The sequence below is a fragment of the Trifolium pratense genome, linkage group LG5, assembly GCF_020283565.1.
Source record: "Trifolium pratense cultivar HEN17-A07 linkage group LG5, ARS_RC_1.1, whole genome shotgun sequence".
NCBI lineage: Eukaryota > Viridiplantae > Streptophyta > Magnoliopsida > Fabales > Fabaceae > Trifolium > Trifolium pratense.
The window spans coordinates 26,132,798-26,204,886 of record NC_060063.1 but is presented as its reverse complement, the minus strand read 5'-3'; the positions used below and the strand labels follow the sequence as shown (position 1 = coordinate 26,204,886).

The 72,089-nt window shown below is 33.8% G+C and overlaps 2 protein-coding genes, 1 long non-coding RNA gene and 1 pseudogene across 4 annotated transcripts in view; 3 read left to right on the top strand and 1 right to left on the bottom strand.

Annotated features, from left to right (window-relative positions):
- LOC123885821 (probable serine/threonine-protein kinase At1g01540) overlaps positions 1-1,140 on the top strand; it is a 3,502-nt gene extending 2,362 nt beyond the window's left edge. Inside the window, exons 6-8 of the mRNA XM_045935150.1 lie at positions 74-203; positions 290-499; positions 725-1,140. Of these exons, the coding sequence (XP_045791106.1) occupies positions 74-203; positions 290-499; positions 725-880 (496 nt within the window). The 3' untranslated portion in view covers positions 881-1,140. The remainder of the gene's footprint in view (positions 1-73; positions 204-289; positions 500-724) is intronic.
- A 26,522-nt stretch (positions 1,141-27,662) lies between these two features.
- On the bottom strand, positions 27,663-28,048 carry LOC123883921. Its single transcript, XR_006800561.1, has 2 exons — positions 27,910-28,048; positions 27,663-27,872 (listed from the first exon to the last, which is right to left on the bottom strand). It is a non-coding gene; the product is annotated as an uncharacterized LOC123883921 (long non-coding RNA).
- A 26-nt stretch (positions 28,049-28,074) lies between these two features.
- Positions 28,075-30,342, top strand: LOC123883920 (annotated as a pseudogene).
- A 6,903-nt stretch (positions 30,343-37,245) lies between these two features.
- Positions 37,246-39,503, top strand: LOC123884773 (7-deoxyloganetin glucosyltransferase-like). Of its 2 annotated transcripts, none has more exons than XM_045933984.1 (2): positions 37,246-37,806; positions 37,989-39,503. In XM_045933984.1, exons 1-2 carry the CDS (start codon positions 37,302-37,304, stop codon positions 38,924-38,926), a joined length of 1,443 nt encoding a protein of 480 aa, XP_045789940.1. In that variant the 5' UTR covers positions 37,246-37,301; the 3' UTR covers positions 38,927-39,503. The 2 variants fall into 2 exon arrangements, with proteins under 2 accessions (XP_045789940.1, XP_045789939.1); XM_045933983.1 differs by having other exon boundaries at positions 37,247-37,824; positions 37,989-39,501.
- The last annotated feature ends 32,586 nt before the right edge of the window (positions 39,504-72,089 follow it).

Below are 72,089 nucleotides of genomic sequence, written 5' to 3'. Positions count from 1 at the left end.
ATGTGTCGCTAGTTATTTCTGCTCTCAAATTTAAGGTCCAGTGACATGATTCTCTCCTTTACTCTTTCTGCAGTTATGTTGCGCCCGAGTATGCGTGCACTGGAATGCTGACGGAGAGGAGTGACGTGTATAGTTTTGGGATACTCATCATGGAACTAATCACCGGAAGAAGTCCTGTTGATTATAGCAGACCACAAGGAGAGGTTAGAAACCATTACTACAACAATCAACAGTTTTGAGATTGTTCATTTCGCTTTTCCATTTAGTGTGGAAGTTTGAATTATTGCAGGTTAATTTAGTTGAGTGGTTGAAAAATATGGTTGGAAGTCGAAAAGCTGAGGAAGTAGTTGATCCTAAGCTTTCGGAGAAACCATCTTCAAAGGCTCTTAAACGGGCTTTATTGGTTGCTCTTCGATGCGTTGATCCTGATTCCATAAAGAGGCCTAAAATGGGACATGTGATCCACATGCTTGAGGCTGAAGATCTCTTATTTCGTGAGGTATGTTTCTTTTCCTTCTTAAACTTTGAAATTTACTCTAACTAGTATTGAGAATCCATCCAACGCTACGCTCGAGGAGAAATTCGTGGAAAAATCTCTGTTTAGTATATTTAGCGGCAACTCCGTATAACAATGATGTTTGTGAAAGCAATGATCAAACACGAAAGTTCAACATTGCTGTAATGTAATACTGATCACTAGATTCTGTCTCGTTCCTGTCTGCAGGATCGAAGAGTCACCGGAGAATCTTCTCATTCCCATCGTGATTATCAACGAGAGCATGAGGGTTCGAGTTTAGATAAAAATCAGATAGGTGGAGAGATCACTGATCAAAGTGATGATAGTAGTAGAAGTTACCATCAACATACTAGGCGGAGATGATAGTATAGTCTGAAAATTGAGATAGCAATGTCTATTATTTTTGTTCTTAACTAGTAGGACACCTGTGCGTTGTGCGTGACGCACAGGGTCGCGCGTTGCCCATTATTGATTTCCATCTCAATGAGGGAATAATCAATCATTTTTTTCTTCCTCTTGTTTCCATAAATTCCCTCATTGTCACCTACCATAATTTGCAATTCATTTGTAATTTTGTATACTATATGATTTATCATTATAAAATTCATAATTTTTTGTCTCTATGTTTATTACACAAAATAGGATAAGCATTACATAAATCTGATACATTTCCTAATGTTCAATCAATATCTATCTAGGATCAATTCAATTTTCTATCCATATTTTTTGTATCCATATTTTGGCATTGCATATTGGTCCCATCATATGTTGGATTCAAGTACTTGGCACTTTACAAAGGTAATTGGTTGGTGGCCCTTTTATATCTACTCCAGCTATGTTGATTGAAACAATTTAATTGTATTATTATTGCCAACTTTATGTTTGGATGTTTCTTGGAAATGGACCAACTGACCCACCTAATCAGTAATCAACTTGAGCTACTACAATCTCTTGTCATTATGCTTATAGATCTCTTGAATGAAAAAGCAAGCATTAGTTAGTTGGATTTTGTTTAGTTGGTAAGGATTTGACTCATATTTTATAACAACGTGAGTTCAAATTTCACTGTTGATGTCCGTGCTTTGTATTCTTTTTGATGTAGGTTTGATTTTCTATTTTTTGTTTTACAATATATTAAGTTAGGTTTTTGGTTGTTTTTAACAATTCTAATAACTTGTTATAGTTTGGTTCACAAAGATTCGAAAAGGTATAATTTAATGTTCTATAAAAGCACTTAATTTAATTTAAAAGTAAATTTAAATTCGTCTGAACTTTTTACGGTTTGGTTCAGTTTTATCGAAATTGTCTAACGTTCGGAGCATAGAATTAGCTTTCATTATATTCTAGTGAACGTGAGTGATTGACCATCAACATGAGACATGCCGGTACATAATAATTTGTCCTTATATAGCATAGCAAGCTAACCGCCACTAATTGTTGGTTAATTGTGACTAATTAGTTTGGAGACACCTTTGTCTTTTTTCCCTCTTGCTTCATTCTTAAATGGTTGGTTAGTTAGTTTGTTGAGACTTGACTATGCTCCTCTTCACTACCATTCATCCATTTATAGTAAAAAAATCTTTGTACTTTGGACCATGAAAAAATCTTAACTTTGTCAAAATAAGAAAGCTTTGTCAAAATAAGTGTAAGTGGTGATTTTTGACTTTTTATCAAGTGTGGACCCCTCTTTGGATAAAATATTGTATAGTGTTCCCATTTTTCTAACATTGTCATTTTTTTAACCTTTCAAGTATAAAATGGGCATTTAAAAATTTGAAACACAGAATCTCATCGGTTGTAGTCCCAAAATCTCCAATTGAATTTAGTGGAATTTAAAGATAAGCATCTTTTCCATGCTAATGCTATCGTGGTCCACCGTGGACAAATGATTTACCGAATATGAATTTTATGAAATTTACTGTTAGATTGAAAGTTTATATCATATAGATCATCCATAAATTTTTTAAAATTTTTTTAAAATCATTTGATATGTTATTGAGACCCATCAAAATTTACGTTATTTAATAAACCGTTAATCTTGATGTGTCTCAATAATATATCAAATGATTTTCAATTTTTCTAAATTTTTCTATGGATGATCTATATGATATAAACTTTCAATCCAACAGTAGATTTTGTAAAATTTGTATTAGTTATAATATTATTCAGACCGGTCCACCATGGACCACTTGATGAAGCCACTTGATGAAGTGGTCCATATTAGAATTTACCATCTTTTGCATATTGTTTTATAATCCACATAGATCGCATTCTTGAATATACAGTATATTTTATTTAGTATAATATATACTTTGGAAGCACAAACTATGGGCATTAGAGCTAATAAAATGTTAATTTAATTGTAATCCAATAAAAGAGCAAATAACACTTATCGTCAAAATTCGTAAAAAAAGAAAAACTTATCGTCAAAAAACACTTGTATCTTCGCAAACGGTGCTTAAACTATACTACTATCCATTGTTAAAGTTAAAATATACACATTTATCTCCTCTTATATAAAATACATCCGAGAGATTTTGGTATTGTTTTACGGCAAATCATTCAACCAAGCATTACTTTTGGTCACATGAAGAGATTTAGGAAAATGGTAGAGTTAGGTTTGAAGGCTAATTATTGTAACCCTCTTTTAGGAATCTCATGTAAGGTTACTTTATTTAATTAGTGGAATGGAGAAATGATATCTCCCGTAGAGTAGGTCAATTTGGATCAAATTATTACTTGTTCTTCTTGTTCTCTTTCTCCTTCACATGGTTATTTTTACTTTGGATTATTCATTTATTCTATTATTATTATTATTATTATTATTATTTTTTATTTAGCTATAAATCAATCAAGCATTTGTCTAAGCCACTAGATTTGGTCTAGTGGTGAGGGATTTAGGTAGTATGTTGTAGGTCCTGGGTTCGATTCTCAGCTCATTGTAACAAAAAAAAAAAAGCATTTGTCTCCTTTAAGTGATTCAATTCAATAAAATCAGTCTATGTTTGGTTACGCGGTTATAACAGTCCAACGCGCTTCTACCTCTTTAAAACGTGATTTTGACGTGTTTGGTTCTCCATCGACACGCTGCCGCGGTCGTACGTTTTATGTTCAGAATCAATTTTGAGTGAAGCTGCTTTTTCTAGCTTCTAAAAATCGAGTCTCCCTGCCGCAGAAACATATAACATGATTTGTCTCTTTTACCCTCTTTGGATTGAACTGCATCAATAATTCTAATGACTTCTTTTAACATACCTTTTTATTTTTGACAATTTCTTTCACTTACCTGAGCAATTTCTTTGAGAACTCCATTGCTCCATTTATTCTAATCAATGTTTATTGTTATCTACGTCGTTTTTGTTTTGCTGTGAAGATATTTTGGGTGTGTTGAGAACAGGTTGAAACTTGAATGAAGATGACACTTTTTTCTTTTTTTTTTTAGAAGAAACGGTGCTTTTTGTTTTCTAGGCCCATTTTACAAAGCCTGTCCTACAATTGATACAATATTTTAATTTTTTTAGCAATTGATACAATATTAAATAAAGTTTTTACTAGTTACCAATTGTTCTTTTAACTAGTTACCAATTGATACAATATTTTAAAAAACATTTAGCAATTTTTGAATTTTCCACTATTTTATATATAGAATAATAACATATTTCTATACAATATTTTAAAAATTGATACAATCTTTTACCCCCTTATAAAATATTATATATTTTTTTGACTAATATTTCCATTTATTAATTTGAAAAATTACATAAATATTATTTAAAAAATTATACAGCATAAATTTAAATAATTAACTATTTTATGTTAAATTTTAAAAAATTATTTAAAATTGAATAAAAAATTAATCTATACACACATATGTTAATACCCATTTTGGTCATTTACATATTCAAAAGCAATTTTGACACAAAATATCCAAACACATCTTTATACAAAATCGCTTCTGTTGGAAAGGTATCCAAACATAAACCACTTTACATTAAACTCACTTTTACTCAAAATCAATTCTACAAAAATCAATTCAATCAAAATCAATTCTGGCCACCGCTAAACCAATCATACACTCAATCGTATATTGTAGTTCTTTGTTCCTTGTAATTCATTAATATGTTGTACCACCCATATTGTGTTTTTGTTTGCAATATTATTAGATGTGGGCCGAGCCAACATCTAATAAAATATAGAAAATGAGGTCGGAGGGTATATATTTTTAAATTTATATTACAAAAATGTGTGTTTTATTTAAATTTTGATCTGAAAATAAAATATAGAAAAAATAGTTATACATTCAGAAAAATTAATTTGTACCTGATCGATGAGGTGTGTTGGAGTTGTTTTTTGGTTTCTGATTACCGGAAGAAAAACTCTGATGATCTCAAGTTTGAGGTTTTCGAAACTTCACTAAGTAATTGGGGCCAGTAATTGGTTCTACTTCTAGATATTGTTGTTTCTTGTGTGTGTGAGTGATGTCAGGAGACTTTCAGAGGGTGTTCGAAAGGAGCGACCTCACTTGACACCACAATTTTCCAGCCACAACAATTGTCCAAGGTTGAAATGTGGACCATTGTTCCTTGCTGCAACCACTGTCAACACTCCATGTTTCATTGCATGAAATGCTCCAATGGATATTGAATCTCTAAAATAGGTATTATTGTTACTTGAAACTTCTCCAATTGAAACTGATAAAATATCAACTCCATCCGCAATCGCATGATCAAATGCAGCAAGAATACTTTCTTCGTAGCATCCATTATAAACCAACAAGCTTTATATACAACAATGTGTGCAGATGGAGTTCCACCTAGCAAACTTTATAAGAAGCCATGGAACATTACTTGTTGCATGTAAAATTAGAAGTTTCGCAAGTTCCCTTCCATTTGGTAGGTGATGGACCAAAACCTTTATCGTTGAAGCTGGTAGATTCAGGCCAAATCCCAGAATCAATTACTCCAATGATAATATCACTTTCATAATCTTGTGTTCTTGCATATTGTGCAAGACCAATGAAATCCCATGACTTTGACTTTGTCGTAAGGAGGTGCCTCTTTTTGTTAGGAAAAATAGACACCACTTCGTCGAGACCTACGTTATCATTTTCAATGGTTAACAAATTTATGAATAATCAAGACACGAGCTCTTTTAAAAGGAAATTGCTTTTTAGACCCTCCTATTATACTTCCAGGCCCCCTGTCTTGACCAATTTGCCCTTAAAACCCATTTTGGTACCTGCAATACGAAACAAAACTATTTTGGTACGTAACTACCGAAATGGTGAAAACGCTATAAAAAAATAACGTGCTTAATTGCGGGGGTTTTAAATATGTTTTGTGGGGGTTCTAAGTCATACTTGCGGGGGTTTTAAGCAATTGTGGTATGTTGTGTTCTTACTGCGCTAATTTTGAGGAGGTTCCAAACCCCCGCAAAACATACAAAATATGTAAAAAAAAATCAAACATTCTCCAGCACTAGATTAGCGCTAGATGTGGAAACATAAAAGTCATGGAATGTTTGAACAAAATTAGCATTATCACATTCCATGGAAAAATCAAAATTAGCCTTATCACAGTAGTATAGAATAGATTGAAAGTCATGGAACATCATAACAAAATTAATTTTATGGCTAAAAAAACTCTAGCATTTAAGGGTAAGTAGCAATTGAATCCTTTTTCCAAATTACCTCTTCAGCTGAAATCATTGTTTTTCATAGCATTGAGCCAAAATGAAGGCACTCTTTTCTCTGCCTAAGTCACAAGCAAATCGCCTAAACAATTAAAGTGTAAGGTGTCGGCGGTTCCTAGTTAGTTACTACCTTTAGCCTCAGCTGTTGCTTCAATTGTTACCCCTTCCACTTCAGTGAAACTTGCATATTTTTATCTCACAATAGACAGACCGATGCAGCAGATTCCTCACCTACTATATTCATTCACTTTTTAAAGCTTTAGATCACGAAACAACAATCATTAACAAGCTGATGGCATCAGAAGCAAGAAAGAGGAGTAAAATCGATGATGAAGCACCTTTACTTGGGACTCGAATTTCATCAGATGGAAAGAATGTGACAGCTGCTGCAGACAAACTAGTGGAATCAATTTTGCAGGTCCACAGAACAAATACTCTGCAATAACACAAGCACAACAAGATGGTTGCACTGGAAATTATAGGATTTTTGACTCACCGTATGGCAATTTTCTAGTACCTGTAGTTTCAACTCATGCAGAATTAGCCTAGTCATTCTGCAGAAATCGTATTCTTAGAAGAACAATTGCACACACTGCAGAAATACAGATTAAAGTAAAAAATGCAAATAACAGAGAAACAATAAAAAAAACCTTTATTGACATTCTGAACCCTAGATCCCATGTCCTCCACTTTTGGCAAAATTCATAGTAACATGATCTCAAACCAAATAAGTTCACAATCTGACTTCTGAAGTAAATTCATGGAAAACCCAAAATCATGGAAAACAAATCGCAAATTCATGGAAAACGCAAATTCATGGACTTTTAAAGTGTTTTCGGAAGATAGAAACCGAATTTAAGCGTTTTCGGACGATAGAAACCGAACCAAAGCTTTTTCGGTATATAAAAACCGAATCGAAGCTTTTTCGGTATATAGAAACTGAATCGAAGCTTTTTCGGTATATAGAAACCGAATCGAAGCTTTTTCGGTATATAAAAACCGAATCTAAGGAAGATGGAGATGTTGAGATGGCGTTTTCGGAAGATGAACATGAAGAGTTTTCGGAACACAGAAGTGTTGTTGTTCTGTTTTCATCAACAAGTTAGGAAGATGAAGATAGAAACATTAGACAAAGGTGTTGTTGAAAGTGAAAGGAAAGGAAAAGTGAAAGTGAGATAGGGCGACCCCTTCTGCAGTTTGGATGATACTTCGGGTCCTACGATACGAAAGAAAATTGTATTCGGGTTGCAGCAACCGAACTGAACTGGAACCTAAGTTTAGGGGTATTTTGGGATTGTTGGGGGGTTTCAGAGCAAATAGAGGGGCCTAAAAAGCAATTATTGCTTTTTAGACCCTCCTATTATACTTCCAGGCCCCCTGTCTTGACCAATTTGCCCTTAAAACCCATTTTGGTACCTGCAATACGAAACAAAACTATTTTGGTACGTAACTACCGAAATGGTGAAAACGCTATAAAAAAATAACGTGCTTAATTGCGGGGGTTTTAAATATGTTTTGTGGGGGTTCTAAGTCATACTTGCGGGGGTTTTAAGCAATTGTGGTATGTTGTGTTCTTACTGCGCTAATTTTGAGGAGGTTCCAAACCCCCGCAAAACATACAAAATATGTAAAAAAAAAATCAAACATTCTCCAGCACTAGATTAGCGCTAGATGTGGAAACATAAAAGTCATGGAATGTTTGAACAAAATTAGCATTATCACATTCCATGGAAAAATCAAAATTAGCCTTATCACAGTAGTATAGAATAGATTGAAAGTCATGGAACATCATAACAAAATTAATTTTATGGCTAAAAAAACTCTAGCATTTAAGGGTAAGTAGCAATTGAATCCTTTTTCCAAATTACCTCTTCAGCTGAAATCATTGTTTTTCATAGCATTGAGCCAAAATGAAGGCACTCTTTTCTCTGCCTAAGTCACAAGCAAATCGCCTAAACAATTAAAGTGTAAGGTGTCGGCGGTTCCTAGTTAGTTACTACCTTTAGCCTCAGCTGTTGCTTCAATTGTTACCCCTTCCACTTCAGTGAAACTTGCATATTTTTATCTCACAATAGACAGACCGATGCAGCAGATTCCTCACCTACTATATTCATTCACTTTTTAAAGCTTTAGATCACGAAACAACAATCATTAACAAGCTGATGGCATCAGAAGCAAGAAAGAGGAGTAAAATCGATGATGAAGCACCTTTACTTGGGACTCGAATTTCATCAGATGGAAAGAATGTGACAGCTGCTGCAGACAAACTAGTGGAATCAATTTTGCAGGTCCACAGAACAAATACTCTGCAATAACACAAGCACAACAAGATGGTTGCACTGGAAATTATAGGATTTTTGACTCACCGTATGGCAATTTTCTAGTACCTGTAGTTTCAACTCATGCAGAATTAGCCTAGTCATTCTGCAGATATCGTATTCTTAGAAGAACAATTGCACACACTGCAGAAATACAGATTAAAGTAAAAAATGCAAATAACAGAGAAACAATAAAAAAAACCTTTATTGACATTCTGAACCCTAGATCCCATGTCCTCCACTTTTGGCAAAATTCATAGTAACATGATCTCAAACCAAATAAGTTCACAATCTGACTTCTGAAGTAAATTCATGGAAAACCCAAAATCATGGAAAACAAATCGCAAATTCATGGAAAACGCAAATTCATGGACTTTTAAAGTGTTTTCGGAAGATAGAAACCGAATTTAAGCGTTTTCGGACGATAGAAACCGAACCAAAGCTTTTTCGGTATATAAAAACCGAATCGAAGCTTTTTCGGTATATAGAAACTGAATCGAAGCTTTTTCGGTATATAGAAACCGAATCGAAGCTTTTTCGGTATATAAAAACCGAATCTAAGGAAGATGGAGATGTTGAGATGGCGTTTTCGGAAGATGAACATGAAGAGTTTTCGGAACACAGAAGTGTTGTTGTTCTGTTTTCATCAACAAGTTAGGAAGATGAAGATAGAAACATTAGACAAAGGTGTTGTTGAAAGTGAAAGGAAAGGAAAAGTGAAAGTGAGATAGGGCGACCCCTTCTGCAGTTTGGATGATACTTCGGGTCCTACGATACGAAAGAAAATTGTATTCGGGTTGCAGCAACCGAACTGAACTGGAACCTAAGTTTAGGGGTATTTTGGGATTGTTGGGGGGTTTCAGAGCAAATAGAGGGGCCTAAAAAGCAATTTTCCTTTTAAAATTGAATGATTTTGGTGAGTTACAGCCATAAGAATTGTTTGGATTGGGCTGGGCTCAGTTTTCTGGGCATTGCTATTCACACCAGTTTGTTTTCCACTTAGTGCGTGTTTATGTGGGTGCATACAATCGTGTGTGCGTGCGTGCGTGCGTCCATGTATTAAAATAAATAAATAAATAAATAAATTATTAAACTATATTTTCAAATAAACTTAGACTCTTATGATCTTGATAGTAAAATCTATTTGAAGAATTAAAAGTTATTAGAGAGATTTTAACAATTGAAAGTATAATCTTTAATTTTTCTTTCGCATTATATATTTTTGGATTAAATATGTTTTTGGTCCCTATAATTTCTCAAAATTTTCGTTTTAGTCCCTGAAGATTTTTTTGACACTTTTTAGTTCCTGAAGTTTATTCAGTCAAGGTTTTTAGTCTCTGCCGTCAAATGGGTTAAACAAAGGATGACGTGTCACTGCCACGTGTATTTTTTATTATTATTATTTGTTTGTCACGTCACTAATCAGTATTTTTTATATGACTTATAAAATAAATGAGACATCAAAATTATAATTTGCATAGTGCACTCAAAATCTCAATACAACTCTAGTGATGTTAATGAAGAGATAAGAAGCTACCGGATTTACAATGTGAATTAAATAATAGAGGTTGATGTATGAATGGGATGTTTTTTCAGTCCTATATGAAGGAAAATGGTTTTCTGGTCAAATTAAGAAGTAGAGGTTGATGTTTTAGCTAAAATTTTTTTGTTACTTTGTATATTTTATAATTTCTTTTGTTTTTATTTTATTTAACTTTAAAAGACATCTTTGCCTTTTTATTTTAAAAAAGAGTTTATAGTTCTTCAAAATTTGCAAATTGGTCTCTCTATCCAAACAAAAATATTAGCAAAACTAAAATACAGTTTTGATCTCTATCATAACAAATCCGCAATTTTGTCTTCATTTTTTAATTTAAAATTTTGGTCCCTAAATTTTTTAAAATGCTTACGTCATTTTTTTTATAAAAATGAAGACATTTGGTCCCACGACCAATTTGACTCTAAATTTTGATGATTTGGCAATTGATTAAGTGACATGGCATGAGCATTATGCTAAGTAGAGGCCATGTCACAATTTGTTATTTTTAAATTATTTTTAACTAGTATCCGGACCCGTGCCAAGCACGGGTTAAAAAGTGACTATACAAATTAAGATTTTAATATTTCAAATTTCATAATTATCTAACACAAAAAATGATAAATTACACTAATATATATATGTTTAATAAGTCACCAAATTTTTTTGTCTTTAAAAATATGTGTAACAAATTTTGCTACTTCAAAAATTAAAATGCCAATAATTAAATAATGACTAAAATTTTGGGAAAAACAAATAAGCCCAAAAAATCTTTTTTTTTTAATAAGGGATCTAAATTTTACTTTTATGAAAATATGAAGACCAATATACATTTAAATTTATTTTTATTACAAAAACAATTTAACACAATTCAAATTTGCTGCGCACATAAAATAAAGTAGAGTAGTTACATTCGAAGATCATCTTTTTATTTTTAAACTTTTGACTTTCTGCATTTTATTTAAAGTAAATTAGTTACATGCGAATATCATCTTTTTCTTACGGTTAGCCTGACATAATTCGGTTCCTGCTTTATCCTTACTCAATCATCGGAAGTTGGACACTTCCTCTATTTTTACTCGATGTGGCCTCCAGGAAACGACTTTCCTTCATTGTGTTCAGGACTATACATTCTCTAGAAACCTTTGGCACCACATTGAATTCAATGACTGAACTTTCTTCTCTATAATTGACGCACATGATTGGCTCAAGGTTGGCTCCATGTGTCCCCAAGCTAATTCCTTCTCGGCTGGTGTTTGGTGTATGGAGATATCATAATTTAATTTATTTAAACAATGAATCTTGTCCTTAAATCAGCTATCCTTCAACATCCAGAGCTTGGTTGAGATTTTCACGTTTTTTTCTCCTCTAATCACGTTGGTACAGGTTCATCAAATGGAATAATGAAAACTTCTCTTGGTGGTCCTCAACGTTGACGGTAGTTGTTTAGGTTCCCCGATTAGAGCTAGTTATGAGGGTCTTATCAGATACAATTTATATTTTTACTTACCAGACTTTTCTGGCTTCATTCGTGAGTCGTCTGACACGATGCTTGCGAAACTTTATGTTGTTTATAGAGGTCTTACATTGACCAAAAACTTGATTTTCTATCGGTAATTACTCCCAAGCACGGGCTAGAAAGGCCTAATTGATTTTTACAAATTTAACAATTATTGTGTGATTTATATATTATTATTCTTTATTTTGAAATTAATTTTTTTTATACTATTTTTTTTGTTTAATTTTATGCTAAAATTTTATTAAGACAAAAAGAAATAGATTAAAACTATGGGACGTAAACCGAAACGGCGATTTTTTTCTTCGATTTTTCCAATTTTAAAATTTTGTAGTATATCAGTTTTCAACCCGATATGGATCGGACATAGACACCGTTCAACTGATCGGACCAACCGGTTTAGTCCGATTTTAAAACTCGCTTGATTTAAGTTCATAAGAAAACTGAAAAAAAAAATCATAATTTAAAAGAAAACGAAAACGACATCAAAAATATGAGAAAAATGAGTATGCACTAATGGTGTAAAATAATTTTATATTGTCAACCAATAACAACCATGTTTTCCGTCACTTCACCCCATTTTGTTGATATGACATGTCAAATTGACAATTTTTTATTACATGATAGTGTAAAATTATTTTACACTGTCAGCGCATCTTCATTAAACTCAAAAAATATTACACAATAGAATTTGAAGTAGAAGAGACTAACCAAAGTTTAAGTTTTTTTTTTTTTTAACCAACCCAAAATAGATTAAAGAAGAAAAAAGGAAACACTATGGAGGGGACATAAATCAAAACTCCATCAAGTACAAACTCTAAAACTTTGCACACCTAGTTTGTTGTTCAACATACTAACTTTAATAAAATCAGGAGCATGGTACCAAAAAGTGAAAGAAGACAAAGTACAACCATGATTTGCAAGACTGTCTGCAACTTGATTCCCTTCTCTATAAATGTGAGTCACAATGCCATTCATCTGCTTGAAGAGAGACATGACATTTCTCCATCTGTTCATTAAATTCCAAGTAACCACAATGTTGGACTTGTGAAAGGCGAGCACTACCAGAGCTGAGTCCGATTCAATCCATAGATTATGCCACTTTATTTTGTGCGCAACCTCAATTGCAGTCATGACTGCACATAGTTCAGCTTGAAAGGAAGTTGCAATTCCTAGAGGTTCAGCAAAACAGTATAGCATTTCTGCAACATGGTTTCTAAAAATTCCTCCACAACCAGCTAATCCTGGATTCCTTCACAAAGTTTAAGTAGACAACACTTCAAGTGAAAATTTACTTTTTAAAGTTTGAACGAATAGTAGCCCCCATATTAATTAACAAAAAAAAAAAAATAGTCCCTTGTATTATTATATGAGTAAAAATATAAGCCTTATATTAATATATGTGTAAAAAAAATAAGCCTCATATAAATTACAAAAAAATTCCTCATAATATCATTAGTAAAATAAATATGAAACAAAATATTAAATAAATATAGAACCATGTATAACTTATATCATTTAATTGTACATGTCAATATCCTCTTGATTAGGCATGACAATGGGTAGAGTATGAGTAGGGTACTATAGTACTCATCCCCATACCAAATTAAGATGCAGGAAGAGGTACTTCAACCCATTACAACAAATGATTAACAATGAAGACAACTAATAGAATTATTACACTATCAAGCAAAAGAATAAACACTATTAGCATCCAAATTAAGAAGTTAATTTGAGGCCCCACAAAATGTTTCTCAATATTCTTGCATTCTCCCATGAAAACAAATTATAGAATAAAGAAGAAAAAGTTGAAGAAAATTATAAAGACAACAAATATGATTGATAAAAGAGAGAATAAATTAAAAATTCAAGTAATTCAAGTAAATAAATAACAATGAAAATAACTAAGAGAAATAACTAAAAGAAAAGATTTGAAAAATTGTGAGTTGTAGTATTCACACAAAGATCATATATATATATATATATATATATATATATATATATATATATATATATATATATAGAGAGAGAGAGAGAGAGAGAAACATGGAGATATGAATAATTTTGTCTTTAATATGAAATTAAAATCATTAATAACAAATATGACCAATTAGTCAAAATAATAAATTACATGATTCATCAACAAACAATCAAAAACATTCATATATTATCACATCTTTTTCAAAAAAGAAAATTCCATGATTCTTTTTTTTTTTTTTGGTCAAGCCATGATTCATTTTAAAAAAATATAAAATATTATTTTCACGTTTTTTCATTTTGTTTAAATCATTTCATCCACAAAAATAAATAAATAAATAAAAATTGGTTTTTAAAATTATTTGAAGTTAGTCAAAAAAATAAAATATTTGAAGTTGAAATAATAATAAATGAAATATTTTTATTATTATTTTTAAATCGAATATTTTAATTAATTAGAATTATTTCATTATGAATTATTTCCTTTTTAAGTAGGCAATTTAATATAAGGCATATTATAGATATATGTATATCAATATTAAATGTGAGGAATAAGGTTGAATGAGGAGAGGAGAGAGAAAGGGAAATAAGTCTGGCTTATTACATATTATAGATGTTGTTCAAGTTGAGAAAAAATTGGTCCATAATGGACCAAGACTTCAATGGGTAAAGAAAAAGGTGTACATCCTCATAATGGACCTATGTATATGTATTCATCCTCATATAGGATTTATTATAGTTTTTAAAATAAAGGATTTATAATAATTAAACTATTTGAGAACCAAATGATTAAGCTAAAAGATGGGTAAAGAACAAGGTGTACAAACAAACTACCAAAGCAAACAAACAGAACGGGAACAGGAAAAATAAAGAAATATAATGGCCCAAAAGCACAAATCAGATTAGGCGTGTTTCGTTTGGCAGGGGTTTCGTTCCCGAATCATATTAGACGGTCCAATTAATCGGATACTGGTGGTGAATGTTTTTTTTTTTAAAAAAAGCAAGATTCTCATTCCATCATTTTTTCGGGAGTGGCTGTGGCCCACCCCAGCCACCCCCGATTCCGCCACTTGTTTGAGACATCAACTTGTGCTGTAGAGAATCGTTTTGAGTCTGTCATTATGACTTGGATGGTCACAAGGTGTTGTTACTAATTCAAAACCCCTTTTTGGGGGAACCATCCATTGCCTATGCCTCCATGGCCGCTCCGCCACAAACCCCAATCGGGGCTACTTCATTGTCGATTCTACGCCATCATGAATGGTTTACTAAAAATAAATTGATCAATTATAAAATATCATATAATTTTAATAGAATTAAAAAAATTTCAAAGATTTTAATATTGACTAATGAAAATTATAAACAAAATTATTACTAACCTTATGTTAAATATTCACATTATTTTTATGTTATGTTATAAATAAACATTTTTATGAAAAATATGTAATAGTTTAGTAGAGTTGTATTGTTTTAAATTGATTTACATATATTATAATATAATAATATAAATAAATATATATATATTATGCGGGTATGGGGCGGGGTGGGTACTAAGGTACCCGTACCCGCACCCATACCCATTCATTTTTGTGGGTAATTACCCATACCCGTGCCCGTACCCAAAATGCGGATTTTTACCCATACCCTATGACCTATTCAGACCTTTTTTTTCTTTAAGGGACCAATGTGAAACCAAAAATATTTTTAAGGGACCATTTTACTAATTAAGCCTTAAATTTTCATTCCATCTTCTTCTTCAAGAACGCAAATAAACTTCTTTTTTTCCAACAAAACTAAAATATTCATTTTTTTTATGATTTTCGTTTTGTTATTTTTCAAAATTTCGAATTTTAATATGCAACAAACTGGAGTGAAAAATTATAAGGCTTATGTAGACCATCATTGTACGAATCTAATGCCATAAATTTTGTGTTTTTTGGACAAACATAGAGGGAGAAATCAAAGAAAAACTATGTCTTTAATGGTGTTAATAGATTCACGAATTTCTCATTAGATCTCACGTTTTGATGTTTGATACTTTATAATTTTGTGTTAGAATCATTAGAAATTGTATTCCGATCAAAACGCACAAAAAATCGCGAAAAACGGAAGATATCGATGCTGGAGCATGACCCACATTTTGACCCGTTTCTGGTCATGGGTTGACCCGCCAGAGGTAGAAGACAACACTGTTCATGTGTAAACTAAGCCCACTTGCGGGTTAGAGAGAGTGAGGGAGAGTGTAACCTCTACGAGCGTCCGTTTTTTATGCTGTTTTTTGCGTTGTACTCTATTTAACGTGTTTTTATTTTTCTAACATTTTTTAGAATTTCTTTTTCCAGGGATGGAATTTTTTATAAAATATAACACCTTATATTAGTTAATTAAATATTTTTTAAATTAAATTATTATCTAAAATATGTTAGAAATTGATATGATATATTATGGATTGTAGGTTGATATTCACTTTCCTTTGTATATATTATATTATCAAGTACGACCAATTTTTTAGTCAGTTTATCGATTATCCACTATAAAGTAGTTTATTTGCAATTAGTTAACAAATCAGTTTATCGGTTTTCCGCTATAAATTCATATGTTATAAGTTAAGTTATCAATTGTATGTTACGAGTTAACCTAATTCACTTTGGCCATTTAACACAAATTAGGCTGCGATTGTCCCGACTTTCTTAGTCTTAAAACTATTTTATAATTAAAGTAGTGTGGCTAGGTACACTCCCTCCTAAATTTTAATACCTCTCACTTTTTGCCGCTTATTGACTTGATCGTCATAATATATGTAGATACACCTCCACCGCAACGAAAATCTCCAATCTACGGTCGAACATCAACGACTTAAAATATTCTAATCCACACAGGTCTCCAGGTCCAAAATGATCAAGACCTTTGATAATAAAATTTAAAATTGTTCGAAAATTTTATTGATTTTTTCTCTTAAAAGCTATCTTTAATGTAAAATTTGATTGCTGATTTTTTAAAGGAAGGTTGAATTGCTCATAGGCCTTCATTGTGATGATGTGGCACCTCTAAAAAAAACTCCATATTTTTATTGAAAATTTACCAACTTCTCTTAATTATTAAAAATATCTAAAATAAAATTTATCCTCCACAAATTAAATTTCATGTCTAATGATTAATACATGAATAGAAAAAGAAACCCCCATAATTCCAAAAGACTATATTTTGGCATATATAAAATGATAAATATGGATTAATAGAAAACGTAAATGACTAAATAATTAAGAGTAACCTAAATATCCATATACTTGCCCAAATAAAAAACTTAATTCGTATATATGGATCAATAAAACATTCATACGTAAAAACCAAAAAAATATATCCATATGTCACTAAAATATGTACATATAAATTATATGTATATATAATTTTTAGTATTGTTATTAAATATATATAATCTAATTTTCTAAAAAAACCAAGATAAATCATATTAATATATTATTACACATTGCAAGAGGTTAAATCAACAATCAAACGATTAGCTTATCAAAAAAAAAAAAACAATCAAACGATTAATTACAAGGAATAAAAACAATTATGATTGACCCTTAGGTATTCATATGATGCAACTATAACTGCAAAATTATTATTATTATATGGGTCATGCTAAACAGTGCCCCTGGGGCACAAGTTAAGCATACTAAAAAAGGAAACAAATAATAAAGTTAATGATGAGAGAGAATAACTTTTCACATCATTAAAACATTGAATGCACAATTTACGAGATAAAACTTCTATATTTGTATCCTTAATTAGTGCCCCGGGGGCACTGTTTAGCATTTTCCTTATTATATTATACAATTAACCCTCATGATTGTTGTTTGTTGGAGTTCCTTTCAATAATTATATATAAAGAAAAAACTGTATGTTTTACCACAATGGTCTTTATAAATATTGATACTCACACATCACTACTTGCCCATGGTTTCATATTTTGTAATCTTATTTTTTTCTTTTTTGTGTTTTCTAACCTTCTTTGTAATCTTATTTTTTTCTAGCTAAATAATTCTGACAAATAAAAGGCAAAGAAATCTTAATAAGTAATATAAAATGTTATACTATATTTATCTATTTTATTATTTAAATTACTCTCTAAGCATAATAGTATTTAGGAGATAAGATATTATAGTTATGAGTGAGTACATAATGAGATAGTCTTAAGAATAAGATGACATGTTGAATGTTAAATTCTTATAATATCATGCAAACTAAAAAAAGAAGAATAGTATTTCTTAATCTTTGTACTATCGAACAGGTGGAGGGTGTTGAAAAAACTGTTATACTAAAAAAATGACCAACCAAAAAAAATGTAAAAAAACAATAGAGTTAAAAAATTAGGAATAGTAAAGTCTGGATAAAATTCCACCAAGTCAATATGTGAGAAGAAACTTCAAAAGAATGAGAGGAAAGTTTGTAGAAAAGCTACTTGATACCTTGAATTGCATAGAAGGAAATAAACAGTTACGTTATTCGATATGTAATTTTCAAAAAACGAGATCACGCGGTAAATAAAAGTATTTATATATGCATGCCTCCAACTCTATTGAAATAAATAAGGGTTACATCAAAAATAAAAAGCAATGCCACATTTTACTATACAATTGCAACTCATATAAAGAAAGCTACGATTACACTATTAAAATAAAATATAATGCATCTTTTGAAACTTATAAAATATTATAAGAGATCTATTACATTAAAATATAAAAAAAAACTACGATATAAATCAATGAAAAATATCATTTCTAAACAACTTTTTTATTTATTTGTAGACACGGGCCGGCCCAAGGGTAAAGCGGCCCAAACCCTAGATTTAGACCCCCAAAAATAATTTTTTTGGTAAAGGATTTAGGCCCCAAATTTTTTTTTATCACCTTTATACTATAAGAAAAGTTTACAATCTCTATTAAAAAACCTTTTCATCATCTCCTTTAATTAAATTAAATCATTTTAATTATCAATATATCAAATTATCACTATATAACTTCTTACACAAGGGACCAACTAACTAAAATGAAAAATTAAATTAAAAGGGACCAACTAATATATAAGATTTATATAACCACAAAATATTCATGACTATTGAAATTCTTTCAATACTAATAAAAAAAAACGTGTGTCTCTCTTCATTGCATAGTTAATTGGTTCCTAAATGAAAAATCTAATTAAAAGGACCAATATAACCACAAAATATATTCTTTCAATACTAAGAAAGAAAAAAAAAGTGTATAAGACTATTGGAATTCTCTTCATTTCATAGTTAATTGGTCCCTAAATGACAAATGAAAAATTTAATTAAAAGGGACCAACTATCGATATCGATTTATACATATCCATTAGAATTATCAAAAATTGGATGGATTTTCAAAAGAAATTGGATGTGGCACTCTATAAAAAAAGTTTACAATCTTTATTAAAACCTTTTCATATTTCATATAATAGAGTTACTCTAATAATAAATAATAAACAATAATAATATATTAAAAAAAAAACTAACACAATTTATTGTTGTTTAATTGAGACAAAAATGAATTGCAAGCAATGAATGGTGGAACGATGCATCATGTTATTGTTTTATTAATTGCATTGCAATATATTATTAAAATATATGTTGTATGTTACAATTCCCTATTAATGCAACTAGGAATAAACCCGTGCGTTGCACGGGTTCGATTAAAATATATAATTAAAATATTTTTATAAATAAAAAAATAATGATTGTGATAACTATAATCACATATAGTTAAATAATATATATTATTTTAAAATATGATTATGTTTAATATTAGTATATGAGTAAAAAAAAGGTTGTTTAGAAATATTAGATTTTTTATTATATCGTAGTTTTTTTATATTTTAATGTAATAGATCTCTTATAATATTTCATAAGTTTGAAAGGATGTATCATTTTTTATTTTATTAGTGTAATCATATAAGATTTTAGTTTTCTTTATATGAGTTGCAATTTTATAGTCAAATGTCACTTTGTTTTTTATTTTTGATGTATTCCTTATTTTATTATTTTCAATAAGAGTTGGAGGCATACCTAATTATACTTGTAGACAATATTGCTCATGAGAAATGTTAAAATAAGTTTTGATTATAGAATATGATTCATATATGGTGGCTTTGCCTATTTGTTCCGCGTGATCTCATTTTTTAAAAATTATGTATCAAATAGTATATTTGCTTACTACGTTCTATGCAATTTAAGGTTCCAAATAGCTTATATACTTACTCATCTCTCGTTCTCTTGGAGTTTATTCTCACTATTCACTTGGTGAAATTTTATTCCTGTTATGAATAATATGTAATGAATGTCCATTATTGTGTAGGTTTTCTTGTCCCCTAATTGTGTCCTATAAATAGGACCCCTTTGTTACAATGTAATACACACCTTGAATAGAACAATACAATAGTCTATTCTCTCTTCTCTTTCTCTCCTTCATCTATTCTTCCATATTATTGTTCATGCTTAGAAATTGTTCATAACACGTTATCAGCACGATAGTCTCTCCCCTTTCAAGAAAGGTATAGCAACAAAGGGAAGTGACAATTTTATTTTATGTATGATTTTTTTATTCTATTCTTTCAGATAATTTTTGTCTTCTTGTTTTTTTTTATATTGATTCACAAACCTTCGATCCAGAAGTATCGTGGTGAAATTTTTGAAATATGAATCCTGAAGATTCATAGTGTGATAAAATTTTAAAATATGAATCCTGAAGATTCATATTATGATGAAATTTTAAAATATGAATCCTGAAGATTCATAGATATAAGTAAAATGAACATCAATCCCTGAAGGATTGGATAAATAACTGATTGAATATATATTTGATCCGTTATACATTTCTTAAACAATTTTAAAATCAATTTGTATTACCCACGAATTCCTGAAGAATTCATTACGGATACATCTTTGAAGGATTGTACAATTAGATATATTATAATATAACGAAGAATATGGATTATTCTTATGAGGATTGCATAAAGGATTATTCTTACATTATAACAATATTATATAGTTCCTGAAGAACTTAAAAGAAAAATCAAATTATTTCTTAAGAATTCCAGAAGAATTCAATATACATATGCATCCCTAAAGGATAGTTTTACCAATTTTTATAAAATTTTGGCAATTTACAATTTTCAATGGATTTATTTATTTATTTCTATATTGTACAAAACATAAAAAATGTATATCATATGCCAATTTTGTTATCAATACGTTATATGCCAATTTATTTTTATTTTTTCAATAAGTTACTAATTAATCTTATTCATAACATAGGTTACATTATAATTATTATTAAGTTACTATTTAATTTGCATTATAAATTTTCAGTACGTTACATTACATTAGTATTAATAAAAAATAATTGGAATTAATTTTTTTTATTTGACTATGTTTATTATGCTTATCTAAGTATTTGCTTAATTTTATTATTTGATGATAGTATATATCAATGATAAATGAATGAAAAATCATTCCCAGAAGTGAATGAAGTCCAACCCATTGATGTTACTCCATTCCCGGAAGTGAATGTAGCAACACACGATTACCATGGACAAAATTGTGGCCATCGTTGAGGTAATAGTCATTGCCGTGTTAATTTTAAAAGCTCGGCTTCTCGCTAGAATTGAAAGAAAAAAAAAGGAAAAGTAGACAAATTAGCAAAACTAATGAAAATATATGTGATATTAGCTAGTTCCCGAAGAACTAATTAAAGAATAAAAAGGGAAAACCTTAATATGGAAGCATCTTTGAATGATTGCTCAAAGAATAAAATTTTCTTGAAGATTATTATGATCATTATATGAAGATCACTTGTGATATAGTTCTTAAAAAGCTAAAGCTTTAATATTAGCGCATCTTTGATGGATTGCTCAAAGAATATGGATTTTCTTAACCAATATTATGAAAGATTGTAAAATTGTGTTTTTCTCTAGCCATTATGAATAGAGATTTGTTGTTGAGTTCCCGAAGAACTAATTTTTGTTTACAACATGATTAAAGTCCATATGATCTATTTGATCTTAGTATAAATTGGACCAAAATTAAAAGAACAATTATGTATGTCTCTTGAATATGCTCCTGAAGTAGCAAACTTATGAAAATAATTTCAAAAAATATTTGATTAATCATATTTTAGATTGGTACAATTTCAATAATTATCAATTGAAATGTGAAAGTTTTTACATGATAATTCGACTTTATTTCTCGATGTACAACTTAGTAAGATCTCTATCTATCTATTTTATATTTTACTATGAGGTAGACGATTATTATTCCCTATGAAATATATGCCTAAGAAAAAAGTTACATTTAGCTTTTTATACATTAAACTTTGAATTTATTTTATGGTGATTATGTTTTCTTAAGCTTTGAATACAATTATTTTCTTAATTACTTATAATTATAATTCGGTTACAGTTTGTAAATATAAACTAATTTTAATTATTCCGGTTACATATTTAAATCAATTGATTGATTTTAATTTTAAAATCTTTTAATTGTTACTATATTTTAATATCTAATTCTACTGAAATCCACATAAAAAAAATTTTTTATACTTTATTTTTACTCTTTTAATTCTCATACAAATAAATTATTACTATTTTTTTTATTGTGTTCCACCGAAAAGATTTTTTTTGTAGAAACATATTTGTTTAGCTTGAAAATATTCATCGATACTACTATTCATGAAAAATTAAATTTTATATTTGATAGTACGAAAATTATTGAAGACTCCAGAAGAGTCAATGCATTGTTATATCGAGAAACAAAGTTGCACTTTGCTAATGTATTTTATATTTTAAGTCTTAAAGAAATTTGTTACCGAAGGATATTCACATAAATGAATATCATATTGAAACAAGAAACGACGGAGATATTTTATCTCTATATTACGAGACATATTATCAACTTTTATCTCTAGTTTGTGGTGTACTTATGATATTAGTGCAACTTAAACACATGTTTAAGTAAACCAGAAGTTTACAATTTAAATTATATTAAGTTTGTAATTGGCAAGATCGGATGGGTCATCCCGAATCTATTATGATGTGAAATATAAAATAATTTTATATGAATTGAAGGGCCTGAAGTTTCTTCAATCTAATAATTTTTATGTGTTACTAGTTCCCGAAGGAAGTTGATAAATTAAGTAAATGAGCATATTTTATTTTTTAGAATATATATATAAGGTGATATTTGTAAATCAATACACCGATCATGTGGACCGATTAGATTCCTAAAATTTTAATTGATGCATCAACTAAATGGTCACATGTATGTTTGTTATAAACTCACAACCAGAAGTTTGTGAGATTATTTTTAAGAGATCGTTTTATATATATTATTCTAGAAAATATTTGATAAATATCATATGTTAATTGAAATTTATACCAAACATCTTGTGAAATATGTTCATACAAACAAAAAATAATGGACCTGAAGATTCATTCTAAGTTATAGTTGGGAACACTCAAACATGTATGTTGAGATATTGAATAGCATCATGCCAACAAATTATTATATACATAAGCTCTCCCCTAATTTATTTGAATTTAAGTTTATAAACCTATTTTCCAATATAAACATTTTTGGATGTGGGTACGTCTCAATTGCTCCAATATAATGCATTTAAATGGGTAGTAAAAGAATATTGGGAAAATAATTTTTATATGAATCTCCAAAGTGAGCCAATAATTGGAGATTTTTTTACAGCTTTATGGGCTGATTATCAATTGGTGAATTAGTTTTCCCAATATTAGGGGGAGATAATAAGCAGCTAAAAATATGAACTAGAAGTTCAATTGAAATGTTTTGAAATAAATTAATAATTGTTATTTTGATCCTCTTAGAAATCAATATGAACCAGAAGTTCAAAAGATAACTCATTTGCAAAGTTTATGAAATCAATCAACAACTGCTAATGCTCCATTAAAAATGAATGTCCCTGTTGGACAATCTAATATTGCAAATGATTCCTAACCACGCGTGAAGCATGGTAAGCAAATCGGTTCCAAAGATAAAAATCCTCAAATAAGAAAAGGAGCTAAAAACAAAGATGACCCGAGTGAGGATATGAAAATAGTATTTGACATAATTAATTTTCCAGTTCCTGAAGAACTTATCAGGTACCTGTAATTTACGAAAATATAGAGATCTCGACAAACTATGTCATGAATGGAATACGATGGAACTGAGATGAAGTCAACGTTGACAATATTTTTGCACATAATAAAGCGCTATATATGTGATAAATGACAATGAGGATCATAAATCAAAGTCTATTAAGGATTATAGACAATGAAATGATTGACTAAATAAGATAGACACAATTGATACAAAATTAAACTAGCTTTGCAAAGCGAAATATTTTTGGACCAGTAGTCCATTTCATCTGCAGATGGAGATAAATCGATATGAATAAGTTTTCAAGAGAAAAATAATAAAAACAAAATATTTAGAGTTTGAATTGTTATTCAAGTATATTGATAAATGTCAATCATTGATTTTCAAGAAGCATATTCACCTGAAGTGAATTCAAAAATTAATTAAGTTGAGTAGCATTTGAAATACTCAATTCATGTGAAATATGTGTTTTAACGTATTTTACTGGATCACTTGATAATGATGATCCCTGAAGGATTTAGTTATATTTGACAATGAATTATTTATATCCGAGACTTATATTAATGATAAAATATCATCTAGACTCCCGAAGAGCTTATGAGATATTCTCATTTAAATTTATAATTTAAATAAGATTATATAGCAAAAGTGTTAAAACGGTTTGACATTGACAAACACTACTAGAAATCTTGATTTTAGAGACCGATTTAGTGACCGATTTTTTTTGGTCACTTTAGAGACCGAATTAGTGACCAATATGTTGAGCTTTAAAATAGTGAAATTTAGAGACTGAATTAGAGACCGAAAAATTTGTCACTTTTAGAGACCGATTTAGAGACCGAATGAAATAAAATTAGTCTTTTATATTATATAAAATAAAAATCAAATTAAAAAAATGTGTTAATTCTTTTTTGGAAAATGCTAAACAGTGCCCCCGGGGCATTGTTTAAGGAACCAAATATAGTAATATCATATTGAAGTTTGTGCAATCAACGCCTCGAAAGTCTAAAAAGTGTTATTTTCAATTTTAAAATTTCCTTTTTTAGTTTCCTTAACCAGTGCCCCGGGGGCACCGGTTAGCATGACCCTTCTTTTTTAAAAAGAGTCCAATATTCTTTTTGAACACTCAAATTTTAGGTGAGAGTTCACCTAAGAACTCATCTCTTCCCCGCCTCCGTGTGTCTCTGTCTGCTTCTCCACATCCTTCGATCTGCTTCACAACACGTTCGCTCTCTGCTTCCAAATCGATGTCACTACAAGAAAAAAGGAATTTAGCGACAGTCCATTTGAGGCACTTGGAAGTCTACCGCCGCCGCTCATCTCAATAGCGACGTTTATTGCGGCATTCATTCAACCGCGGTTGGTGTGGGTAAATCTCGGCAGTTCTAGTGGTAAAGTGGCAGCAGTCTAATTGGGTACAACGGCGGCTAGATTAGGAAGGTTGGAAATAAAAATTTCATTCTCCGTCTCTCTTATTCTTTGTCACGAACCTATTAGCTCTCATGCTCATCACCATCGCATCACTTCATCACCACCGCACGACCCCTTGTTTTCAAAAAAGAATGGGCAAGAACAAGCTTTAGTACTTCTCTTCTCTGCTTGCTCGACCCCTTGTTTTCAATTTCTGGTGGGTGTTTTCAATTTCAGGTGATGAAACTTGCTCAACCCCTTGTTTTCAATTTCAGGTGATGAAATTTTGATATGAATTAAGACAAATTTCTATAATTTTTCTAGGTTTTAGGTTTTACGAAATTTTTGATTTGTTTCTTTGATTGATTGAATAAATATAAGAGAAGATTTATTGCTTATTACTTTCAAGAATATGCAGTTGTCGGTTGATTTGAAGTTCAAAATAGGAGAAGATTTATTGCTTATTACTATATGGAGCAATGATATATTAGTGATATAAGAATGAGGACCTAGTCCTGTATAGAGCAGATATACATATATCATGCAAATTAATCCAGCTTTTTTGAGATTTATCAAGTTGATGGAAGTTAAGGATTTATAGTTTTTTTTAAGGTATCCATTTAAAGTAGCTTTGTATGAGAATAGTGGTGTTGATACTGTTAAATACTTCTACAAATTTTGACATTTATGTGGTCTTCTAATCTTTGGAAATAGTATGTATGCCAAATATATCTAGTGTGTGTCAACTTAGTTTGACTTTTCTATTATTATTTTGACCATTCAGGTACTTTATCCAATTGTTCTCTTGTTATTTAGATTTGTCCTTTATGTTCATCTGCTCTGCAATTTTGTCATGCACCAATCTCTGGTCTGTATTTTTTAATTGAAGGATGTCTTGAAACTAGTGCAATGGCGACATCTAGTAAGTTTGATCCATCTTCCAGTAGCCCAAATAGACCATTGTACACTGCGCAGCGTGGATCCAACATAGCTGCTTCATTAGATAGATCATGTAGCTTTCGAGAATGCACCGAAAATCCAATTTTGTCTTCTCTGCCCAACATGTTGAGAAGTAGTTCTCCAGCAACACATGGGGATGTGGAGAGCTTCTTCAATTATATGCATTTTGATCAAAAGTTGCTAGTACTAGATCCAAAAGTCTAATCGTCACGTGGATTATAAGCGACATGTTAATGTTGCTCTTGGAATTTCACCTGATGAATCTACATCTATTTCTTCAAAAGGAAAGCTATTGCCATCCCCAGTACCAGAAGATGTATAGCATATGAGGGATGGTTTGTATTCAAGCACTGTGAAGGCGAGGTAATTCTTTGTAGGTTTTTTACTTGATTTAAGATAGATTTGTGTAATTAAGGAATAACATTGCATAATTATGCATATCCACAGGGAACGTGTGAAAATGTTCAATGAGGCCTTATCTGTATTCAATGAAGTTTTCCCAACTGTAAATAGTGTCATGCTAAATGATCGCTTAGTCTTGGGGCCAAGCATATGGGTAAGGTTGGTGTTCAAGGTCATCCTTTCACTGGAGGTTTTGAACTAGATCAGCAAAAGTCGGAAGAAAGCACCAAAAGTCTTGGTCCAAACTAGCGCTCTCAAACTTCTATGGTTGATTTAAAGGTATGTGTCTGAAATTTTCCTACATAAATGTTTGGTGGTGTTAACTCTGCACAATTTCAGTCTTTCTTTTAACTCCTTTTATTGTTGTTTATTCAATTTTTACTATTTTTAAGTAAATACTGACCTTGTAGTATATTTTGAAAGTGAAACATTTGTTCTCCATATCTCCAACTGACACAAGAATTGGCTTTGGCTTCACCTAAAAAAATATGTTATATTTGTTGTATACAATTTGCACTCTATCCTTATCTATGTAGCTGTTTCATTACCTTTATAGTTGGTTTGTGCCTTTCTTGTTTCTTTTCTGAAAGCGGTGAATTGCCGAAATGTAGATTTTTTTCCTGTTCTAATGAGGCACGGCACGGGTGTGCATCAGTGGCTTTAAACTTGTGTTATTTCTTTTATATGTTAAGTCAGTTTTAGATTAACTTGGTGTGTGCAGAACTGATAGTGTTTTGATAAATTCCTGATGGATGTACGTACCAATTCTCTTGTCAGGCCACCGTGGAATCAATAAGGTTTGTATTTCTTCCTACATATTGATATTTTTTGTGTGTATGTGCATCAGATTTATATCCTCCTGAATTTCAGGTTTATATAATTGGAGGAGATGGAACTCAGAGGGTTGCATCTATAATTTTTGAGGTATTGATAATTTAAATGAGACTACGAAACTTGTAGAGTTTATGATTGTGTTATACTGTAAGTAAATGCAACAATTGCTGATGTTATTTGCTACTTTTCTTTCTAACTCAGATTCTCTGTTCATAATCTGAAGCTCTTTCGAACTCTGCTGATTAAAGATCAAAATTCTATCCTATATGGTTTTTTTTTTCTTCCGGTTTTTACTTTCAAAATGATTTTTTTTGTTCTTTTCTGGTTTAGTCATGTACCCTTTTGGATGAATTAACATGGGTGTGTGTTGGATTTTGAGTTACAGGAACTAAAGGGTGCGTGTGGATCTCTCGTGTTGGATAATTCAGCTTTAAAATGCGATGTCTCATTTGTATACTTTGTATCTATCACAAACACAGATACAAAACCTCAATTTAGTATAAGAATAGCTATGAAAATTGTCTAACCTTTTTCTACTTTTTTTTTTTTTTTTGGTCAGGTAACCTTTTTCTACTTTATTATTGTATATATAAAGAATGTTTATAAAAAATTATAGCCATAGTTTTCTAAAAGAGGTCTTGTATTGCATAATATAGGTCACAACAAAGGATGGAGGTTTTCAGTGGTAGTGATATAGCTCAAATTTCTTGTAGTGAGGGTATGTTGCGGCATCATTTGAAATTTTGAGTGCCTTGAATCTTGTGAAAGAAGAGGCCAATGGAAGGTAGCAGCACAGACCCAAGAACTTATTCAAACCATACAACATTATTACAACAATACATATTTGGATGGTACTAAAGCAATTAATATGTAAGTTAAATAGATCTTTTTTGTAATCTTAATTGCATTGACGGGTATAATAAGAAAGCTTTCATGACTTGTGAATATTTATTTAATTTTCAAGATAACTGATATATGAACCTTTACTTCATTAGATGTACCAATTTGGTTATATACTTTCCTATTTTGATCTGTTTGTAGCTTTGAGTTTAATTCTCAGATTGAAAATATTGTTCAACCATATTCTGAAGATTGAAAAAATGTTATTTCTTTGTTTGGTAGGTCAACATATTACTTGTGGAAGTTCTATTTGTCATTGCAGGTATGCTTAACTCACATTTTGCATGATGTAATTGGATATACATATTCAATAATGGAATTTCTATATGATTGTTTTTGTGTATGTGTGTTCAGCAATGGAGTTCATTTATGGCTTTGGTCTCTAACTATAACATACATATTTGATGGAATCCACTGTTATGCTTGGGTTTAGATAAAAGAGGATAGAAATTGGACTTTGGCCATGTTTGACTTTGCTGGATGGTTCTGATATTACCTGATTTGAAGATATTTAATTGAAGTTCTCTCTTATTCTCTGTCACCGAACGCATAAGCTCTCTTCACCATCACCATTGCATCACCTCATCCCCACCGCACGATCACTTCACCAACACAAAGGTTAGTTCGATGACCGTTGCATTCCCCTTTTTGTATGCCCTCAATTTCCATTCATGACAATCATATTTTACAAATTAGTTTTGTGATTTTGATTTAGACCCGAGTCGTGCTAGTACAATGCAAGCCTTATGAGCACAACTTCGAATAGAGTTTTCAAATAAATAAAGTTGACCAGTTTGAGTCCTTTGTTCTTCTTAAATAAAGTTGATTTTTTGAACTCTAGAATTAAAATTGTTTGTGCATTGTTCACCTTTCAAGCTCTAAAACCTTTGCAAGTTTAAGCATTTAACGGTGTTTGTCTTTGATACAATGAAAAAAGTACTTAGAGAACTAATAGTGATTTATGAATATTGATTGCTAAAATTGAACAAGTGTTTTTTGCAGGTTCTGGATACCCCTTCACTTCAAGATGACTTTTACTTGAATCTTGTGGACTGGTCTTCACAAAATATTCTAGCAGTGGGACTGGGCACTTGTGTTTATCTTTGGAGTGCTTCATACAATAAAGTGAGTATGAGAGTTTCAAGTGACTTGATTGGCAAGCTTGTTGGTCACAAGTCTGAGGTAAAAAGAATTTAACAAACAAATACACATTGAACTAGCACTACACCATTTTTGAGTTTAGACCACCCTTTATTTATCCACGGCTATAGCAATTATCTTTCTCACATTGAAATAGAGAAATTGATGCCGATTTTTATCCTTCAACTTTAACAGGTATGTGGATTGAAATGGTCCTGTGATGACAGGGAACTTGCTTCTGGTGGTAATGATAATCAGGTATGTCTTTCTTTCCAATGATGTAAAACTCGATATCCTTCATAGGATCTGCAAAAGGTACAAAGATTGTAAGTCATAACTCGAGGACGGTAACACGTAACACAGATCATAAGACCCTATCAATTCTACTTAAAGTGTATTATTAAATAAATAAAGTGAGAATTGAAAAAATAGAGACTCTTTCTTTCCTTAACAAGATTAAATCACAAAATTGTAACATTTGCTACTTTTTGCTTAGTTTTGTGAACTGAAAAATTCACCTCTTCTTCAATGTTATGTTATGAGCAGCTATTGGTATGGAATCAGGATTCACAACAACCAACTTTGAGACTCAGAACACATTGCTGCTGTGAAAGCCATTGCTTGGTCACCTCACCAAAGCAACCATCCTGTGTCTGGTGGTGGAACTGCCGATAGGTGTATTCGTTTCTGGAACACGACAACTCTGTTGACACTGGAAGCCAGGTTTATTTACTTACCTCTTTGTTGTCAAGAATTCATATATAAACAGTAGAGTATCTTATTAAACTGTTTAATTCATAATGTTCAGGTTTGTAACCTTGCTTGGAGTAAAAATGTGGATGACCTAGTAAGGTTGATTGTTGTGTAACAAGTATAAAGTAAATAATCTGTCTACAGTTTATTACAATGCATCGAATTGTTGATTCTTGAGTGCAATGGGCATATTCGCAGTCTTGATTTCTCTTGTATATCAATTACTAGACTAGCGCTTGTATACAAAATTAATTATTTACATCAACTATCGATGACTTTGCCTGTGGTGAACATATGAAAAAGAGTTTAAAAATTGTGGGAAACCAAAAAATAAAGCGTTTTAAAAAAATTGTGGGAAGTTAAAAAAAAAAAAAAAAAAAAAAAAATTGGGAAACAAAATAAAAAATTCGTGTTGAAAAAAAAAAAAAATAGAATAGCGGCGGTTATAACTGACGCTAGGAGCTCAGAATTTTTTTAAAAAAAGTACATATAGCGACGGTTAGGAACCGCCGCACAATCAATACAACCGACGCTAAGGTCAATGCGACGGTTATTCCAACGGTTTACTTGAATCGCCGCTGTATGCCGTAGCGACGCCTCATGTTGCGTCACTTGTCCAACCGCTGCACCAGTCAACTAGCGACGGACAAAACCGACGCTAATGCTTTTTTTAAAGGTCGTCGCTTGCCTGTTTTCTTGTAGTGTGTGGTCATCGTTTCTCCTACGCTCGCTGCTTCTTCTATTTCAAACAAATTGAACGGTTTAGCACACCATGTCGGCCCTTCCTAAGATGCTTCTTACATCGAGAAGCTTTACACACAGCGAGCAACATAACAGTGCCAAGAACAAATCTCAGGTCATTCTCACCATCATATTTTTAATCCCTAATTTAATGACTCTTCCTTTTTTATTTAGGGTTTTAGATGGTGTTGTTGTTGTTGTTAGATTTTCTTACAATTAGGGTTGGGAACTGTCGTTTTACTCTCTCTATTTCGCTGTTTTTTTTTTCACAAACATTCGGATCTTTGGGAAAATTTTGGTGTTTGATTTTGTGCTTAAACCTTCTTCCAATGTTGAAGGTGGGTAGTTGCTTTTATCTTTACTCTATAAGGCTTTTAATTATTCGATATTTGGTTGATCAAAGTTATGCTTATCTTTAGGGTAACAAAAATACCTAATTCAAGGGTCCATATATTTTTTAACACAAATGGTGTGAATGAATGAAAGTAAAGGGTAAAGGGTTTGTCCTCTTACGGTAGACATGTCATATGATCTTTAAAACAAGATTCAGAAGTGTGAAAGAGTGATTCCTAAGTTTATAGATGCAAGATTTGGTAATTAGGTTGAAATTGTTTTAGCCAAAGCCAAGCATAGTGGTTCCTAGTCTGTGTAATAATTTAATATCAAACTGAATGAAGCTACTGATTTGTTAAGGTTTTTACTCATGTTGCTTCTTTGATTCTTTCTAATACAATGCATACTCCTTAGTTTTCTGATACAAGGCATATTGTTTGCCGTTAACTCACTTCCTTGTTTCAGACATTGGTGCTTTCATATTTCAGACATTGTTTCACACACTCTTTAAGTTTCAGTTACGTGTGCGACATCATGAATGTTATTTAATCCATGCATTGATTTTGTTTCATGGTTTGATATATAGTTTTTTACTTTTGACGTGTGTATTCTAATTTATGATGCGTGAGGCTCTGGATCCATGTCAAGACCCAACTATTCTAAACGCTTAAGTACTTGTAAAACTCATTTAAGGTCCAAATTTGTTTTAAACATGATAAATTTTTTGGAATACTTGCGCTTTCAGTTTTCTTCCTACAGTTGTTTTTTTTTTGTTTATTTTATTTTATTTTATTGCTACTGGTGCATATGAAGATGATTTGGCTCTGTTTTTTGTGTCAATAATTGCTAGTGATATTGTTGGAAATTAAATCAAACAATCTAGAAGAATTTGCATTTTCATGGACTATATACTTTCAAGGACTGAAACTTGTTTGGTGGCTCTATGATTATGGTAAGTCTTTTATCCACAAAGGAAACTTTTTATCCTTCAAATTTGTTGTTATAGATTATGCAATTTGTCATTTTATAATCCTTTGTATCGATATGGAATAAAGGAAACTTGCACAATGCACATCGCATAATTATAAATATCCCAACTATAATAACCTGCATCATCTTTGAGTACGGGGGATAGTTCTAGAATTAACTGAACAATACATCCTACAATTCTTTCAAGTTGAATTCCATTTTCTCTGCAATAAGATAGCATGTTTGTGAAGCTCTACCCTGTCCACAAAGTTAGGATTATTGCATGTGTAAATAATATATTACATGTGACTTTGGATGTTATCACCTTATGTGTGTGTGCTAATCTGGTTAGCAGATTATTGGTGTTATAGGAGACAAAAAATGATACCAGCTGGCCAGGCTCCAGAGCCTTCAGATTACATTTGAATTTCTGCATAAAAACTTTGATATGTAGCTGCATAGATTTAGAGAAAAATATAATGATGCTGAATTTTTGCAAATGTTTGCATGTTTCGTTGTTTATGTACAATTAGCCTTTGTGTATCCTAAGCTATAGGCTGGCCTAGGATGAGTGCTGAGAGTTCATTGTCTCAAATGTTATGACTTATGAAGAAATCTGCAGAGAGTTTATTATCTATATGAATATATCACCCATGGTTGAATTTAGATTTCATGTTCACGGACTGTTGATTAAAAATTAACTTGTTGAATGCCTCAACTTTTGTGCAGGTATGTAGTCATGGTACCAATAATGTATATCATGGAGCATGTAGATTAGAGGCTTCTAGTTTGATACATACATGATGTAAAGCCTTGATGAACCGAAGCTTTAATTTATTTTCTATAGGAGGTTTATTTATTTTGTAATACTGAATTTGAAGAAAAAAGCATTAGTTAAAGCCTTGTTTAATATTATGGAGCATGTGTGCATGTTTAATTCTTTGTTGTGTATACTGTTTTAGAGATAATTTAAATTAGATTTGAAAAATTGTTTCAAGGGATTGTAAATTTAATAATAATAATTTTTTTAAAAAAAAAAACTCCTTAGAGACTGAAATAGAGACCAAATTTAATATGCAACGTCGCAAAATCGGTCGCAAAATCAGTCGCAACGAACATAATAATTATTTTCAAATCGGTCACTATATCAGTCGCTAGTATCAGTCACTAAATTAGTTGCTATAGCGTCGGATATTGCATCGCAACAAGCGTCGCAAACTCGGTCTCTAAGTCGGTCTCTAAGTTCAGTCACTATTTCGGTCTCCAAAATCAGTCGCTATTCGGTCGCTATAGGATCGGTCGCTGGTTTGGTCACAATGGAGTAGCGACCAGGGTTGTTGATACTGATTTTAGGTGGTCGCAAAATCGGTCGCTAACAGATTTAGAGACAGATTTTAATAAAAATCGGTCGCTAAATCGGTCGCAAAAAGCGAATTTTCTAGTAGTGAAATCTAATTTGTTGTATACTAAAAATGGTTGCAATGTCATTTGATGTGTCATGCCTCAAGAAAATGATGAACAATTTGAATTGGTCCTGAAGTACCATATCTTAATTCAATTAAGCTCACTAATATATTTGCTATAATTTCGTAGTATTTTATTTTTGCCTATTCATCCAACCCAAATATTGAAGTAAAGCAAAACATAGAATTATTTATACTTTAAAGAAACAACAATATCATCCAATCATGTGAAGATTTTAGCACTACATCAAACAAGTTGAGAAGATGTTTTTGTTGAGGATTGTAATTCAACACATACAAGAAATTCGTTGTTTTATTACAAAATGATGGTTCCTGCAACAACTCAACATGAAGATAATATCAGACGCAGTGCTAATTTAGAGAAGAGTATAATAAAGAAGATATGACAGATTTTTCTACAGAGTCAACTTTTAGTAAAACTTTGGAGCAGCTAGTACAGAAAATTATTTGATTTTTCATCTCATGTATAATAATTGTCTTTATGAGGGGGAGATATAAATATGTTCTGCACTCTTTTTCCCTTCACCGTGGTTTTGTCCCACTGGGTTTTCCTGGTAAGGTTTTTAATGAGGCAGTTCACACACAAATGATGATGTACTCTTTTTCCTTCACTAGGTTTTTTTTAGAGAAAGAATATCCTTCATGGACATTCAAGGGGGAGTGTTATGAATAATATGTAATGAATGTCCATTATTGTGTAGGTTTTCTTGTCCCCTAATTGTGTCCTATAAATAGGACCCCTTTGTTACAATGTAATACACACCTTGAATAGAACAATACAATAGTCTATTCTCTCTTCTCTTTCTCTCCTTCATCTATTCTTCCATATTATTGTTCATGCTTAGAAATTGTTCATAACAATTCCAACTTTATTAGTCCCAATTTTTTAGTCTATTGTTTGGTTCACATTTTTTTTTGCTTGGTCCTTTTGTTTTTGGTTTGTTTTTCTTTTTCTTTGCGAGGTTTGTGTCTCTTCAAAATTATTGTTAGTTTTTGTCCCTCTTATTTAATATTTTCTTGAACATTTATTTTATTTTTCTTATTATATTATATAAACTCGAATATTTGTTGTTGTTAATATATAAGTTTGGACGAAGATTTTATATATTTGAATTTAGGTTTAGTTATTTGGTTAAGGTAAAGAAAGTCTTATAGATGAATTTAAGATTTAACATGTGTCATCTTCTTATTTGCTTAAAGAAATGTCATCTTATTCTTATAAATATTCCACTATTTTATTTTCAGCCGTAACGTAAACAATCTTTTAGAATATGTACTTAATTTATCCAAAAAATTATATTATTATGTAAATTAAATTAATAATTTTTGAATTATTGGTGAATTTTAGTTGTGTGTAAATATGTTTAAATATATGTGTGATTATATTTTCTAAATATATGTAAATATATTTTAACATCTACGGTTTTAATAATTTCTAAAATTTATTTTGACAAATGAGCATCAACAATTTTTATTTAATAATTTTTGTCTTTTTTTAATTCAATTTAGAAAGTTTTTAGTACAATTCTAAGTGGGAGGAAAAAGTATTTAGCACAATTCTTTTCATCGATTCATTTTATGGTTGTAAGAATAAGATGACATGCGTAGATTAAAATAGGACCGTCTATTAAAATTCATATATATTCATATTGAACCATCCAGGATTAGGCAAATGTTATACGATAAATGCATGAAGATTATATATTTGGACAACCTCTAAGTCAAGTTGAATCAATATACTTCTTGCATGTATTACAATTATAAGAACCGCATGACTTGAGTGTCAACTACAAAAAAAAAAACTTATTTTAATTTCTACTTTGTTTTTGTTTCTATATTTCTCTTGATCGAGATCAAGTAGATCACCTACACATTGTAGACAATATAATATTTAAAAATGAGACACATATTTATATTTCTAAATTATTTGGATTGTCCTCTTTTATTTGGATTTCTAAAAAAAGACAAAAATTATTAAATAAAAATTGGTGATGCTCATTTGTCAAAATAAATTTTAGAAATTATTAAAACCGTAGATGTTAAAATATATTTACATATATTTAGAAAATATAATCACACATATATTTAAACATATTTACACACAACTAAAATTCACCAATAATTCAAAAATTATTAATTTAATTTACGTAATAATATAACTTTTTGGATAAATTAATCACATATTCTAAAAGAATGTTTACGTACGTTACGGCTGAAAATAAAATAGTGGAATATTTATAAGAATAAGATGACATTTTTTTAAGCAAATAAGAAAATGACACATGTTAAATCTTAAATTCATCTATAAGACTTTCTTTACCTTAACCAAATAACTAAACCTAAATTCAAATATATAAAATCTTCGTCCAAAGTTATATGTTGACAACAACAAATATTCAAGTTTATATAATATAATAAGAAAAATAAAATAAATGTTCAAGAAAATATTAAATAAGAGGGACAAAAACTAACAATAATTTTGAAGAGACACAAACCTCACCAAGAAAAAGAAAAACAAACCAAAAACAAATGTGAACCAAACAATAGACTAAAAAATTGGGACTAATAAAGTTGGAATAATTTTCAAAAAATGTAGTAAGCAAATACGCTGTTTGAGACATAATTTTCAAAAAATGAGATCACGTGGAACAAATAGTCAAAGCCACCATATATGAATCATATTCTATAATCAAAACTTATTTTAACATTTCTCATAAGCAATATTGTCTACAAGTATAATTAGGTATGCCTCCAACTCTTATTGAAAATAATAAAATAAGGGATACATCAAAAATAAAAAAACAAAGTGACATTTGACTATAAAATTGCAACTCATATAAAGAAAACTAAAATCTTATATGATTACACTAATAAAATAAAAAATGATACATCCTTTCAAACTTATGAAATATTATAAGAGATCTATTACATTAAAATATGAACAAACTACGATATAAATTAATAAAAAATCTAATATTTCTAAACAACTTTTTTTTTACCCATATACTAATATTAAATATAATCATATTTTAAAATAATATCTATTATTTAAATATATGTGATTATAGTTATCACAATTATTATTTTTTATTTATAAAAATATTTTAATTATATATTTTAATCAAACCCGTGCAACGCACGGGGTTACCCCTAGTATATTATAGGGTTACCCCTAGTATATTATAATTTCAAGATTAGTTTGAATAATTTCATGGTTGCACGTGCTGTGTGTGTTGAGGTTTAGGTTGTGGAAAATTTCCTTGTACATTATATCACATGAACTTATGATGTATAAGTTCATCAAATAGATCCTAAATATATAAGAACTTATGATGTATTAACATCTTGTGTTAAAAACTCTAGATAACTTGTTTATTCAAACTGGCCCTTATAGTAAGACATTGATCTGTGAAGCAGCGGTATATACTCTGGCCGGTCCATTATTTTTTACTAAAATAATATTTACAAATATGTAAGGTTACGTACTCATACAAAGACTCTTTTATCATGGTTTGTTTTTCTTTGTCTTTTTAGTTTGACGTTAACTTAAATATCATAGTCTGATATTGGCCTTTCTCACTCTATTAAAGTAAAGGACTACGCCAACTTTAACGTTGCATAAGAAAAATATCAGAGATGAGTAATTTTGCAGAGAGAAAACCGCATGCAGTGTTAACTCCATATCCACTTCAAGGCCATATTAATCCAATGTTAAAACTAGCAAAACTACTTCACTTTAGAGGCTTTCACATAACATTTGTAAATACCGAATACAATCATAAACTTTTGCTCAAGTCAATGGGCCCAAAAGCCTTTGATGGTTTCACTGACTTCATCTTTGAGACTATCCCGGATGGTTTAACTCCAATGGATGGTGATGGTGATCTTAGTCGAGACTTCCAATCTCTTCGTGAATCAATCAGAAAGAACGTCATCTACCCTTTTCGTGAACTTCTAACAAGACTTCATGACTCTGCCAAATCTGGTCTTATACCTCCGGTTACTTGCTTAGTTTCTGATAGTTTCATGTCAGTTACAATACAAGTTGCTGAAGAATTTGCACTCCCGATCGTTCTCCTTGTCCCATCTAGTGCTTGTTCTTTCTTGTCTGCTTTACACTTTCGTACACTTATTGAGAAAGGTATCATACCTCTTAAAGGTAACAATATATGCTCCTACTTTTTATCCTTAAGAGTAATTTGTGTATATATCAAGGTTGTGATGTCTCTCTCTGATTGCATGACTGTGAATATTATTGTATCAGATGTTTTTAGTTGAAATAAACATATATAAGCTATTAATTTTTGCAATTATGATATGCAGATGAGAGTTATCTAACAAATGGATATTTGGACACTAAAGTTGATTGGATTCCAGGTTTGCAAAATTTTAGACTGAAGGACCTTCTTGCTTTTATAAGGACAACAAATCCTAATGATTTGATGATAGAATTTATCATTGAAGTAGTAGATAGATTCAACAGGGCCTCAGCTATTGTTTTTAATACTTCTAATGATCTTGAGAGTGATGTTATGAATGCTCTCATTTCAATGTTCCCTTCTCTATACACCATTGGCCCTTTTACTTCTTTTTTAAATCAATCTCCACATAATCATTTGACATCATTAGATTCCAATCTTTGGAAAGAAGACAATAAATGTCTTGAATGGCTTGAATCGAAAGAACCTGGATCTACCGTTTATGTAAATTTTGGCAGCACCACGGTAATGTCTCTAGAAAAATTGTTAGAATTTGCTTGGGGTTTGGCCAACAGCAAGAAACCTTTTTTGTGGATCATTAGGCCCGATCTTGTTATTGGTGGCTCGGTGGTTTTTTCATCTGAGTTTGTGAATGAAATTTCAAATAGAGGCCTAATTGTGGGCTGGTGTTCACAAGAGAAAGTGTTGAACCACCCTTCAATTGGCGGATTCTTAACGCATTGTGGATGGAACTCAACCATTGAAAGCATATGTGCTGGAGTGCCAATGTTGTGTTGGCCATTTTTTGCCGATCAACCAACAAACTGCAGATACATTTGCAACAAATGGGAGATTGGGATTGAAATTCATACCAATGTGAAGAGAGAGGAGGTGGAGAAACTGGTAAATGAATTGATGGTGGAAGAGAAAGGAAAGAAGATGAGGCAAAAGATAGATAAGTTGAAGAAGAAGGCAGAGGAGGACACGAGACCTGGAGGTGGTTCATACATGAACTTGGACAAAGTGATTAAGGAGGTATTGCTAAAACAAAATCAAACTTAAGTGACGCTTTTTCTGCAAATCAGTACTGTACAAATACAGTAGTACACTACTATAAATTTCGTTAGTAGTAGTACCTATGGAATTTTCTGTGGATTTTTGTCACTAGGTAATAGATAATATTCTCCTTAAGATTTCAAAATCCTCAAGTGATTTTCCTGCAAATTTGTTCAGGTTCTGTGTATGAACCACCTCCAGGTCTCGTGTCCTCCTCTGCCTTCTTCAAGGTTAAATCAAATCGAAGGAGGTATGTGTTAAGGTCTTTAATGTATGTATATATTAAATCAAATCGAAGGAAGCCTTCAACTATTTCACTCTAATATCAAGGTAGGATGTAATACTCTTCATTCTTTGCCACATTTGTAAAAAAACAATGTAGCTATGTATGTAGTTTCCTTAGATGCCATCCTCCCTCAAAGTCTAATTAAATATGTTTTTTGCATATTAAGGGAAACCATCAAATACATATGTGAGCGCGAAGAGAGCTAGAGAACGAAATCGGTTCTGATTAAGTTCGTCAAATTGATCTGTGACTGAACTCCATTCAAGAACCTAATAATGGTAGGTTCCATATTTATTAAATTGGTAAAATGGTTCAAATTTATAAGGTTTAGTTCAATTTGGTTCAATACTGAGGTTCAATCCACTTGTCTTTTTTTTTTTTTTTGGTACTACAGAGCTAATGGAAAAACACTCATACACTAAGTGCTGAGAAGTGGTGAATTTGTGGGTTCAAACCCATGCCTCAGCATATCGAATATCTCCGAAGTCTTTTACCATCTCAGTTGTACTTACGGGACTGTTAGATCCAATAATTTTATTTGACAAATTATACTGTTTAAGCTTAAAGAAAATTTCATTTCACAATTGCAAGACACTATATTTTATGGAAATCTTGTATCCTCTCCATCCAAACTCTCTTCCATCTTCATTCTCTCTATCTCTCTCTCTCCTGAGGGTAGAGCATATCCAATTACGTTTTGGAGATGTAGTAGACAAGATGAAAAATAGTACAATCCTTAGAGTGGAAGGAAACAAAAAAAATATAAACCAAACTTTTTTTTTAAACAGCCAAAGTTAGTAGTTAGTGATTAGTATTTGTCAGTTTTTGCTTAGGGTGGAAATCGAACCCCTAACCGTCAGCCACCGAGCCATCCTTATAACTCCCTATAAACCAAACTATTAAGGGACTATAAAGGTAAATAATGAATCTTTAGACTAATATGGGAGAACTTTAGGGCATCTGTTGATCCATGTAACCAAAGACCCCTCCTGTAGAAAGACTTGATCTTGATTGTTGTCGATGAGCAATACAGTAATTAACAACTTATATGGTAAAGGCTACAGCGTTATTTGATATGTTGGGATGTGCGTTCGAACCCACAGTTCTCCAATTCTTTGTACTTGGTGTGTGTGACTTTTACCGCTAAGCTCTTTGAAACAAACACTAAAAATATAAAAGCATTGGGCGGTGCAATCTATGAGTGCTAGAAATGACACTGATTAACTGATGCATCAGATACATGATTCAAAGTCGTCTATGTTTTACTTACCTCGCAGTTGAACTTCAAATTAGTAAGACCCTTTTTTCTTATGAACCGGCGGGTTAAGACCATAAAAAGTCGTCTATGATTTAAATACGTTCAGAGTCGTTGGTTTATCATACTGATTTATATGTGAATCGCATGATTCAAATTCATTTAATTATGATTTATCATATGTTATATCTAATGAAACGTTTGCCTTATTTTTTTATTAAATTAATATGAATCTTTGGTTTATAGACCAATATTGAATGGGAGGAAAAACACAAGTACTTTCTTACCAAAGCTAATTCTAGGTGAAAGGGGACAGATACATTTTCATCTATGGAGGTGGTGACAAAAAATGGATTCAAGACTTCACAATGGCATTGGAGAAAACAAAAAGACATGAAGCTATCTTAAGAGCAGATGCAATAATAGAACACTATCATATAGGAAAAGACGACCCCAAAATTGTTCCTCGTTTTTGGATCGAAATTGAAAGTAAGACGCTATAAAAACACCAAGATGCTCTAGACTGTAAGATTCAAGATATTGTGAAAAGCTTGCTTTGTCTCAAACAAGATCCACAAGGTTGGGTTATTCTCACCAAAGGCTACAGTGTCAAGCTTTTGGGTCATGGTGAGCCTATGTATCAAACTTTAGCTGATTTTGATATATGGAAAGACAAAGTACTTCAAAAAGAAGGATTTGATATTGCTTTCAAAGAACATTATGAGACTAAGATTAAAGAAACATATGTTAAGCAACCATGTGCAATTATTAATGTTGATAACAATATTAATGTGAATGTTATAGCTACTATATCATGCCCAAATCCTACTTGTGGACGTGAGATGGAGGTGTCGTCTGTTAATTACAAGTGTTGTCACCGCGATCATGCTACACAGAATGGCAAGATCTGAATCTGAGATAGGGAAGAGGTTGCCACTGTGATGGAGGTTACATTTACTATTTACTATATTATATATTTGCATGTGTGTTTGTTAATGAAGATGAAAGCCTGGTGCCATGTAACCACCTTGTTTATCCTTGATGAAAGGGTAGCAAATAAATAATGGCTTTACTTTGTCTGTGTGTATTGATTATAAAGTTGATTAAATACTTTGCATGCATATAAAATCAGCATGCAGTTCTCTTTTGTTCCACTCCTTTTTAGTAGTATTTTTAAACTTAAGTAATATCTTATTGGCTATTTTTCTATGTGTTCATAAATAAAACAATGAATAACTATTAACCAATTAAGTAGTTGGACGCAAGTTATACTTTTCAGTTAAGGTCTCTTAGAATTGGGAGTTGGGTCTAACTCAACCCTACAAAACCCTAACATATATTTAGGTCATCTCGCAACCGGTCACATCTCTTAACAAGGCCAAACCGATCAAATAGTATTGAGTTCAATCATTGACTGTTTCCTACATAATTCAGCAAAAAATTCAGTATACTGACCTTGGCTGAGAGGGAATGCCCTTTCTGGGTTAAATTCTTTATCTGTGACTGTAATGATGTTGTTGCATCTCTCTTCACGGAATCAGATTTAAACCTGTGCTGCGCTCATCATCAAAGGAGAGACAAAAAATTAGAGAAAGGGACCTGAATACATGAAATAAACACAAAACACTCAAATATGTAGTAAGTAAGAACTAAGAAGACGGTAAAATAAAGGGAAAAGTGTTTGTTATAACTTTTTTCATAAACAAAATCACTTTCTTTTTAAAAATAATCACTTTTAAAAGTTTTCATCCATTTGTTACAGATTTGTAGAAAAATGAGAATCTTAAAAAAAATCTAAAATCTAAAAAATAAACAGACATGGTTTGAGATCAGTAAGTTCACTCCCTAACTGATGATAATAGCATGATATTTTGATGACACTGTCCTAAATTTTTTTTTGTCCATTAGCCTAGTAATTAGACTCACATTATAAGTGTGGAAAAATAGATAATCATAGGTTTCAACCCGACCCCTTCAATAACGTCTCTAGTAGATACCAACCGAGTTACCTTTACTGCACACACACTTTCATAAAAATGTATTTACCAAGTTTCTGTCGTAACATTGAGATGTCATTTACATCAAATTGTACCTCTAAGTCTAGTCTATTGAATTAGCATAGAAAACAGCAATGAATGAATTACAATACAAACATGAATTGAGAAAAATTTCATGAGATTAGGAAACGAACGTTGTACCTAACAGCTTTTTTCTTTAGGCATTATCTAAAAAAATGAGATCGTGCCTGCCGGTTCTGGTAGTGAGCCATCGTCTGAGCATTCGTACATATGGGCTTGCTGTTCGTTCCATTTTTATTTTGTTTCTCTATTGATTTGATCTTAACGTATCAAATGATTTTTAATTTTTCTAGTTTTTTATGGATAATCAATACGATATAAATTTTCAATACAACTGTGAATTTTGTAAAATTCGTATTTATTGTAATATTATTGATCATTTATCCACAGTAGACCACTTGTGAAAGTGGTTCACCGTAGCATCAGTCATAAAATGGGTGCAATATTACCTACGAGATAAATTTGCAGGACAATTGTCCCGGTTAACTTAGCTCAATTGGTATGGGCATTGCACAATATGTGAAGCAGTCAGGATTCGAATCCCGGACACTCTACTTATTCATATTTAAGGTGAAATTTCTAGCTTAATGGCTACTTGACAGAAAAAATTTTGCAGACAATCTTAGGAATTTCTTTTTGTAAACTAAAAGGATCCCACACGCACTTAAAATTGAAATCCAATAGGTTTCTCGCTTTGTCTTGAATCAAATTCAAGACCAAAGGTTAAGAAGTCCAAAGAATAAATAAATGATAACAATACACATATCAAAGAATAAATAAATGAATAAAATGGTCCCGTATTTCTAGCCATTAGGCTACGTGACAAAAAAAATAATTTATGAGGGTGTATTGGATTGAGATTTCAGAGGATTTTAAAAGACTTTTTTGTGGCAAAAGAATCTTGTGGTATTCAATCAAGACTTTTATAAAATATAAATAAATCTTGTAGTATTCAATTAAGACAATTAAGATTTTTTTTTCAGGGCAACGAAATCAGTAGGTATTCAATTGAGATTTCTTATGACTTTTAAAAAGTCTCTAGGTATTCAAAAGTCTACCAATTTTGATGGATTTTTTTGTGAAATGGATTTTGAAAGACTTTTTTGTTGAGAATATAAATACTTTTGTCATCCAACAATCTCACCCAAACCCTCAAGACTTTTCTTTTCTTCTATCGACTTATTATCACCAAGTGAAAGTTTGACGTAAAATTTTAAAAGAAGTCAATATATCAGCACAAGAATTTTATTTTCATAAAATATAAGAAAACATAAATTGGATGGAAGATAATAAGTCGTTTTGCTATTTTATACATAATTTCATGGAATATAAGCAAAAGATGAAAAAGACAAAACTACCATATATATATATATATATATATATATATATATATATATATATATATATATATATATATATATATATATATAGGGGGCTGCTAACTTAGACCCAGTTGGGTCTAAATTAGCAAAGTGCACCTTTTCAGTTGGACCAAAATACCCATTCTTTTTAATTAATTAACCAAATTACCATCAATGGACGCAGATCCAGTGTCGCGCGCGTACCGCAGGACCATGGTTACACGCCGTTGATTTCCATCAGACAGCCAAGATCTGATCTCATCAAGACTGTCTGATCAATCAGACAGCCCAGATCATCCGAATCCATCAGATTCCAGCGCGTGCATCACACTGGATTACACCCTGGAGAGAGAAGAATCTACTTTTTAAAAGCAGGACACGTGTCGCTGTCTGATTGGCTGGGCGTGATTTTTTTCCATTTAATACTTTGAACTCAATTATTTCGTTGTAAATTAATTTTTTATTTTTTTTTTATACCAAAATTCATAATTTTTTTTTCTCTACAAATAGAGACTTGGTTCGTTTGATTTGGACACAGAAAAAAAAAACTCAATTTTTCACTACCTTAATCTCATTTTTCACTACCTTACATCAACTCACTGAAACCATTCTACCAGGAAAATGGTTTCAGAGTACAAATCTCTGAAACCATTCTATCAGCTAAATGGTTTTAGAAGCAAACACAATTAATAAATTACTCACTGAAACCATTCTACCAGTAAAATAGTTTCAGAGTACAACTATGTGCAACCATTCTACAAGCTAAATGGTTTCAGAAGCAAATAACTAATAATCAACTTACTGAAACCATTCTACCAGCAAAATGGTTTCAGATTACAACTCTCTGAAACCATTGTACCAGATAAATGGTTTCAGAAGCAAACACAATTAATAAATTACTCATTGAAACCATTCTACCAGTAAAATGGTTTCAGAATACAACTATGTGCAACCATTCTACCAGTAAAATGGTTTCAGAAGCAAACATTAGTTTTTAATTACCGTTTTATCTCATTTAATTAACTAAAAATAGTTTCAGGTCTCCAAAAATTTCATAAAATATACCAAAAGTTCCAGAATATTATCTACTATTTTCCTGGTATAATGGTTTCAGTGAGTTGGTTGAGTGGTGCGTGTTAAATTACAACACACAAGTAACGTATTTAGTAGACAAAAAATGATAATTAAGGTAGTGAAAAATTGCATTTTTTTTTCGGTGTCCAAATCAAACGAACCAAGTCTCTATTTGTAGAAAAAAAAAATTATGAATTTTGGTATAAAAAAAATAAAAATAAAAAATTAATTTACAACGAAATAATTGAGTTCAAAGTATTAAATGAACAAAAATCACGTCCAGCCAAGCATTGTGTGACACGTGTCCTACTTTTAAAAAGCAAATTTTTCTCTCTCCAGGGTGTAATCCAGTGTGACGCACGCGCTGGAATCTGATGGATCAGGATGATCTGGGCTGTCGGATTGATCAGACAGTCTTGATGAGATCAGATCTTGGCTGTCTGATGGAAATCAACGGTCTGTAACCATGGTCCTTCAGTATGCGCGCGACACTGGATCCGCGTCTATTAATGGGTATTTTGGTTAATTAATTAAAAAGAATGGGTATTTTGGTCCAATTGAAAAGGTGCACCTTGCTAACTTAGACCTAACTAGGGTCTAAGTTAGAAAACCCCATATATATATATATATATATATATATATATATATATATATATATATATATATATATATATATATATATATATATATATCACATTCTATAAGTTGAGTTTGGTTTTTTCTTTCTCATAAACAATACTTTTAGCAAGGATGACTGCTGCTATAATTCTTATTGAAAAAAATAAAAAATATACCAAAATAAAAAAACAAAACAACTTGCGAGTGCACTAATGAGACCCATAAAAAAATTAAATTAAAATTACACAATTAAGATACAATATAATACATCTTTTCACATTTATAAATAATATAAGAGATCATTTTTTTTGACGGAATATTATAAAAGATCATTAAAAACTATATTAATTGTCTTTAAAATATATTTTTGAGCAAAAATATATATAAAAATAAAAAATCAAATATATAAACCAATACAAAATTTCATGTTTCTAAATAACCCTCTTATTTTTAATATAAATTAATATTAAACCTATCTATTTCACTATATTTTAAAATATTATCAATCATTTAATTATATATAATGATACTTATCATAATTATTATTTTTCATTTATGAAAATATTTTAAGTGTGTATTTTAATCGAGCCCGTAATTAAATTTTGGGTTGATATATTTTCCTGAAAATCGAGACTAATAAAATCGGGATAAAATTTCACCAAGTGAATAATTGATAAGAAACTTCAAGTGAACGAGAGGGAGGTAAGTAGATAAGTTATTTGGCATATTAAATTATATAGAAGGGAGTAAACAGTAACGTTGCTATTTGATAGGTAATTTTCAGAACACGAGATCACGTGATAAAAAATGTCAAAACCACCATACTTCTTAGTTCAACATTACTCATGAGCAATATTTTCACCAAGTATAAGTATGTATGACCTCCAACTCTTATTGAAAATAAATAAATAAGGGATACATTAAAAATAAAAAAGTAAAATGATTTGTGACTAAAATTGCAACTCATATAATGAAAACTAAGATTTTATACGATGACACAATTAAAACAAAATATGATACATCATTTCAATAAAAATTATTTTAATTCTGAACAATTTTTTATGTTTTTACACATATATAATATTGAATATAACCATATCGTAAAAAGTATTTAACAATGTATTTTAATCGAATGTGTGATTATACTTATCACAATTATTATTTTTAATTTATAAAAATATTTTAATTATGTATTTTAATCGATGATGTGGCACTCTGTAAGAAAAGTTTACAATCTCTATTAAAACCTTTTCATATTTCATATAATAGAGTTACTCTAATAATAAATAATAAACAATAATAATATATTAAAATATATATTGTATGTTACAATTCCCTATTAATGCAATTGAAAACAAAGAATTCTTTGAGACACTAATATTGAAGGCAAATTCTTATCTACCCATTCCATGAAAATGGGCAGAATTGACTCATCTTAGTTGGCATCAATCAAGACAAGACCATTCATTTTATTTTCAATCATTTATGATATAAAAACTAAGTTAAAATAGTGTAATTGCAAAAACACCCACTAAATTTTAACATTAAATTTTGACTTAATTAGTAAAATGGTCCCTTAAAGACATTTTTGATTTCAGATTGGTCCCTTAAAGAAAAAAAGGTCCAAATAGGTCCCTTAAAGAAAAAAAGGTCCGAATAGGTCCCTTAAAGACATCTCCGTTAATCAGTTTGGTCCCTAAAAAGAGGTCTGAATAAGACCAAACTGATTAACGAATATGTCTTTAAGGGACCTATTCGGACCTTTTTTTCTTTAAGGGACCTATTCAGACCTTTTTTTCTTTAAGGGACCAATGTGAAACCAAAAATATTTTTAAGGGACCATTTTACTAATTAAGCCTTAAATTTTCATTCCATCTTCTTCTTCTTCAAGAACGCAAATAAACTTCTTTTTTTCCAACAAAACTAAAATATTCATTTTTTTTTATGATTTTCGTTTTGTTATTTTTCAAAATTTCGAATTTTAATATGCAACAAACTGGAGTGAAAAATTATAAGGCTTATGTAGACCATCATTGTACGAATCTAATGCCACAAATTTTGTGTTTTTTGGACAAACATAGAGGGAGAAATCAAAGAAAAACCATGTCTTTAATGGTGTTAATAGATTCACGAATTTCTCATTAGATCTCACGTTTTGATGTTTGATACTTTATAATTTTGTGTTAGAATCATTAGAAATTGTATTCCGATCAAAACGCACAAAAAATCGCGAAAAACGGAGCTGTAAAACGGAAGATATCGATGCTGGAGCATGACCCACATTTTGACCCGTTTCTGGTCATGGGTTGACCCGCCAGAGGTAGAAGACAACACTGTTCATGTGTAAACTAAGCCCACTTGCGGGTTAGAGAGAGTGAGGGAGAGTGTAACCTCTATGAGCGTCCGTTTTTTATGCTGTTTTTTGCGTTGTACTCTATTTAACGTGTTTTATTTTTCTAACATTTTTTAGAATTTCTTTTTCCAGGGATGGAATTTTTTATAAAATATAACACCTTATATTAGTTAATTAAATATTTTTTAAATTAAATTATTATCTAAAATATGTTAGAAATTGATATGATATATTATGGATTGTAGGTTGATATTCACTTTCCTTTGTATATATTATATTATCAAGTACGGCCAATTTTTTAGTCAGTTTATCGATTATCCACTATAAAGTAGTTTATTTGCAATTAGTTAACAAATCAGTTTATCGGTTTTCCGCTATAAATTCATATGTTATAAGTTAAGTTATCAATTGTATGTTACGAGTTAACCTAATTCACTTTGGCCATTTAACACAAATTAGGCTGCGATTGTCCCGACTTTCTTAGTCTTAAAACTATTTTATAATTAAAGTAGTGTGGGTAGGTACACTCCCTCCTAAATTTTAATACCTCTCACTTTTTGCCGCTTATTGACTTGATCGTCATAATATATGTAGATACACCTCCACCGCAACGAAAATCTCCAATCTACGGTCGAACATCAACGACTTAAAATATTCTAATCCACACAGGTCTTCAGGTCCAAAATGATCAAGACCTTTGATAATAAAATTTAAAATTGTTCGAAAATTTTATTGATTTTTTCTCTTAAAAGCTATCTTTAATGTAAAATTTGATTGCTGATTTTTTAAAGGAATGTTGAATTGCTCATAGGCCTTCATTGTGATGATGTGGCACCTCTAAAAAAAACTCCATATTTTTATTGAAAATTTACCAACTTCTCTTAATTATTAAAAATATCTAAAATAAAATTTATCCTCCACAAATTAAATTTCATGTCTAATGATTAATACATGAATAGAAAAAGAAACCCCCATAATTCCAAAAGACTATATTTTGGCATATATAAAATGATAAATATGGATTAATAGAAAACGTAAATGACTAAATAATTAAGAGTAACCTAAATATCCATATACTTGCCCAAATAAAAAACTTAATTCGTATATATGGATCAATAAAACATTCATACGTAAAAACCAAAAAAATATATCCATATGTCACTAAAATATGTACATATAAATTATATGTATATATAATTTTTAGTATTGTTATTAAATATATATAATCTAATTTTCTAAAAAAACCAAGATAAATCATATTAATATATTATTACACATTGCAAGAGGTTAAATCAACAATCAAACGATTAGCTTATAAAAAAAAAAAAAAACAATCAAACGATTAATTACAAGGAATAAAAACAATTATGATTGACCCTTAGGTATTCATATGATGCAACTATAACTGCAAAATTATTATTATTATATTATACAATTAACCCTCATGATTGTTATTTGTTGGAGTTCCTTTCAATAATTATATATTATATATAAAAAAAAACTGTATGTTTGTTGGATATAAATTTGGGATTTATCAATTAAATATAATTGGTGGGTCCAATACTCATTTGGAGGTGATATTGTCAAAATAAAACTTTCAAAGTTGGCGTCGAAAGCCAACTAGGTCGAAGCCAAAGAGCGCTTCGAGAGATATGGATAACACATCCAGTGTTGGTTTTGCCAGAAAGCTATCGAAAGCGCGAAATCGAACCGGTAGAGAGTTGGGCCAAGCCCAAAGAAGAAGCAACGAACGGCCCAAGAGGCCTTGGCGCGCGCTGAAGGAATGAAAGATGAAAGTGGAGAACGTGGTCGACGTGGCAGATCGAGGAGCGTCCAGATGATCAAGAAACAGTTACCACTGTGTAGTAATATTTATAGCAGTTTTTCATTCAGAACAGGGGTCACAAAATTTTATACAAACACTCTCTCTAAAATTCTAAGTACTCAGCGATCGAACGAACGGAATTCAGAGGAGAAATGTATGTTTTGTGAACCATCTTTATTTGTAATTGCTTTTCATTCAATGCAATTTGCTTTTCAGTAATTTTCTTTAAGTTTAATTTCAAACACTTGCTTGAGAACTGCTACTTCGAGGCGATTCGAACTAGTTTCTCTTGTATCTTTTATAAACGTTGTAATTCCTAAATGTTTGTTTCCTTGTTAAAACGAACATTCAAGCAGTTTTCCTAAAACGAATAAACACAAAATTGTCCTGAGATTTACTAGTTGATCTCGCGAGTTTAAATACTTAAACTAGCGGTTGTTTACCAAATTCCCACGTAAACAAATTGGCACGCCCAGTGGGACTGGTTTTGTGTTTATTAAAGTTTTTTTTTTTGTGGTATAAAAACTTGTTACTTGCATATAACTGATGATAAGTTAGGTTATGGTTAAAACTACTCAAAGATCTAATCCTAGTAAAACCCCAAATTCTAGTGCGATGAGTAGCGAAGCAAGTTCGAGTGGTGGAGTAGATCCACCTCCACAAAGTTTGGTAACATCTGAGTTGGTGAATGTTCCAATATTCTCCAGTCCAACCATTTCGACTGTGCATGATGTTATTCCAACTCTGCCAATACCAACTATGGCAATTCCGTCCGTGACTGCCGGTTTTGGACGTTCGAAACCACCATCAGGTCAGGGTTTTATGTATGGGCCTCCCCCTACACTTGGCTTAGGGATGCCAAGTTTCGAATCTGAGAGGTATACTTCGTCAAGGGTAACTCCCACACCCTTAACGACCGCGTCTGTGTTGTCTTTGAGGCAGCAAATGGATGAGAGCAACCATGAAATGGTTAATCTCTTAACACAACAAATTGGTACTGTGTTTAATCCATTAATTCAGAATACCAACGAGAGTTATCAAATGTTGGCATTTCAAATGAGTCGAATTGCAGATTTTTTTGGGACACCCCCACCACCTCCTAGAGTAAATCCTGTTACTCCACAAGTAATATTACCTGCAATGTCTTCGACTCCAGTGCAGCAAAGGCTAACTTATGTGGCTACTGAAACAGTTCCTAACCCAACACCCACGCCAGTTGTACAAGAGGAAACCTATTACCCTCACGAGGTTAATCAAATGCCTCAAGTAGTAAATCAAAACCCTCCTGTTGTTAACCCAAATCCACAAGTGGTACATCAGAACCCCCCAGTGGTAATGGTTAGGAGGAACCAAGATCCTGACGAGGTAGTGCGAGAGGTGCAGAACAATAACTTGCTTGGCCAACACAATTTGGCCAACATGGTCGAAACGATTTTGGCCCAAAACGGCCTAAACACGGGTTGTCGAAGGCCAAATTTTGTCTCTGCCTTCACTGAATACGTGTTGCAAACAGAGTTACCAAGGGGTTGGAAAGTCCCAAAATACACTAAGTTTGCTGGGGACACTAATGAGTCAACCGTAGAACATATTGCTAGGTATTTAGCTGAATCTGGGAACTTGGCGAATAATGAAAATTTGCGAATGAAGTATTTTCCTAATTCGCTTACCAAGAATGCATTTACTTGGTTTACAACTTTGCCTCCCAATTCGATTCATAGTTGGGCCCAGTTGGAAAGGACTTTTCATGAGCAATTTTATATGGGCCAAACTAAGATAAGTCTGAAAGAGTTAGCCAGTGTAAAAAGAAAAAACCAAGAGTCAATTGATGGCTATCTAAATAGGTTTCGTTTGCTGAAGTCCAGGTGCTTTACTCAAGTGCCTGAACACGAGCTAGTGGAAATGGCTGCCGGTGGGTTAGATTATTCAATTCGAAAGAAGTTAGATACCCAATACCTTCGAGACATGTCACAGTTGGCTGACAGGGTGAGACAAATCGAAAGGTTAAAAGCTGAAAAAGTTAGAAATTCTAAGTTTCAGAAAAAGAAAGAAATAGGTTTTGTTGATTCCTATGATAATGAAATTGATTATGAAATTAGTGATGAGTACTTAGATTTCGATGATAGTGATATTAATGTGGCTGAATTAAAGCCTGGGCCTCCTTATACTTGCAAATTGTTGAGGCCGTCGAATGGAAAAAATCCAGTCGAACCAAAAAATGATAAGTTTGTTACGAAGACTTATACTTTCGACATTACTAAATGTGATGAAATTTTTGATTTATTGGTGACTGACGGCCAAATTATTGTGCCAAAAGATATGAAAATACCACCAATAGAACAAAGAAAGAAAAGAGGTTATTGTAAGTTTCATAACTATTTGGGACATAAAACTTATCAATGTGTTGTTTTCAGGGATTTGGTGCAAAAAGCGCTGAATGAAGGAAGGCTGAAGTATGCTGATAAGGCAAAGCCTCCAATGAAGGTAGATGCAGATCCCTTACCACCTGCTGATGCTACCTATGTTGAAGTTTATGACTGCAACATGGTTGAAGTGATAGATGCTGCTGCTCCAATCAAGGTTGTGCCTGAGGAGGAGTATGAAAAGAGGGTGCGTGAGGTGTACCCCAATGCTGAGGAAGAACTGGTGGACTTCCTGAATAGGTGCAAGCTGAAGAATGCTGAAGTGATGCTTTGCCCTAGGTGCAGTGCTGTGTGCGACAAAGAGGCCACTGCAGGCCTTCAAAATGTTGTACCTTATGCTGAAAACAAAAGAAAATGGCCAAAAGCTAGGCCAAATCAAAAAGCTTGGCCTTACAAAGGGGCCAATTGGGGAAAACCTATTACCAAAGGTCTTTCGATCCAGCAAAGGCTAGGTCCCCAAAACACTTTCAAACCATCTGGGAGAGCACCTGTTAACCAATGGGTGAGTGGACAGTACGTCACTTTCAATCGAAGGATGATGGAAAATGGAAGCTCTAGCAATGTTAATGTAAACATTGTGGCTGAACCCAAGGGTTCAAAAGTGGTAGCTGGAAAGGAAACAGTGAACGCTGCCACCGAAGTCAACAAATACTCTTATAGGAATAACTATAAGGGAAAAAATCCTATGACTCGCACTCAGTGGCGAAGGTTTCAAAGGAAACAAAAGTTGACAGCAAAAGAGGCTGAGGCTGGGGGCAAGGTTGTTGCAACCCAGAAAGCTGAAAAGGTTGAAATGGCCAAGAGGCCAGTAAAGGAGAGGCTTTCCATAATACTGGAAGAGCCAATAGCTGAAAATGCCCAAGGAGGGGCAGAAGATGAGGATGACATGGAGGATGATGATCTCCTGGATGAGGGGTCTGATTTCGACGTCATGGTCAATGTGGTGTCTATTCTGCCACTGGAATATGATGTGCCTACTGAAGTCAATGAGTTGGAAGAAGACTTCGAGGCCCTTAATTTGGCTGATCATAAGCCAATGTGTTACTATGTTATGCAAAATGGTTGTGTCGAAGAGCAAAAAGCTGTCTTCGAGAAGCCAGACCTGGGAATGCAGAACCACTTGAAGGCTTTGTTCATTAGGGCAAAAGTCAATAATGTGGGAATTAATAAAGTCTTAGTGGATGGGGGAGCTGTGGTGAATATCATGCCTCACTTCATGTTGAAGAAATTAGGTCTCTATGACACAGACCTTCTTTCCCACAATGTGGTGCTGGCCAACTATGAAGGAAAAACTGGTCATTCCCTGGGGGCAGTACAATTGGAAGTATGTGTTGGTAGCACAGTTCGAAAGACCTTGTTTATGGTCATAGCGGCCAAACCTAATTACAATCTGTTATTAGGCCGAGAATGGATACATGGTGTTGGAGCTGTTCCCTCAACCATGCACCAAAGATTAATCATCTGGAGAGAAGATGGTTTGGTCGAGAATGTAGAAGCAGATCAAAGTGCATATGTTTCAGAAACAGGCACTGTAACGTTACAGAACTTCGACAAAAACCTGGCTTTGATTGCTCCTTGTGGTGAGCAAGATGCTGCCTTCGATCCAAATGAAGTGGTATCAAAAAATGTATACCACTCAGTTAAGTTGCATCCAACCCATGGCTTTTGTTGGGAAAGGGAAGACATAGAGAAACCCTTGTGTGAGGATGCATACCCACCAGTATCTGGATGGGTCAACCATGATGAGTTTGATGATTGAGTCCCCAGCATGGGATCGAATTACGGCTTACGCAGCCGAAAATAGAATCAAGATGGCTCTTGAGGCCATTAATGTTCAAGAAAATATGGCTGTCGAAGCCAATGATGACTTAAGAGACAAACTGGCCTTGGAGGCTAGTGAAGTAAATGATGGCAAAAAGCAAGGGTTGGATTGTATCTATGATGATGAGCCTTTGGGTTTTGAGAAAGATCCACATAGTTCGATTCAAAGAATGCAAGCCCAAGATCCTTTGCAGGAAGTTGATATTGGAGATGGCTCTGTTAAAAGGCCAACTTATATTAGTGCCAATATAGACCCAATCTTAAAAGAAAGAACGGTCGAGTTGCTTAAGAAATACAGAGACTGCTTTGCATGGGACTATAACGAAATGCCTGGGTTAAGCAGAGATCTCGTGGAGCATAGGCTACCCCTTCGACCGGACAAGAAACCTGTAAAGCAGCTTCCAAGGAGGTTTGCACCGGAAATCATGACAAAGATCAAAGCAGAAATTGAAAGGTTGCTCAAATGCAAGTTCATTCGAACGACCAGGTATGTGGAATGGTTAGCTAATATTGTTCCTGTTATTAAGAAAAATGGATCACTTAGGGTTTGCATAGACTTTAGAGATTTGAATAATGCTACACCTAAGGATGAGTATTCCATGCCTGTAGCCGAAATGCTAGTGGACTCAGCAGCAGGGCATGAATATTTGAGTATGTTAGATGGCTATTCAGGTTATAATCAAATCTTTATTGACGAAGATGATGTGCCAAAAACCGCATTTCGTTGCCCTGGTGCTTTAGGCACCTATGAGTGGGTGGTGATGCCTTTTTGATTGAAAAATGCTGGAGCAACATACCAAAGAGCCATGAACTTAATTTTTCATGATTTTATCGAAATATTTATGCAGGTTTATATTGATGATATTGTTGTAAAATCCTCCTCCCAGGATGAACATATCGAACATCTTAAAAAATCGTTCGAAAGAATGAGAAAATGTGGATTAAAGATGAATCCACTAAAATGTGCTTTTTGTGTACATGCAGGAGATTTCCTTGGCTTTGTTGTGCATAAAAAGGGCATAGAAATTAACCAAAACAAGACAAAGGCTATCATGGAGACAAAACCTCCAGGAACGAAGAAACAGCTTCAATCTTTGCTAGGAAAGATCAATTTCTTGAGAAGGTTTATATCAAACCTAAGTGGCAAAGCTCAACCTTTTTCTCCACTGCTGAGGCTCAAGAAAGGTGATGTATTTGAGTGGGGAACGGAACAACAAAAGGCATTTGATGATATCAAAGCATACTTGTCGAAGCCTCCAACTTTGATGCCTCCTATTCGAAACAAAGCAATGAAGTTGTATATCGCAGCATCAGATTCGACTATTGGAAGCATGCTCGCACAAGAGGATGAAAATGGCGTAGAAAAGGCTATTTACTATCTAAGTAGAATCTTGAATGATGCTGAGACTAGATATAGTCCAATTGAAAAGCTTTGTCTATGTTTGTATTTCTCTTGTACCAAACTTAAGCAATATATCAAACCAGTTCATGTTTATGTTTATTCTCATTTTGACATCATTAAACATATGTTGTTAAAAGGTCAAATAGTGGCTGACTTCCTGGTTGATCACTCGGTGGCTGAGATTCCAATAACATATGTAGAACATGAACCTTGGATGTTATACTTTGATGGCTCGAAGCACAAACATGGTACAGGAATTGGAATCTTAATCATTTCTCCTTTAAAGATTCCAACAAAGTTTAAGTATAAGATTAATGGGACATGCTCTAATAATGAAGCCGAGTACGAGGCTTTAATTGCAGGTCTAAAGATTCTTTTAGACTTGGGGGCAAAACATGTTAAAATCAGAGGAGACTCTGAATTAGTAATAAAACAATTGGCAAAGGAATACAAATGCATTCAAGAACATTTGATGAAATACTTTGTCATTGCCTTCTCGTTACTAAAACGATTCGATTCATGTGATATTCAACACGTGCCTCGGATCGAGAACCAAGAAGCAAATGACTTAGCCCAAATTGCTTCTGGCTATAAGGTAACAAGGGAAAAATTGGATGAGATAGTTGAAATTAAAGAAAAACTAATCTCATGTGAGGTAATACCCCACCAGCTGGGGGCAAATGAACCAAATGTCGAAATGGAGTCAGAAATGGCTGATGCACACTTTGATGAAGTAATAACTGAAGTCTTCGTGATTGACAATTTGGCTGACAATGATTGGAGACAACCCATTGTTAAATACATAGAAAATCCAACAGGTACAGCCGATAGGAAGGTTAAGTATAGAGCCTTGAATTACACAATCATGGGAAATGAGCTATTTAAGAAGACTCCTGAAGGGGTTTTGTTGAAGTGCCTAAATGAAAATGAGGCGTATGTAGCAATTTCAAATGCCCATAGTGGAGCCTGTGGCGCCCATCAAGCAGGCCACAAAATGAAATGGCTTTTGTTTCGACAAGGTTTATATTGGCCTTCGATGCTTAAGGATTGCATAGAATATGCAAAATGCTGTCAAGAGTGTCAAAAACACGCAGGGATACAACACGTCCCTGCCAGTGAGTTGCATTCGATTATCAAACCTTGGCCTTTTAGAGGCTGGGCTTTAGATTTAATTGGTGAAATTAGGCCTGCGTCATCCAAGAACCAACGTTATATACTAGTTGGGATCGACTATTTTACCAAATGGATAGAGGCCGTTGCCCTAACAAACGTGGATCAGGAAACAGTGATCAATTTTATCCAAGACCATATTATTTATAGGTTTGGGCTTCCTGAGACGATCACTACAGACCAGGGAACAATGTTTATTGGTCGAAAGATGCAAGATTTTGCTGAACAATCAGGTTTTAAACTAATGACCTCAACGCCTTATTATGCTCAAGCAAATGGCCAAGTTGAAGCGGCCAACAAGGTTATAATTAGTTTAATTAAGAAACACGTTGCTCAAAAGCCAAAGAATTGGCATAAGACCTTGGACCAAGTCCTATGGGCATGTAGGAATTCTCCTAAAGAGTCAACAGGGTCAACACCTTTTCGACTAACATATGGTCACGATGCTGTGCTACCTGTCGAAATAATGATGCAGTCAATTCGAGTGCAAAAGCAATGGGAGCTACCTCCTGATCACTATGGGAACATAATGTTAGATGAATTAACAGACGTGGATGAGGAGAGGTTGCAAGCGTTAGATGCTTTGATTCGACAAAAGGAACGAATTGCTAGAGCATATAATAAAAGGGTTAAATCCAAACTCTTTGATGTAGGAGATTTGGTTTGGAAAGTTATCCTTCCCATAGACAGACGAGATCGAGTCTTTGGGAAGTGGTCACCCAATTGGGAAGGGCCATTTAAGATTTCTCAAGTTTTGTCAAATGGAGCCTATGAGATTGAAGAGTTAACTCCTGAGAAACGTTCAGTCAACATGAATGGCAAATATTTAAAGAAATACAAGCCAATGTTGCAAGAAATAAGCATAAAAAATGAATAACGCAAGAATAAAATTTGCGAAATGGTAAAAGAAAATGCCAAGAATCAATTTTTATTCATATAAGATCAACAATACGACCAATCACTCAAGAACGTTCAAGAAAATACAAGAATTGGTTGAATGTTGAAGGGTAACCATTTAAGGTTTACCCTGAGCTCGAGCTCCTTCATCCTTTGAGTCAGAACTGGAAAGTTCTGAGATCTGAGAGTCTTCATCCTCAGAAGAAGGAGTCGGAGTTCCTGGGTATTCTTCGTCAGGTTCTAGGGTGCTGAGGAACTCGAGGTAATCTTCATCTTCGTCATATGAACTAGAGCTTGAGGAATCAGAAGAGAGAATGATGGTTTCCACTACCTTGGCTGGTGCCGGCCTAGGGCGAAGGATTCTAGTGCGTGGAGGTTTGGAAGCTGGAATCTTGATTCGTCCCCTTCCAAAAGGACGTGGTGTGCTTGAGCCCGGGGTAGAGGAAGGAAGATTTTTCTTGTTATCCATTCTTTGTGGAGAGGTGTTAATGCGTTAATTGGTGCAAAGTGATGAACAAAAGAGTTGCAAGGCGTGGGTATTTATAGAAGGATTAATACGCGTTAATAGCTAGGCAGTTACAACTAACCACGGTCAGTTTGCATAGGAAATGCCATTGCATTAATGCTCAAAGCCATGTAGTTAATTATGTTGACTGCTTTGGAAACATGTTCGCTTCATTCCTTACAAAGTGCCATTAATAAGGCTTGGGAGAATGGCCCAAAAGAAGGAAAGCAAACAACAACAAAGGAATAAAATACTCAGCCAATATATGAACATGCAGCATTAAAAAGCCAAAACGGGCGTACATTCAAAAGGCATGTACAAAATTGTTTGACAGTTGCTAGTGTTAAGAGAGTTACAATTATGACATCCAAAAGAGAAAAAAAAAACTTGAGACTAAAAGGAAAATTTACAAAGTCAAGGTTGTGGTTGAGATGTCGAAGGAGGCTTTCGATTGGCCGCTTGAAATTGATAATACTGAGTTCGAATGGACGCCAGTTTACGTTGTAGCATTTCCTTATCACTAGCAAGGTGCTCAACTCGCTTTTGGACAGCTAGACCATCACTGTAATATTGGATACCTTCACGTGCTAGCTCATCAAGCTTAACCTTCTGTGCTTCGATAGCTACTGCAGCTAGTTTTTCCATCTTAGCCTCTTCTTGTCGAACCTTTTCCTTTAGCGCTTCGATTTCAGACTGCCATTGAGCAATATTGTTCTCACAAGCCACAAGTTGCTCAAGAGCTTCATCAGAGGCAGCTTTGATAGTTGTGACCTCTGCATTGCAATTATTAGCTTGCTCAAAATGGTGTTGCTGGGTGGCGAGCAGAGATGTCAGAAGGCTGCTAGTCCTGGTTAGGAGTTGAGATTGACTAACGAACTGTTCCAAAAAGGTTTCAGCCTGAGTCACTAGAAGGAACATTGCTTCGCCAGTCCTTGGGTTCTGCAGCTTGCGAAAAAGGGCTTTGATGTTGTAATATATAGAAGAATCACGCTCAAGCAGGCCCAACATATCCCCATCAAGAATTTCTCGCCTGAACCTGACTTCATGCTCAAACTGTTCTTGCTCAAGTACATCTTCCTTCCCCTTTGTGTTCTCAACAACGGAGCTAGAGGTGCCATGGCTTGATAAAAGCTTGATAAGTGCATCTACTGGAGTTAAATCTTTTAACTCTTTGGCAAGTTCAGCTGGCAGGACAACAGTAGGAAGTGGCTTCGACACGGAAGTTCCCTCTTCACCAAGTGAATCACCAATATAGGAGTTCCCATCTTCAGAGTCGAAAGTGCCAGCACTAGGTGAACTAGACTCATGGTTCGACCCACTTGGTTGTGGTTGATTGGTAGTGGAGTGCTCGCCATCAACTGTTGGCCTTTGTTCAGTATTAGCAATAGGGTCAGCTTGAAAGTTGATTGGAGGATCATTATCAGCCAATACTTGGGCAGGATTTGTTGAAGGATTCTGTTGTGGTAAGCTTCGATTGAGTTGGTCTTCTTCATTGTCAGGCTTAAGGGTATCATCTTCGAAAGCACGGTGAGGCGAGCCAGGAGCCTTGGGCGGTGATGAGGTTTCAGTAAGAATGGCCGTTTCGATAGGCTGAGGAGATGGGATTTTTTCTGCAACATCTTCAGGATGCGCATCGCTTGGTCCTTCGACCACCCCCTCAGCCGCTTTGCTAGGAGCAGGCTCATCCTGAGGAATGACTTGAGCAGAGTTTTGTGGCTGAAACAAATAAAACCATGAAAGAATGAGTAACACAGTCGAAAGCTGGAGAAGTAACAAGAAGTAAGAATGGCTTACTTGGGCTTGAGGGGTAGCAGAAGCTTCAGGCTGTGGAGTTGTTTCTTTTGCAGTAGCAGAAGCCTCGACAACAGTAGCTGCAGCAGGAGATTGTTTCTGCTTCTTTTTCTTCTTTTTCTTCCTCTCCGATTGCTCTAAAGGAGGGTCCTCAGGTGATGCCAGAGTATCAGGTTGTGCCTCAATCTCAGAGGACTTGCGCTCAGGAGTACCTTCTTGGTTGAGTTGGTGTTCTTTCTTCTTCTTCTTCTTTTTCTTTTTCTCGTCAGTAATGGGTTCAACATTATGAGGGAGATCTTGAGTGGTGGCAATGTTAGTTTGCTCAGGGATAGTCGAGAGAACAGGAATATCCTACAGGCCACAGTTCAGTAAGTTCGCATGTAAGACAAAAGGAAAAGGAGTCTTTTGCTAAATAGGTACCTTATCTGGAGCATTCGAACAAGTGGCTGGAATAGGCCTTTGTTTCTTCGAAACAGAAGGAGTTTCAGTTGAAGGAGGCCTTTTGCGTGAAGCAATCTGGAAAAGGGCATATCAAAGTTAATATGGAAATCCTACAAGAGCGTAAGAAGCCACAAAAAGGCAAAGGCTTACCTTTAGTTCAACCTTAGGTGGTGGAGGAAGAGGCTTGCTAGAATTGCTAGAACCTGCCTTCGACTTACTCCCTGCATTGGAGAGGTGCGCATAAGAGAAAAGCACGCAAGGTAAAAGATTATGCAAGGAAAAGTAGAATCAAAAGAATACCTCTGGCGTTCAGTTTCGATTTAATCTTGTTCAAAATAGATGAGTCGAACCCATTAGAGATAGCAGTAAGCAAAGCAGCCTTGTCAACCAGGCGTCCTTCATAGTGTCGAGACCACCAGATAAAAAATTCCCTAGTACAGGCATGTGAGGGAGCGAAGTCGAATGGGGTAAGCTCATAAGAAGGCTGATTGAAATGGTTCAAGAACGAATGGAACTGTGGTTCTGTCATGCCATGCTTGCCTAAACAAACCTCCCTCTCTTCCAAGTATATGCTCTTGGGGAGTATTTGAGTTAAGCCAAATTGGCGAGACACCAGGTTTGGGAAGTAGCCAACTAACCCAAAATCTCCAGAAGTCAAGCCAATTCGACAAGACAAGACTGTAGGCATCAGGTAAGCATTCCAAATGCTGTTGGTTACCGTCTCAAATTCCGGTGGAGAAGGAAATCTGTGAGTGAACCAAGGAGGACCAAGTGGCCTATCCACAAAAGGAGCAAAGCTAGGCTTGAACTTCTTCAGGCTGAGAAAAGTATTAAAATACTGTTGGAAAGCCACATCATAACCAAGCCCTCTTTCCCTAGGAACCATCCTTGCCAGCCTGGTGCCTTCGATTTGGCGCGTTCTTGATTCCTCATAGTATGGCTCAGGCAAGAAAAGGTCAAGTTCAGCATGAAAAGTGGCAGTTAGCCATAATTGCAGCAACCAAAAGGGGCCAGCACCTAAAAAGGTAGATCCATCGCCTGTTCTCTTAAGGTGTTCACAAGCATCCCTCATGGATTCATAAAGACATCCAAGAATAAGCCAAGCGAAGTTGAATTGCTGGCATTCATGTAGTTGAATAGCCATAGGGATGAATTTCTTGGCTACTTGGAGAGATTGAGTGCAGAAGACATACTGCGATAGCCATAAGGTTAGGAAAGCAACGTGTTCTTCATCACTTACTTCATCGCTGGTCTTTCGATTTTCCACGATGTATTTGGAGTAAGACTTGTTTCGAAAATCAAATTTGATGGTGTCGGAAGCTTTGCAAGGATCGTAAGTGTCGCCAAGAGGCGATAAGCCAGTAATGGCAGCAACATCCAGCAGTGTAGGAGTCATCATGCCACATTCGAAGTGGAAGGTGTTGGTAGAAGACTCAAAGAAGTGTAAAGCAGCAATAATCATCTCTTGCTGGTATTTAAGGCCTGTCCGAGAGAGCTGAATAAGGTCATAAATACCACAGGCTTGCCAAATATCAGCCTTATCACGTTGTACCCTGTCTAACCAGCCAAGGTATTGGTCATTCAAAGAAGGAGCCGATCGAAACACTCTGTTAGGCGCCTTGATATAGCTAAAATTATAGGGTTCACTGATGAAAACCCTAGGAGCACAAGGTTTATAAACAGGAAAAATGGACAGAACCTTAGAATTCCTACTCTTATCACTTGGTTTGGGTCCCCCAAACGCATGCACAAGATTATCAACGGAATAAGGAAAGATCAATTGATTTTCCCAAAACTTTTGCAAGTCCAGACGCAACGATGGTTCTGGAACCACATCCGTATCGTAAGAAGAAAGAGTGGCGGCGGTCCACTTACCTGCGTAAGGAAGGATTTTTCCAACATTTGAACCTGACGCCATTGATGAAGGTGTAAAGATGGTGTAAAAGAACGGATTAGGGTTAAATTTGGGAACCACAGGTTGTTTGAGATAGTTGAGGAAAATCCAAGTGAAAAGAAAGTTGATGATTTGATGTTAAACAGAATGGTGAGAATAGGAAGTCTTTTGGAAGCAAGAATTCAAGAAAGAATCGCGGAAGATGAAGAAGAAGATGAACAGTTGACAGAGCGAAAATTGGAGAAAACACAATAAAGAGAGGATCTAGCTATTTATAGAGGCACGCGGTCTGTTGAAAATAACAAATTCTTCAACTTCCCCTTGTGACAAGTGTCCAACTCCCTTGACAGGTGGAAAGAAAAACAAGTTTTGGAGCCAATCCAAAGTTTTGAATGGCAACCTAAACGATAGGAGAGATAAATGGAAAAGAAAGATATCCATTAGTACTTTCAAAAACGCCACTTCCTCTTTCGATAGACACAGTCGAAAATGGCATTTTTGGGGGGCAATTTGTTGGATATAAATTTGGGATTTATCAATTAAATATAATTGGTGGGTCCAATACTCATTTGGAGGTGATATTGTCAAAATAAAACTTTCAAAGTTGGCGTCGAAAGCCAACTAGGTCGAAGCCAAAGAGCGCTTCGAGAGATATGGATAACGCATCCAGTGTTGGTTTTGCCAGAAAGCTATCGAAAGCGCGAAATCGAACCGGTAGAGAGTTGGGCCAAGCCCAAAGAAGAAGCAACGAACGGCCCAAGAGGCCTTGGCGCGCGCTGAAGGAATGAAAGATGAAAGTGGAGAACGTGGTCGACGTGGCAGATCGAGGAGCGTCCAGATGATCAAGAAACAGTTACCACTGTGTAGTAATATTTATAGCAGTTTTTCATTCAGAACAGGGGTCACAAAATTTTATACAAACACTCTCTCTAAAATTCTAAGTACTCAGCGATCGAACGAACGGAATTCAGAGGAGAAATGTATGTTTTGTGAACCATCTTTATTTGTAATTGCTTTTCATTCAATGCAATTTGCTTTTCAGTAATTTTCTTTAAGTTTAATTTCAAACACTTGCTTGAGAACTGCTACTTCGAGGCGATTCGAACTAGTTTCTCTTGTATCTTTTATAAACGTTGTAGTTCCTAAATGTTTGTTTCCTTGTTAAAACGAACATTCAAGCAGTTTTCCTAAAACGAATAAACACAAAATTGTCCTGAGATTTACTAGTTGATCTCGCGAGTTTAAATACTTAAACTAGCGGTTGTTTACCAAATTCCCACGTAAACAATGTTTTACCACAATGGTCTTTATAAATATTGATACTCACACATCACTACTTGCCCATGGTTTCATATTTTGTAATCTTATTTTTTTTCTTTTTTGTCTTTTCTAACCTTCTTTGTAATCTTATTTTTTTCTAGCTAAATAATTCTGACAAATAAAAGGCAAAGAAATCTTAATAAGTAATATAAAATATTATACTATATTTATCTATTTTATTATTTAAATTACTCTCTAAGCATAATAGTATTTAGGAGATAAGATATTATAGTTATGAGTGAGTACATAGTGAGATAGTCTTAAGAATAAGATGACATGTTGAATGTTAAATTCTTATAATATCATGCAAACTAAAAAAAGAAGAATAGTATTTCTTAATCTTTGTACTATCGAACAGGTGGAGGGTGTTGAAAAAACTGTTATACTAAAAAAATGACCAACCAAAAAAAATGTAAAAAAACAATAGACTTAAAAAATTAGGAATAGTAAAGTCTGGATAAAATTCCACCAAGTCAATATGTGAGAAGAAACTTCAAAAGAACGAGAGGAAAGTTTGTAGAAAAGCTACTTGATACCTTGAATTGCATAGAAGGAAATAAACAGTTACGTTATTCAATATGTAATTTTCAAAAAACGAGATCATGCGGTAAATAAAAGTATTTATATATGCATGTGTTGGATATAAATTTGGTATTTATCAATTAAATATAATTGGTGGGTCCAATATTTATTTGGAGGTGATATTGTCAAAATAAAACTTTCAAAGTTGGCGTCGAAAGCCAACTAGGTCGAAGCCAAAAAGCGCTTCGAGAGATATGGATAACGCGTCCAATTTTGGTTTCGCCAGGAAGCTATCGAAAGCGCGAAATCGAACCGATGGAGAGTTGGGCCAAGCCCAAAGAAGGAACAACGAACGGCCCAAGAGGTCTTGGCGCGCGCTGAAGGAATGAAAGATGAAAGTGGAGAACGTGGTCGAGGTGGCAAATGGAGGAGCGTCCAGATGATCGAGAAACAGTTACCACTTTGTAGTAGTATTTATAGTAGTTTTTCATTCAGAACAAGGGTCACAAAATTTTATACAAACACTCTCTCTAAAATTCTAAGTACTCAGCGATCGAACGAACGGAATTCAGAGGAGAAATGTATGTTTTGTGAACCATCTTTATTTGTAATTGCTTTTCATTCAATGCAATTTGCTTTCCAGTAATTTTCTCCAAGTTTAAATTCAGATACTTGCTCGAGAAACTGCTACTTCGAGGCGATTCGAATTAGTTTCTCTTGTATGCTTTAAAACATTTTAATTCCTAAGTGTTTGTTTCCTTATTAAAACGAACATTCAAACAGTTTTCTTAAAACGAATAAACACAAAATTGTCCTGAGATTTACTAGTTGATCTCGCGAGTTTAAATACTTAAACTAGCGGTTGTTTACCAAATTCTCACGTAAACAAATTGGCACGCCCAGTGGGACCGGTTTTGTGTTTATTAAAGTTGTGTTCATTTTTATGTTGTGGGATAAAAACTTGTTACTTGCATATAACTGATGATAAGTTAGGTTATGGTTAAAACTACTCAGAGATCTAATCCTAGTAAAACTCCAAACTCTAGTGCGATGAGTAGCGAAGCAAGTTCGAGTGGTGGAGTCGATCCACCTCCACAAAGTTTGGTAACATCTGAGTTGGTGAATGTTCCAATATTCTCCAGTCCAACCATTTCGACTGTGCAGGATGTTATTCCAACTCTACCAATACCAACTATGGCAATTCCGTCCATGACTGCTGGTTTTGGACGTTCGAAACCACCATCAGGTCAGGGTTTTATGTATGGGCCTCCCCCTACGCTTGGCTTAGGGATGCCAAGTTTCGAATCTGAGAGGTACACTTCGTCAAGGGTAACTCCCACACCCTTAACGACTGCGTCTGTGTTGTCTTTGAGGCAGCAAATGGATGAGAGCAACCATGAGATGGTTAATCTCTTAACCCAACAAATTGGTACTGTGTTTAACCCATTAATTCAGAATACCAACGAGAGTTATCAAATGTTGGCATTTCAAATGAGTCGAATTGCAGATTTTTTTGGGACACCCCCACCGCCTCCTAGAGTAAATCCTATTACTCCGCAAGTGATATTGCTTGCAATGTCTTCGACTCCAGTACAGCAAAGGCCAGTTTATGTGGCTACTGAAACAGGTCCTAACCCAACACCCACGCCAGTTGTACAAGAGGAAACCTATTATCCTCACGAGGTTAATCAAATGCCTCAAGTAGTAAATCAAAACCCTCCTGTTGTCAACCCAAATCCACAAGTGGTACATCAGAACCCCCCAGTGGTAATGGTTAGGAGGAACCAAGATCCTGACGAGGTAGTGCGAGAGGTGCAGAACAATAACTTGCTTGGCCAGCACAATTTGGCCAACATGGTCGAAACGATTTTGGCCCAAAACGGCCTAAACACGGGTTGTCGAAGGCCAAATTTTGTTTCTGCCTTCACTGAATACGTGTTGCAAACAGAGTTACCAAGGGCTTGGAAAGTCCCAAAATACACTAAGTTTGCTGGGGGCACTAATGAGTCAACCGTAGAACATATTGCTAGGTATTTAGCTGAATCTGGGAACTTGGCGAATAATGAAAATTTGCGAATGAAGTATTTTCCTAATTCGCTTACCAAGAATGCATTTACTTGGTTTACAACCTTGCCTCCCAATTCGATTCATAGTTGGGCCCAATTGGAAAGGACTTTCCATGAGCAATTTTATATGGGCCAGACTAAGATAAGTCTGAAAGAATTAGCCAGTGTAAAAAGAAAAAACCAAGAGTCAATTGATGATTATCTAAATAGGTTTCGTTTGCTGAAGTCCAGGTGCTTTACCCAAGTGCCTGAGCACGAGCTAGTGGAAATGGCTGCTGGTGGGTTAGATTATTCAATTCGAAAGAAGTTAGATACCCAATACCTTCGAGACATGTCACAGTTGGCTGACAGGGTGAGACAAGTCGAAAGGTTAAAAGCTGAAAAAGTTAGAAATTCTAAGTTTCAGAAAAAGAAAGAAATAGGTTTTGTTGATTCCTATGATAATGAAATTGATTATGAAATTAGTGATGAGTACTTAGATTTCGACGATAGTGATATTAATGTGGCTGAATTAAAGCCTGGGCCTCCTTATATTTGCAAATTGTTGCGGCCGTCGAATGGAAAAAATCCAGTCGAACCAAAAAATGATAAGTTTGTTACGAAGACTTATACTTTCGATATTACTAAATGTGATGAAATTTTTGATTTATTGGTGACTGACGGCCAGATCATTGTGCCAAAAGATATGAAAATACCACCAATAGAACAAAGAAAGAAAAGAGGTTATTGTAAGTTTCATAACTATTTGGGACATAAAACTTATCAATGTGTTGTTTTCAGGGATTTGGTGCAAAAAGCGCTGAATGAAGGAAGGCTGAAGTATGCTGATAAGGCAAAGCCTCCAATGAAGGTAGATGCAGATCCCTTACCACCTGCTGATGCTACCTATGTCGAAGTCTATGACTGCAACATGGTTGAAGTGATAGATGTTGCTGCTCCAATCAAGGCTGTGCCTGAGGAGGAGTATGAAAAGAGGGTGCGTGAAGTGTACCCCAATGCTGAGGAAGAACTGGTGGACTTCCTGAATAGGTGCAAGCTGAAGAATGCTGAAGTGATGCTTTGCCCTAGGTGCAGTGCTGTGTGCGACAAAGAGGCCACTGCAGGCCTTCAAAACGTTGTACCTTATGCTGAAAACAAGAGAAAATGGCCAAAAGCTAGGCCAAATCAAAAAGCTTGGCCTTACAAAGGGGCCAATTGGGGAAAGCCTATCACCAAAGGCCTTTCGATTCAGCAAAGGCTAAGTCCCCAAAACACTTTCAAACCATCTGGGAGAGCACCTGTTAACCAATGGGTGAGTGGACAGTACGTCACTTTCAATCGAAGGATGATGGAAAATGGAAGCTCTAGCAATGTCAATGTAAACATTGTGGCTGAACCCAAGGGTTCAAAAGTGGTAGCTGGAAAGGAAACAGTGAATGCTGCCACCGAAGTCAACAAATACTCTTATAGGAATAATTATAAAGGAAAAAATCCTATGACTCGCACTCAGTGGCGAAGGTTTCAGAGGAAACAAAAGTTGACAGCGAAAGAGGCTGAGGCTGGGGGCAAGGTTGTTGCAACCCAGAAAGCTGAAAAGGTTGAAATGGCCAAGAGGCCAGTAAAGGAGAGGCTTTCCATAATATTGGAAGAACCTATAGCTGAAAATGCCCAAGGAGGGGCAGAAGATGAGGATGACATGGAGGATGATGATCTCCTGGATGAGGGGTCTGATTTCGACGTCATGGTCAATGTGGTGTCTATTTTGCCACTGGAATATGATGTGCCTACTGAAGTTAATGAGTTGGAAGAAGACTTCGAGGCCCTTAATTTGGCCGATCATAAGCCAATGTGTTACTATGTTATGCAAAATGGTTGTGTCGAAGAGCAAAAAGCTGTTTTCGAGAAGCCAGACCTGGGAATGCAGAACCACTTGAAGGCTTTGTTCATTAGGGCAAAAGTCAATAATGTGGGAATTAATAAAGTCCTAGTGGATGGGGGAGCTGTGGTGAATATCATGCCTCACTTCATGTTGAAGAAATTAGGTCTCTATGACACAGACCTTCATTCCCACAATGTGGTGCTGGCCAACTATGAAGGAAAAACTGGCCATTCCCTGGGGGCAGTACAATTGGAAGTATGTGTTGGTAGCACAGTTCGAAAGACCTTGTTTATGGTCATAGCTGCCAAACCTAATTACAATTTGTTATTAGGTCGAGAATGGATACATGGTGTTGGAGCTGTTCCCTCAACCATGCACCAAAGATTAATCATCTGGAGAGAAGATGGTTTGGTCGAGAATGTAGAAGCAGATCAAAGTGCATATATTTCAGAAACAGGCACTGTAACTTTACAGAACTTCGACAAAAACCTGGCTTTGATTGCTCCTTGTGGTGAGCAAGATGCTGCCTTCGATCCAAATGAAGTGGTATCAAAAAATGTATACCACTCAGTTAAGTTGCGTCCAACCCATGGCTTTTGTTGGGAAAGGGAAGACATAGAGAAACCCTTGTGTGAGGATGCACACCCACCAGTTTCTGGGTGGGTCAACCATGATGAGTTTGATGATTGAGTCCCTAGCATGGGATCGAATCACGGCTTACGCAGCCGAAAATAGAATCAAAATGGCTCTTGAGGCCAATAATGTTCAAGAAAATGTGGCTGTCGAAGCCAGTGATGACTTAAGAGACAAACTGGCCTTGGAGGCTAGTGAAGTAAATGACGTCAAAAAACAAGGGTTGGATTGTATCTATGATGATGAGCCTTTGGGTTTTGAGAAAGATCCACATAGTTCGATTCAAAGAATGCAAGCCCAAGATCCTTTGCAGGAAGTTGATATTGGAGATGGCTCTGTTAAAAGGCCAACTTATATTAGTGCCAATATAGACTCAATCTTAAAAGAAAGAACGGTCGAGCTGCTTAAGCAATACAGAGACTGCTTTGCATGGGATTATAACGAAATGCCTGGTTTAAGCAGAGAGCTCGTGGAGCATAGGTTACCCCTTCGACCGGATAAGAAACCTGTAACGACCCAAAATTTAGTATTCGTTATTTAATTATTTTATTACGCGAGGGCGTGATTTATAATTAAATGATTAAGCGGCGAATAATCATTTAGCGAGAACGTAAGTTAATGAGCGAGAAGTTATGTTGTTTAGGCCTTTGGGCGTGGAATAGGCATTGGGCCTAAGCCAAGTGGGCTTGGATCCATGAGAATAGAGAGAGCTATAAGTAGCATAAGTTTGGGTGGATAGTCTCATAAGTTACAATTCCATGAGAAGTTCAAGAGCTTAGCTAGGGCAAGGAGCTCATGAGGGAGAGAGGAGCTCGTGGGAGAGAAAGAGAAGAGCAAGCTTGTGGATTCGTCGAGCTAAGGTACGAGAGTTAGATTACATAATCGTGAGTGATTCGAAAGAGGGGAGGATGTCGATTCCTCCATTCCCAAACTCTTTACACTCTATTTTCTTGTGGGTTTTGTGGGTGATTTTCTTAATGGAAAATGGATTCTTTTGATCCTAACATGTTTAGTGAACTCATGGTAGATGAGGTAAACAACTTTGGGGAGTTGAAAGTGGGTATATGTAGATGTTTGATCAATGATTTGCATGTTTTGTTAAACTTGCTTAATATGCAAGAAATTGACATGATTTTGATTGTTTGAGGTATTTGGATGTTTGGAAGGGATGATTAATGTTCCTTGATACCATATATGTTTGAAATGACTGTTTATATGAATTTATAACATGTTTGGATGAATTTTTGAGTTGATTTGATGTTAAACCGCCTTAGATAAACTCAAGAACAGATATTTTTCTGGTGTAGTTCGCTAAGCGACCAGGAGTTCGCTGTAGCGAACATGTTCGCTGAAGCTCGCCAAAGCTCGCCATGAGCAGGTGACTTCCTGGTGAGGTTCGCCAAGTCTCGCTAAGGCTTCGCTTAGCGAAGGCCTCTGTGACAGCAAATTTTGTTAATGTTTGTAAGTGTAATTAGGCACTTGTAACATGGTTTAAGGGTATCCTTACATGATTGTTGATACATGTTGATACTGTTAATGCTTATTGTTAATCGTTAAATGATTGATAAACGTGTATGCAATAAGTTGTAGCTTAAAGTGAGCAATGTTATGTTTTAGCATTAATTTGCAATGATAAGAGAATGATGTATGTTTTAGGACATAAGTGTAAATGAAACCTTGTGTGTATAAAAATGAGTATGCAGATAATTATCATGTGAATAATTATGAATTGAGTGATAGGATATTGTGTTATCCTAATATGTTAGATGTTGGAATTGTGTTTCCGCATCAGTGAATGAATAGCTTCGAGCTAGATAGCGTCATGTATTTGATGTGTTTAATAGTAATCATGCATTCATGATTGTATGTGAACATTGGAAACTTGGGTTCCAATAACGAAAATGGATTATGTGTCCATAATGAAGCCGAGGATCGGATTAGATGAATCCATGAGTCCAGAGCTGCTATCCAACAGGATATAAAACTGTTTTGGCTTATCCAAGGGAGATAAGATGGTTCGGTAAGTTCCGACATATCCAGCATGATATAAAACTGTTCTTGGTCCACCGTTGGTGAGACATCTTGGTACCACATGCATTTAGTCATGTCTAGGGATGGCATGACAGTGAATTAATTGGCATTAGATGCATTAGGGTAAATGCACATGTATTTGATAATTGTTATGTGACAATACCTGATTGGATTGTAATGTGTTTTCCGTATGTGTTAAGCTTTGGTATTTACTAATTGTTTAATACTGTGATTGTTGCCATGTCTTGGTATGTGAGTAGAGTCCGTCATGACTATAAAATGAACAAGTGTAGAGTCCGTCATGACTATAAAATGAACACTTTGGTAGTGTCCGAGAAGACGTGAAACTATATGATTGGTGTGTTTGTAAATGAATGATTAATTGGTAGTCGTATTTGACGATGTATGTGCGTGAGTTAGAAATGTATGATAGCGTGTGAAGTGTGTAGTATACTACTCACACTTATATTTATGTTTATGTTTTCTAACTCTCTGCTTTGTGTTAATTGCTGGACCTTTGGGGGTCCAGGTTGACAGGTTATGTGTTAGCCTCGTCCGAGTGCAATGGTGAAGCTCTGCTCTGATTGAGACACGGGAAAAAGGGTTTTTTATATGTATATGCATGTAGTCCTCTTAGTATACTTTGTTGGTCTTAAGCTTTCATTTGAAAAGTATCCGTTTTGTATAACTAATAACGCATCGTTCGATGCGAGGTTTTGTTTTTAGTTCATTCGAATATTTTACTAGATAAATGTATTAGTATTATCTTTGAATGAAGTTTGTGATATTCAAACCAGCGCTTTATAAATCAGATTTTCAATTTTTCCGCTGCGTATTTTCGAAAAAGATTTTATAAAGGCAGAGTTAATTAAATAACGGGTTTGGGTGTTACAAAGTGGTATCAGAGCAGTTGTCTTCGGACTGTGAGGTTAGGTGTCAATCAGAGCCGGTCTGTGCATTCAGATCGAGTGAGCATGTGTGCCAGTTGTGTCTGTCTGTTTTTGTTGTGTATTATTATGTTTATAGCTTGAGTGTTTACTTAAGTGTGAATATATTCTCGTGTTGAGAAGTTGTTGAAAGCATGCTATATTTTATATATATATATATATATACATGTTTGAATTGATTTTGTGGAATTCATATCTGTGAGTGATATGAAATGTAATGCATGTACTTGACTCGATGTCTTGTGTACATGGATGTTTCATTGTCTTACATATAGTTTAGTTATAAATATATGTATAGACATGTGGTAGTAATTATGTATGCTAGTGGTTACGAAGGTTGTTACATTAGCATAGATGGGAATAGTGTGTTTATGTATTTTGTAGTGGTGTGTATGTCAAGAGGACTGCACCGGGGTTTTGAGTAGATGCTTAGATATCTTACCTTATGTTTACCCTTTGCATACGACATGCATGTGAATGCTGTCGGTATTAGATTTCTCTTGGGAGGAATAGATTTGGAATCGATAGGACGGTTAGGTGCTTACACCGAATGTTCTAGTGGAAGTGTAAAGGTGGGTTTGAGATAAGTGGGGGAGAAGAT

What these genes read in the sequence shown, in the direction of transcription:
- LOC123884773 (XM_045933983.1), top strand. Translation starts at nt 37,302, where the DNA reads ATGAGTAATTTTGCAGAGAGAAAACCGCATGCAGTGTTAACTCCATAT. An exon ending in AGGTATCATACCTCTTAAAG is followed by an intron (nt 37,825 to 37,988) that starts GTAACAATATAT and finishes TATGATATGCAG; the next exon opens with ATGAGAGTTATCTAACAAAT.